General features: G+C 42.3%; 2 protein-coding genes across 5 annotated transcripts in view; one reads left to right on the top strand and one right to left on the bottom strand.

The window, feature by feature from the left end:
• Positions 1-2,178: 2,178 nt before the first annotated feature.
• Positions 2,179-45,598, top strand: LOC111845860 (corticotropin-releasing factor receptor 2). 4 transcript variants are annotated; one of them, XM_023815549.2, is made up of 14 exons: positions 2,179-2,448; positions 2,774-2,857; positions 4,180-4,261; positions 8,598-8,717; positions 27,391-27,476; positions 28,085-28,191; positions 30,396-30,513; positions 31,833-31,986; positions 33,530-33,590; positions 36,850-36,922; positions 38,696-38,781; positions 39,842-39,977; positions 40,645-40,686; positions 42,158-45,598. In XM_023815549.2, exons 2-14 carry the CDS (start codon positions 2,816-2,818, stop codon positions 42,296-42,298), a joined length of 1,248 nt encoding a protein of 415 aa, XP_023671317.1. In that variant the 5' UTR covers positions 2,179-2,448; positions 2,774-2,815; the 3' UTR covers positions 42,299-45,598. The 4 variants fall into 4 exon arrangements, with proteins under 4 accessions (XP_023671317.1, XP_023671320.1, XP_023671318.1 ...); XM_023815552.2 differs by lacking the exon at positions 8,598-8,717 and having other exon boundaries at positions 2,179-2,857; XM_023815550.2 differs by lacking the exons at positions 2,179-2,448; positions 2,774-2,857; positions 4,180-4,261 and adding an exon at positions 8,297-8,489.
• Positions 45,599-67,050: 21,452 nt separating this feature from the next.
• Positions 67,051-72,089, bottom strand: part of myl13 (myosin, light chain 13) — a 5,497-nt gene continuing 458 nt past the window's right edge. The window contains exons 2-7 of the mRNA XM_023815538.2: positions 70,253-70,280; positions 69,322-69,471; positions 68,354-68,527; positions 67,915-67,992; positions 67,314-67,346; positions 67,051-67,217 (exon numbers count right to left, since the gene is read on the bottom strand). Coding sequence (XP_023671306.1) covers positions 67,318-67,346; positions 67,915-67,992; positions 68,354-68,527; positions 69,322-69,471; positions 70,253-70,280 — 459 coding nt within the window. The 3' untranslated portion in view covers positions 67,051-67,217; positions 67,314-67,317. The remainder of the gene's footprint in view (positions 67,218-67,313; positions 67,347-67,914; positions 67,993-68,353; positions 68,528-69,321; positions 69,472-70,252; positions 70,281-72,089) is intronic.

The raw sequence follows: 72,089 nt of genomic DNA on the forward strand, positions 1-72,089 counted from the left end.
TCATGCTGTAAATGGAGGGTGACATGCGATAATCGCGGCGCGGGACGGTAATGTAAGGAATACGCCGATATAATTTGGGTATCCTCAGGATATGAATAGACACTCCCTGCTAAAGCCCTTATCGTGCACTGTATTACCAGTTGGAGCACTGGCTGGAAAAACTGTACATAGCTTAGTGGCTCAATGGCTACTGGACTCCATGCCCGTAATCGGAAAGACACCAGTTCAAACTCCAGGCTTGGCAGAGTGATGTCATTTCCTGTAGAGTGATGTCATTGCCGATAGAGTGATGTCACTGCCGGCAGAGTGATGTCACTGCTGGGCCCTTGAGCAGGGACCTTAGCCACCAACTGCACCAGACACTGGTTGACCCTGCTTTCTCAAACGCATGTTGCTTTGGACAAAAGCATCTGCTCGATGAATGTTCAGATGGATCATATTGTCGGCACGTAGAAGCGTACCAGGAGAATAACCCACAGACCTGACGCTCCGCTCCAGCAGATCTGACTGGGGGAGTCCAGCCAAACTATTTAAATCCAGACTCTGTTCTCAGCCGCACCTCCCAGGGCTGTGGTCTGTGTGAAATGTGCGGGGGCTTGTCATCGAACGACCTGGCCTTTTCTCACAAAGGACCCCCCCCCTCCCCGGCCATAAATCCGGCTTTAGTGATAGATCTAGCTGATATATCGGGGTGCAGTGAGCCCTCTGTTGGGCTCCCGCTCCTTATGTAACTGCAAATGGAAAAACCTCTCACCCACCAAAAAATAAAAAATAAAACACAGGCACTAGCTGCTGCCCTTTAGCACAGAGCTTTCCCCGAGCGTTTAACCCTTGAGTGACGTGGCAAAACGCACAGGGACTCTGAAACACGACACGCCGCGATAAACACCGATTTACCGTCACGCCTTTCTGGCAAATGGAATCAATACGGTTTGGCCATGTGGTCCGTGGCTTGGATTTGTGGAAAGAATTAAAAAAAACAAATCATCTATGGACATTCTCTGTTCCTACTCAACGTCCAATACAAACACATACGTATTTAGGGTCTTATGCCAATATGGCATTTATTACATTACATAATACAACTTAAAAAAAAAAAACAATTATATGTTCCTTGAAATGCACTCAGTGGACACATTATTATTGTGTACCTCGTTACTGAGCTGTTATTCTTGCACTTGTGCTCTTCCTGTTAGCTCTAACGAGTCTGGCTGTTCTCCTCAGACTCCTCTCATTACCAAGGTGTTTTCCCACCCAGAACTGCCACCGACTGGATGCTTTCGTCCGTCATACCGTCCCCGGTAAACTCTAGACACCCGTATTGTGTGAAAATGCCCTGATAGCTGCTGTCCCTGAGGCGCTGGAAGCGCCACATGTGGCCCCCGGCGATCACAGCGTGTTCGCCATGGCTGACATCAGGCTTTGCCGCTGCCCTGAAGATTAGCAGCGCGGTAACGGAACCTCTTTGCCCCGTTTGCATTGGCTTGCAGCCACATGATTCCCCGTTCGCATTATCGAGCAGGTGTGCCTCTCCCAAACCGCAAAGAATTCTGCTTCTCCTCACTTCCTCTCATACTTACCAGAACATTAGGAAATATTTTTATATATATATACTTTTTTCCAAATCCTTCTTATTAGCTGTGTGGAGAAAGTTTTGGGGTGATTTTAATCGAAAATGTTAATTAAAACGAGCCGAGAGGGAATTTTTTTTTTAACATAGAGCAAAAAGGAAAAAGAGAATATTACTGTTGAAAAACGTCAAACATGCCTGGATTGTGTAGAGTTGTGCTGCCAAAAGCCAGAAGAGAAGCGGATCACTACTAACTAAGTGAGACTGGACCCTGGCAGGACGGCACAACCTCCCTTATTGGCCGGTGTGAGAGGACCTGGCCCGACAGCGGCAGGTGTGAGAGGACCTGACCTGACATTGGCTGGATTTGAGAGGACCTGGTCTGACATTGGCTGGTCTGAGAGGCACCAGTCCAACATTGGCCGGCGTTAGAGGATCTGGCCCGACATTGGCTGAAGTGGATGACCTCTCCTCAGAGCCGCGTGCCTTTGCTTTCTGGCCCGGGGAACCGACACAGCTCTCAGCCCACGGATCATATTACAAGGCTGGCGAACCTCCTCGTCTCACAGAACCCGGTGCCTCTATATCATGCTCAGTCGCTCCACACACGCTAACAGAAGGCAAGGAGCACCCTGAAGCCAAGGCCTCATAGTGAGAGCTGTGAGGGCAGCATCACCAAACCCAGCTGGTCATTTGTCCTGGAACTGGATCTCTGCTGACCGTTCTTGTAGAGAAAGTAGGAGATATATCTAATTTTTTGGGAGGTTTGGCACTTCAGTTCAGGATCTGCCTGTGATGGGCCCATTGTCTCTGTGGACCTACAGAAGGGTGCATGTCTGCGAGAAAACATCTTCATTCTGGTGTCGAGGGTAACACAGGTGTGCATTTCCTGTTTTTAAACAAACATCGAAAGACAAAGTTCAGCTCTATATAAACTCTATTTCTGCATCTCCATTTGCCTGTTTAATCAGCCGGAGGACTTCATACGTAATCCATGAACATTTTAATGACTGTTTTTGTCTCTTGCTTTGCCACATAATTAAGCGAAAATGAAGAAACATCTGATCTGAGTTTGTGATATTTCCAAATCAAACAAACTCTAAGAACTTCGAGAGGAGTAACCAGTGGAATTCGTCTTTATTTCCCATCTCATTATAAATGAAAACTGGACTTTGAACTGAATTTATCTATATTTTTACAAAGGATTATGGGGAAGATGAAGATAAGAAGATTTTTGTCATCAATATGAACATAAAGCAAGTTTTGTTGTGTCTTCTTATTTCGTGTGTGAGTATACGTCATTACGCACATTCAAATCTATCTTTGTCTTTATCACAATCATCCTGAGACAATATTTTTGAGCCAAGTGTCATAGGACAACTGGATTAATGATTCACCCAGTAAAACAGTATTAAACAGGTCTGTTATTGACAGAATAAATCGTGCTGGTTAGAGACGTGAAGTTACAGCAATTTTGCAAGCAGAATCGTTAACAAGTGTTAAACGACAAAGCTTTGCAAATTTGCAGTGAATTGACTTCACTAGAAATGACAATACAAAATAATCAGTTAATCTTGTTAACTTTGCTGATAGCTGGAATGACTTTGCACATCACATGAAAGCATTTTCCTTGGAAACAATCCATTGAATGTGGAAACGAATGTTTAATTCATTCACCCGAAGGCTCCCCGGCAGCTTGGTTCAGCATCAGCTGGCTTATTTACGCGGGAAGCGCGCAGTGGTACCTGATGAGCAAACGGGTCCCTCACCCTCTTCAGCCCACTCTGGTATCACTCGTCCTAAATCCAGTTTTCATTATCACCATCCTACTTTAATGAAAAGCATATCAACTCTAAACATAGAATAACAGCTTGTTATGACATATCCATCTATCCATCTTCCAACCCTTAATTCTGGCAACATATTTATAAATCTATATATAGATATACGTATATATGATTTATACATTTTTCTTTTCTTCTTTTTTACCAAACACATTTAACTACCCTGATTATTTAAGATGCAAAAGATGCAATGCAAGATATATTCATGTTTTTGTTTTTTTTTTAAATGCACACAAGAGTAGAAATATCTGCTGTTAATGTAATCTAATGGTCACTAACAGATTTGCAGTTAGCATACTGACTTGCAAATACTTTACAATATCTGATGATGCAACCGATGCTGAGCTAAAAATACATTTTAGGGCTTCTGACTCCAGTGATCTTTGATATCCCATAGGAATGATGGGAAAAAAAAGCATGTGTCCTGGGAAAGGAACTGCAACCCGCAAACCTGACCCTTCACTCATTTGTCACGGGCCAATCACCCATCGGGAAGCTTAAACCGTGTGCTCCTATTGGCTGTGAATGGTCCTCGGGGCGATGTTCATGCTGCAAAATACAGACCCTTGGGGGGGTCCTAACCACTGCGTCCCTGACTTGTTGGGTGGCTAGGCTGCTGCCTGAAATGCACTTAAATCATCATTACTTTTTGCAATGAATTGTTTGTAGCTGTAAGTGCAAATCTATCTGTATCTTTGTGTATTTCTCGTTTGCTTTTTTTTTTTATGAATGAACATAAGGCATTTTCTCACATTACCTCTTCAGCCCAGAATCCAGTGTGAGCTATCCCTACTTGACCTTCTAGAAAAATACTGCGAGGCCCTGTCTGCCCTCTACAATATCACAGGTGAGCGTGTCATATCCTTATCTCGGTCCTTGTTTGGTTTCTCTGAGAAGGCAGCAAAAAAAATATATATACAGAATTATCCCACATGTTCTCAGCAGCCGAGGAGTATATTTCGATTCCCGTGCCTACGGAAAGTCGCTAAGCTCTGACGCTTTTCAGGCCGCGATGCAGACTACAGTACAACATGCCAAATTTTCTCATATCATATCATATTATATCAAAATGTGCCTCATTTGTAGAATACACCCCTGTGGCCCCGAGATGGTACAGTCCAGTGAAATTTTAAGCAAATCCAAAAGTACTAATATAAAGCCATAGCATTCCCACTGGAAAACAGGGTCTGGATGATGTGCACACTGACTGCACCGCAGTCACGAGACTCGCTGAGTCACTCCGCGAGCCGTCCCCCACATTCCCCCAGTACGGCACCAAGTAACGACAGAGTAATGGATATGTCGCAGGCACCTGTTCCTTCCGTATGGTCTCGGGAGGTGATGACTGATTCTCCTCGATGGCTATCATACATTGGTCCTTTGGAGGCCATCATGCTGCACCTACCTACCGTATCCCACTAAGTACCTTTCGACTGCCACTGTGACATCAACTGCGCGACAAGAAAACTCTTTGGTTCAGGACAAATGCACTTTCGGTGATGATTAATGCCTCTGGGGTAATTTGAATCTCAAAAAGTGGGGAAACAAACCATTTCAAAGTCTGCACAGCCTTTTGGTTTTTTTTTTGGTTTTTTTTTGGAGAATCAGTATCACACTGGTTAACTTTGAAAGTTAATTATTTTGTGCAAAGAGAGGCATCTGAGCATGAATTCTGAATTTCAAGCAGTAGATACAGTTTAAATGAGCATTATGATTATATAGTTATACTTTCAGCTACCAAGTGTGGCTGGCTGCCCCGCCACTAGAGGGCTCCTTTGCGGAGATGCCACGTCTTTGGTTTTTTGGGAGGCTGCAGTGCATTGGTTCTGATGGCACCAGAGAGGCTGTGGGGTCTCGTCACCCTTACAGGAATAACACCAAGTATCACAGATCACAAGCGCCCTTCCTGTCACGGTCTCGTGCTATATGCCCACACAAACACGACAGCACAAAACAGGGCGGTGGAAATGTGTCGACCTTAGCCTACATCTTATGATGCAATTTTATATATTTATAAGTAGGGGATCTACAATGACTTTATTAGGACATGCAGGTAAAAACTCATATATTAATGTATATAAGACACTGACATTTTGTCTTTGTTAACTGCGAAACACAACATGGAAACCTTGATTTATTGCTAAGGTGAACTCTGACCATTTAATCCACGCCAGTTTTATCCCATCATTTTGCTGCCAAATTACTCTGCCAATACCTCTCAATATGAGCCTTGCAAATAATAAACAGAAAACCAGCATGGTGGTAATTAAACCATCTGTTAATTGTCATCAAGTTGTTTGTCTCACATATGTAGGCTGGTCGCGTTTCTGAAAGGATGGTTTGAAGTGTATAATTATGAAAACATACAAAAGCTGGCGTTAGGTGGTTTTGTTGCTGTGTGGTGCATTTGAGGACGACGGTATCGGAATACTTATTCGTGGTATTACCTTCATTTTATATTTCTCTTCATTTTGTGAACTGTTAGTAAATTTGGAATTTTCTTCTTAGTAATACAACTGTATGTGACTTCTGTTTTCTGGTAGTCTAGATCAATCCTAGGAAAACTATAATATTTAACTTGAAATATTAGATAATAGCAAAACTACTTAGCAATCCTAGGAAAACTATAATATTTAACTTGAAATATTAGATAATAGCAAAACTACTTAGCAAACTATTTATGACTTAAGCCAATAAACACACATTTATTTGGGGGGCCAATCCCCCCCCTAAAATAGGCCTAGCAACGCCCCTGTCCGTGATTATCAACCCTCCATAAATTAGGCCTAGCTTCTTAGACTGAATGGTTGTCTTCACTTTTAAATAAAAACATTACCCAGTATAAATGATCTGCTGCACCATGATCGATGCCATTTTAATCATCATTCTCATCAGACCATCCCATAAAATACGGCCTGCAGGAGTCTCTTTAACAGCATCAGTTACCGGGAGCAAAAATACATCAGAATAAATTAACATTTACCCAGGTTATTACCCCGATTTAAAGAGGAATCAAGACACCTCATTCCTATTAGTACCTCAATGTGTGAGTGGAGTAATCACTGACCGCAATTACGTAAATCAAAACATTATTCCAAAGGTAGGACATAAGTAGTATAGACATATTATAAGAATTAGCATCTAACAGGTGTTCACTGCCTGTTGACTTGGTGAGAAGGTAAGACGCTGAATGTAAGAGAATGCTACTTAGCTAGACATGGTAACTAGAAGACAAGTTGCGCACTGACTCTGTCTGTCAGAAAAGCCATTGGCTTATATTTTACCAGAGTCAGCTAGCTTTGCAGGGCTGTACAGAAAACACATATTGGATCATGTTCCATTAGGCAGTTTTGACAGCAGAATTCCTCTTCCTTTCACTGCTTTACATGTCTGCTATCAGCTGGAGACCTTCCGGAATATACTATCCCCCTCCTGCCTTCATATTATGGGGGTTGGGGGGGAGGGGGGAGGTGTGTGGGGGCAGATATACACCGACTCAGGTCTAAAGAATCAACATCACCACAAGGGGGCGCACATCCAATGCATCGACTGCCCCTCCCACAGGAGGCCGCCATATTTGAGGCCTGTCTACTTCATGCCAGTACACCCCCCCTTTTCCCAACTCAGTGGACACCTAATTGGCTTCCCAACTGCGTAACACACAGAGGTTTGGGACAGGCCTGGTACACTTTCCTAAACAGCAATATAATCTGAGGGCTTTGTTTGACCCTTAAAAATTCAGAGCCATTATTACTGGATGGGCGTCGATTTTCCTAATCGGAATTCTGAATGCTTTCGGAACTCCACTTGGAATGTGAATAATTGCATATTTCAGATTCAAGCTGTTTTACTAGCAGTGCCTTTGGGGAAGAAGCAGCCTTAGGGCAACAATTTGTTGTGTTTTGTCAAGATTATAATCTTGTTGTCAGTTTTAGCAGAATAATGTTTGAAATGCTCCTGGTAAATCTGCCACGTGGGACCGCCCTCTTCACCTTAATTTAATGATTTACTTGTTTAACATGTGTTTTGTATGCTACTTTTCTACAGCCTATATGTTTTTTTCTTTGTCAGATGGCTCTGCGTTTAAATTAATTCCACAGCAAAACTGCTGACAGTTTGCGTCATGAAACATCGTCGTCTGTCATGTACCTGCAATTTAAACATAACACACTGCGGCAGACACTTAATTCACTGCTGCTGCTCTCAAGGATTAAAAAAAAAAAAGAAAAAGAAAAACAGACGATGACTAACCAGCGCCGTGTCTTCGGGGAAGATAAGGCTAGGATTAGCGCTGGAAGTAAATATTGTCCAAAGCCCCAATTTAAGCATGCATCAAGGTGTTAAACCTACACCTTAATATGACACTTTCATTTAACTGGTGATTAAATCGTGTTTTTTTCTGTAATTTGAAGGTGCTCGCACACAATGTATAAAACATAAAAATATATGAATCGATGGTGTGAGCAACCGAAGTGCCTATAAATAAGTCTGCACACTCGCTTCGCTTTAAACTGGTTTCTCGGATTAAAATCCCTTTTTAAGATCTGGTTCTGGTGGTGGCCGGTCGGGGAACAGATTCACTCCGACCGCTCACCCCCTTTATTTCGGGTAAAAAAAAAATGTAAATCGAAGCATTCAGATTATCTAGGAAACTTCTTGCCATCACCAAAATATGCTACTTCGTGATGATCCTATTAGTGGGTATAGTGGGAAAGTGGAATTTACGGATGGCTGGTGCATAATATATATATATATATATATATATATATATATATATATATATATATATTTCTTTTGGGGGCCGGGGGGGGGGGGGGGTGGATTTGTATTGGGCTTGAGTGCATCTGTAGACAGAGATGTGGAGAGGGAAGGGAAGGGATTATGCTCATTTGACTCAAACTCCGGCATCGTACGAGGTGTCCGCCGCGCCACCAACAACTTCACGACCGAAACGATGGATTCTGCTATTTTCCAGATCTTCATCGGGGAGTTCGGGGACCCCAACTGTAGCCTCATAGATGTTTTTCAGGACACTTTCTACGAAAATGCATCTTTTCCTTTAATGAATATAGACGGTACGGGTCTTTAAACCTATTTCACGCCTGTCTTGTTTTTCATCGCCTCTTCTGCTTAATATATCACTTTTGTACATATTTCAATTAAACGTTGCCATGTGTTTCAAGGTTTGTATTGCAATGCCACTACTGACGAGATCGGGACATGCTGGCCGCGCAGTACCAGCGGCCGGATGGTGGAAAGACCGTGCCCGGAGTACATTAACGGAGTGAAATACAACACCACACGTAAGTTCACTTCCAGATACCTCCTATATGCCGATTTCCCGTTTTGCTATTCAAAATCATTGCAATGTGTATTGTAATCGCTTCTGTGCGTCTGGAGTTATTTATTAAAAATGCAATATGAATAATGTATTAATAACTTAGCAAAATTGCGAATATGCTGTTTAAGTTCTATTTCAATGCGATGGAAAGCGCATGAGAAAGCTGAGGCGCATCTGGACCTACTTTTGTTTGACAGATCCTGTGTCCTAGTCCTGTGAACGGGGAGCTGTCCATTGTACCGCAAATTTAACGTCCTATAAAAAAAAAGACTAGTAGAAAATCACATCGGACGCATTAAATATAAATACACAGGATTTGCTGATTATTGGCGCATTTGAAATATAGGAGATATTGAGTGTAGGCTATATGAATGATACTGTAGATCTCTCGGTCATGTAAAAACAGCAATTTCTACTGTAAATCGCGATAATCTGGAGTGAAGCTTCTCCACCAGACGGATTATGAGATGAAGGAATGCGTATACCAATAAAGTTTACAAACCGGTCTTTTACTACCCATTAATGATTTGCCATAAAAATGACAAGTATGACTAAGTTATTCGGTCAGTAGGGCGCGTTCTTTTAATAGTTTAACTGGGAAGAGTATAAAATAAGCCGTTTTTGCGGACCATTTGGGATGCTCTGCAGATAGCCCATCAGGCATTTCTTACTGTCAAACTGACGACAGGAGGGCGTCTCTCAGATCAACTCATTACCGCAAGCTTTTTTTAGATATTCATAAAATGTGCCATTGTATAGGCTCTTAGGAATTTCTTTTTGAGGCAGTTGAAGTTTGCTTCTCGTTTTATTATAAATGGTCGCAAATTAGCGCTTTTTGGGCAACTTGTTTATATATCGAAACCTTAATATGTGGTTAATGTATACGAAGCATTTGCTTATTTAGAAAAATCAAAGCTTAGTAGAAATCAGATCTAGTAAATTATTTTGAAGTTTTAAAATGAATTTAGCTGACATCTTTCTCTCGTTACTTTACCTGCTGCTCCATATTATCATTTCTCATAATCCACTGTGATTAAATTTAAATACACAGCTACAACTGATGACTAATGGACAATACATACATAAACCATCCATCATATTCCTTTATGTCATAACAGACAGATTCACTGCTATAATACAGTCACATAACGGTAGTAAAGAGTAATGAGTAATGAAAAGCTTATTGGTGGAATTACTCAATCTCTGTAATTATCAATTAGATTGATAACTGATGATTATCACCACTTTTCTGCCCAGTCGCTGGGTTTTTGTTGTCATTCATTCATTCATTCATTCAATCAATCAATCAATCCATCCATCCATCCATCCATGCATCCATCAATCAGTTGAAAGATGGCATAACTGACAAACACCAAATTGAACCAACCATTCTGTTAACTCACCTTAAACTTTACATGACTATCAGTTCAAATCCAGAATGGTGAGTTTTGTGATAATTCATATAGCTAAAATTCTGGTACCCACCATGTTGAAATTGTTTAATTGGCTAAGCTTTACCCTGCCAAAAGAAAAAGTAATTCACACCATGGTTATGTAAGGTTAGGCCATCCAGAGAAGTAAGGTTAGGCCATCCAGAGAAGTTTTCTCTTTTATAATAAATACATATTAATAGAGGGAAAAAGGCATTTTACTAAAGAGGTTCATGTATTTTTAAGACAGGGTCTATATTTCTCTTGGCTCTTTTAGCATGATTTATTTAGAAAGGACTTTGATCTTGAGTAGGTCTTGTTATGGCACAAATTATTGTCTATTGATATTACGACTGAGTACCAATGTTTTGAGTGCCAGGAGCTGTTTGAACTGCTATACCTGAAACTAAGCCAATTCATTACTTTATACTGGGGGGGGGGGGGGGCACATTCTGAAGTCTCACTGATGGAAAACATTTTCAGCCTGAGGAACTGCCAAAATAAGCTTATAAATAAAGGATTTATTGTGTGCAGAATTAGCACATGTTTGTTTGCTATGCCCAGTGTTGTGGCCAAAGATACCTACTATGCAGAACATTTTAATCGTTTAGGGGGAATGCCACCCGTGGCTCGTAATGTTTCATTGGTTGTCACGCATGACAAATTTATAAATTCCTTTAATTAACATTTTTAACTGAAAATTTGGGAAAAAATCTTTTGAACTGTTTATGAATTAAAAAAAAACAATATTGGACATTATTCATTCAAAATTGTTATGCAAATTTCTGTTTCATTATGGAAAACGTATATACAAAATTGAATCTTTACTGGATTGGGTAAAATGGTTATTAATGATGCTTAAATTTTATCACTGTATTTACATTAAGATATGATGTTTACTTTCGGTGTTGTATGAACATCCATCCATCCATCCATCCATCATACATACTTCTACATACATGCATTCATGTGTAAAATTGCACATGCCCACATTCCTATGAGTGCACATGCAGGTCTGAGAAATAATTATAATTAAATATATTTTTCATATTTCATTCATATTTTTGATATTTTCTTTTTTTGCTTATGGTGCATGGGGAAAAGCTCCAAACATATTTCAGAATGGGAGCCAAGTAATCACTCAACATTCATGGAATTAAGTGTGAAATTATTCTTTTCAGATTAATCCAGTCAATGCCAGGTTCCAGGATTAATCAGAGAATTAATTAATTCATCTGCAATGTAATTAACACACTCTGTTGTCCAGATAAAAAGGACACTCGTACCAGCTTCTCTTAACAAGGTGAAGTTTCTGCATTGGCATGTTTTATTTATTTTATTTACTATTTAACTAGTAATTTTGGGAGCCGGGACACATCAATATTTACTTTGTCATGCTTAGTATTTCATCAGATTTCTGATTGCTATGAAATAAAATGCATAGTGTCAAAGCTCTTGTGAAAATATGTAATTTCTAGGGTTGTCTAGTTTCATGTTCATTAGTCTTATACTGGATTGATCTGTCAAAAAAAAAAGTTTTAAATACATCCCAAATTTCTCACCGCCTGTTCAGATAATGACGGCAATCTTGGGTGTAATGAGGAAGTGCCTTTGTGATAGATACCTTATTATTTTTCTATCCACTTACCTGCCTGTCTCCTTAGTCCTTAGTTTCATGACTAATTTCAAAGCCTCTTTTCAAGACTTTGCCTCAGGAGGAGTGATTTTGACTCTTTGTCTCTCCAGTGCTGCTGCAGTGAGATGACCTTGCAGTGTAACCTGACACTGTGCTTCTTATATGCACTGCATTTGCGCTCTACATTGCATTTCCTGGACTGGTTAGAAAAGAAATTTGTTAAATGAGAACATGGAAAAACGTAACATAGACCCCCACTGTGGAATATTTCTATAGATATATTATTTGCTTTTTTTGTAAGAATGAAACTATGGGAGGGCTGTTTTTAAAACTGTCGGGGATCTTGCAGAAATTCATCGTTGCTGTTAGCAGTGCGATCAGTAGAAATGAGGATGCAGTCCTATCGGGGTGGACAGTCATCGCCATGATGGTATTCCCATGGACGCATTGCATGTGTCCCTCATTCACAGGAAATCCATAAACTAGCTCATTCTTTCTGTCTGGTCCTAAACCCAGTTCCCAGAGGCCGTTGGAGTCTATCTGCTTTTCATTTTTTCCCCTCCCTGATAATTTTCTTTTCGAGTTCTGTGTTCCGCTTATCCTTGTCACAGCCATGTGACTCCTGAAATGAGAACCCCCCCCCCTCCCCCGCATATAAATGTGACCATCCAATGTCACCTGATTCTGCCTGCACTTCCAGGTTCGCACATGCAGGAGAAGCACCTCCCAAAGCCTTATGTTCTCCACTCCACTCTCGTTCACATGAAGCATAATTAATTATTTAGGCTGGGGACTCCGTCCAGAGTCAGTTTGTCTCTTTTTGCTGTCGTTTTTGTATCATGCGTTTAAAGACTCTGAATAGATTCAAGTGTCCAGGTTTTCTATTACGCAGGTCAGGACTGGTAATGCTGGTGAATGATGTCTTGCCCTGTATATCTTTTCTGTTATTAATTCGAACTTTCAGCACTGCTCAGGCAAAACTCCCGCATGTTTTCCGGAAAGGACACTAAAGGGGACTCGCTGGGGTGGCCTCGGTAATTTACTTAGACTGAAACGTCATTCTATTCCCTCCTTCTGCTGAAAGATGATGGCTGGTTTGTTTCCATTGCAGTACAAATTACATTTGGACCTTATTCCTCCAAATACGCATCACTGTGCTTCCCTCTCACAACATTTACCCATAATCCTCAAACAGCTCCCCCCCCTCCCCGATTGCACTCACTTTCTGCCCAACTCTTTGCTTACCGATTGCTTACTTGACTGAAAGGCAAAACAAAATATTTCCACAGTAAATACTTTTTATGACAATATTAAAATATTCCTGCACGATTCTCTGCTCTTGAGCTGTTGGAATCAGTCTTGATGATTGAACCTGATGACAAAAAAAAAAGCATTGAATTTCTGCACTCCTGGTCCCTTGCAACCCTATTCTGGACATGTGATTGGGGATGCTGGGGTGGATGGATGGACTGGGATTCTGGTTTACTGGTAGTGCTGAAGGCTGGTGATTGCAATAAGGACTGAAGACAGTGGGGAGGCCAGAATGATACAACCGCAGTACCCCCGTGACATTATATAACCGGTATGAGTGATTCCTCATACTGTATCATAAAAATTCATAGTCCCTTTTATGAAATTGTGGTGATACTTTTTAAATTTAAAAGCACTTTACATAAGATTTTACGGCAATCCTATTCTGGTTAAGTACGTTGGATGGATAGATATGTATTGCAAATATCAGTTTCAGGATGGAATTGGTGAGATGGTAAAGGTCAGCCTTTCCTGAGTTCAAATTTTTTGAAGTCCACGTACTGGAGTGCTATGAAATCCACTATAAATACAGACAAACAAGTGCCTGGCCTTTCACATCTATGGATGAAAAGGTCAGTACCTGAAGGTGTGGCTGTTCTGCATGAAAGCCCATTACAGAGAGCGCTGGCAATCAATACTTATCATGGATACCTTTAGAGTTTACCCGCGCCTAATTCACGCTGGGGGGAAATATTTTAACTTTTTACTTATTTATATATTTTTATTTTACTGCAGTGCATCTGAAATCGTAGAAAAAATCTTGTGGGTTGTGTGTGTGTGTGTGTGTGTGTGTGTGTGTTCAGTCATTTTCAGTACATAGCATGCAGTCGAAACAGCTGCATACCAGTCACTCAAAGGAGAGAAGTGGGTTTCCTTTAAAACTGGTGCCCAGACTGTACTTCTGACACAGCGAAATTTACTTAGTTTAAAAACAGGAGCGATTCTCAACACAAGCTCCTTTTTTTAAGAACAGGAGTGAGACACACAGGAGACTGAGAGCCAGGCCTTCACGTGCAATATCAGTGCCTGACCTCACACATGCTCTGCTGGATGATTGGTCAAAAATTCCCACAGACACACTCCTCAATCCAGTGGAAAGTCTTCCCAGAAGAGTAGCAGCTGTTATACAGTAGCTGCAAAGAGGGGGACCAACTCCGCATTGATGCCTATGGATTTAGAATGGGATGTCATAGGCTTCTGTAGGTGCAATGGCCAGGTGTTCCTACCCTTTTGTACATGTAGTGTAGTAACAAATATAGTAACTGCTTGGGATAAAAGGTGTCTCATGGTTCATTAATCATGAATAAACAATGAGATCAGTATTTCACATGTGTTATTCATGACTTGTTCTTTCAGTTGTTCCTTAGTAGTTCCTTCAGTAGCTCACAAAGGTTTACAGAATTAACAAATTAGGTATCTGATAATGTGATATGTTGTTTTTTAAGCTGTGGAGCTCTTTGTGGCTTTGTAACACTAACTACTGCTTTCAACAGACAATTTATTTGCACATATTAGGCCACTAATATGCTAGGAATTTCCCCTGACTTTCTGGCTAGAAAATTTGGTCCTGTTATTGTTCCATGTTTTTGATATTTGAGCTCCCAAAAGGGTAATTATGGCCTGTTTAATGTCCCTCTAGCCTTTGGACCTTCCTTTGATTTCAGTAGAAGGTCTGATTCTTCTCTCACGCACCTCGCTCCAGAGTGGTTTGCCCCCGGGACGCGGTACCCTTGCGGAGAAAGTGCTTTTTTGTGCGGGGCTTCAAAGACACAAAGCAGCGAAGTCGATAAATTCTCTTTTTCAATACGAGACTCCCCTCATTGATTTCAGCCACATTTTATGGATAAATAAAACAGCATCCGCAGAACTTTTTTTAATGAAGAGTATTCAGTTTACACAGAGAGGGAGAAAACGATAGCATGTGCAGGAGAATGAATAAAACAGCCAAAGCAGTTTTACTCTAAACTTTGACTGATACGCGAGCTGCACTTTTCCTCGTCTATCCATCAAGCGGCCGACATCGGCTCTCCGGGGTCGTAGGAGTTTGGCACACAAAGCTTGTTTTTCACTAGCAGTGAATTGCTTGCCCTGATTTGTTTACCCTTTCAAGATCATGAGTTCCGGTTTGGTAATCCTGAGAGAGATAAAGCCCGCCTCTACCCTGCCTTTGTGCCATGTTTCCGAAGCGCCAATTTCCTCCCATGCTGTCAGTGACAAACATGTACTGGCATGTGATTTGTAGCTGCTATTCAATATGTGAGTGCGGCAGGCGGGGGGGGGGTTGTATTTATTAGCAAATGTTCCAGCACTGTGATAAAAACCTGTTATTTTGGTGTTGTAGGGACAATTTTTTTCCGTCCCCACGAAGAGAAACTAATTTTTATTAAAAATCTATAACTGCGATCAAAAATGTGAAAACTCTTTTATTTTGTTTGGTTGGGTAGGGGTTACGGTTGTCAATTTCAGGATTAGGGTTTTTCCCATAAAAATGAATAGATGATCACAAAGATAAGAATACAAACATGTGTGTATGTGTGTGTGTGCGTGTGTGTGTGCGTGTGTGTGTTACGCCCCCCTGCTCTGGTGTCCCTAGTGTTGATTTCAGCTGACTGTCGCCCCATATGGGAGGAGAAAGTTGCTGAGGGTGTGTCAATCTTTTCCAATAAATAAATGAGTTCCTGAAACTGATATATGTGGGGGAATCTGCACACGTGTCAGAGAGGTACACCTTTCACACCTCTCCTTTCACAGCCCATCAGCGCTGGCTGATGACGCGACATCGATCGACACGGGAGCGGGGAGCATCCTGTTCTGTTTAAGGCAAGGTCTCAGTTTGAGGACTTGTTCCTGTTCTGCGATCAGTGGCGTCAACGTCGTCCTCTCTGAAGGTAAAAACTGCCAATACATTTCCATGCCCGTGGAAAGTAGAACACACGAAGTCATTAGCTGTTTGTTTCTTTCTCCGTTAGGTGTTTAAGAAGATCACAGTACAGGGAGAGCCAACCAGAGAGAAAATAAACCAATCAGACAGGCGATCAAAGAGCAAATAAACCAATCAGACAGCCGATCGAAGAGCAAATAAACCAAGAGCAAATACAGATTTCACTACTTATGATGACATATAACATATTTTAAGTATTTACATTTTAAGTCTTCAAATATTGAATTTTATTCAATAACTTTTTATATATATTTAAAAATATTTGATAGTTGCTCTTACTGTAAGTGAGAGCCCGCATAAATTGTTGGCTGTGGCATCCATTAATTTTTCATAAGTGTTTGTACATCACAGAGTCCGAAGTCTATCCCAGGAAGTACAGGACGCAGAGTAGGGCGACATCTTGGATGGTGGGTCATTGTAGGGCACGCAGTCACGCACCCAGTCGGAGACGGGGCAATTTCGAGGTTCCTAAATGTACCCAGTGCCAGTCCACGCAGAAACACGGAGAGAACACGCAGCTGCGGGGGCGTGAAGCTGAAGCAACATGCACTGTATCAGTGCAGTGGTGGCTTAACGGTTAGGGAAGTACACTTGTACTTGGAAGTTTGCAGGTTCGAATCCCTGACTTACAAAGCACCACTGAGGCACCCTGAGCAAGTCACTGCTCCCTGGGTGCTGAGTTAGCTGCCTCCTGCTATGTCACGATGACACATATGGGTTAAATACAGAGGACACGTTGTTGTGCACTGTGTGCTGTAGTGTGTCAACACTGATCATTAAATTCTATCTAGGTGCTTTTTGAAATAGAGTCTGGCTTAGTAATTAAAAAAATTCGCACTTTATTTTAGCCCTCAGTCTTCTTTATTGGTGAGGTTTTTTTTCTTCCAATAGCATTGAAATAGGCAGTGAATTTTAAAGGCGGGGGGTATTTGCTGGGTATACAATTAGTATGCATGGGGTCAGCTAATAACCTGAAAACAAGATGCCTGCTTGCCGTACCGCTGGGTGAATTCATTAAATGCTTCTGCTCCGCTGACCAGCGCCCATGGCCTACTGGATGGAGGGCGTGGATGGGGGGGGGGCAGTTTTTTTCGGGCATTTGTGTCTATATAAATCCGGACTCAATGGCAGTCGCCGGATCTGTGCTTCCTGAGCCAGATTTTTGGATTATTGGACAGGGAGTCATTTCTTTTGAATTCCGTGATTCCGTTCTGCGAGTCGACTGACCTCTGATGGTCTCCTTATGGTGGTAGAGGAGGTTTTGGGCCGGATGCCATTCCCGCCTTAGCTAGGGCAAGGATTCCAGCTACAGACTGGGGGACGGTTAACAGTAAGGAGGGGGGGCAGTGCAATTATTCCAGTCTGCAAAGCGCAACCGAAAGGAATACGAATAAACAACGGCAAAAATGTAATTTGGCCAATAAATGAATACGCAGAAATGACAAAAATGGTGCAGGACGAAAACTGCAGGTCGATAAGAGGCGAGAGTTCAAGACAAAACAGTGAAATTTAAGAACGAGTAAACAATGCAATAATTAATAAATATATGCAGTGGGCAAAAAGATGGAAACAGACCACAGTATAGTTCAATAAATACTGATAAAGTGCAGAAGTGGAATTTTGACAATGTGCCGTCGAGTGCAGCGGTATGCAAGCATAGCAAAGCTCTTGGTTCTCGCACACGGAGTGCGGTCCTTCACGGACACTGGGTGCCGTACGCGTCTCGGTTCTCCGTACTCGCCGAGCGTAATTACACTGGGCATATCTGTCCCTCGATGCGGCACAGCGCGGCCGCGGGTCATGCCCTCCCTTACCGCCAGGGCCTTTCCGTCATGGCCCATCACTCACGCTATTCTCGGGGCAATGGCTGTTTTCGGCCGCTCCTTTTCCCAGGATTTTCGTTAACGTTATTGAAGTGCTTTTTTTGTCGTTCCCCTGCTGTCATGAAAGCAAAGTAGGCAAATTCCAAGGTGAGAGCGTGTTCCTAAAAGTACGTAGCAGCCATGGGTCATTATTCTCCCATATAAGGATAAATTACTAACGAAGAATAATTAACTGGCGTGCAAGTTTCTTGAGTCCATTCGGAACTACACTATATTGACAAGTATTGGGACACCTGGCCGTTGCACCTACAGAAGCCTATGACATCCCATAATAAATCCATAGGCATCAATATGGAGTTGGTCCCCCTTTGCAGCTATAACAGCTGCCGCTCTTCTGGGAAGGCTATTGGAGTGCGACTGTGGGATTTTTTTCTTCCAGAAGAGCATTTGTGAGGTCAGGCACCGATGTTGGATGTGAAGGCCTGGCTCGCAATCTCTGTTCTAGTTCATCCGAAAGGTGTTCAGTGGGGTTGAGGTCAGGGCTCTGTCCAGGTCAGTCAAGTTCTTCCACACTAAACTCACCCAATAATGTCTTAATGGACCTTTGCTTTGTGCATTGGGGCTGGAACAGAAAGAGGCCTTCCCTGACCTGTTCCCAAAAAGTTGGAAGCATAGAATTGTTCAAAATGTCTTGGTATGCTGTAGCGTTAAGTGTTGCCTTCACTGGACCTAAGCGGCCAAGCCCAACCCCTAAAAAACAACCCCACACCATTATCCCTGTTCGACCAAGCTGTACAGTTGGCAGAGTGCAGTGAGGCAGGTAATGTTCTCCTGGCATCCGCCAAACCCAGACTCATCCATCAGACTCCCAGACAGAGAAGCGTGATTCGTCCCTCCACAGAACACGTTTCCACTGCTCCAGAGTCCAGTGGCGGCGAGCTTCACACCACTCCATCCAACACTTGGCATTGTGCTTGCTGGTAAGAGGTTTGCATGCAGCTGCTTAGCTATGGAAGCCCATTCCATGAAGCTCCTAGTGCACAGTTTATGTGTTGGGGTTAATATCAGAGGAATTTGTAACTCTGCAGTTACCGAGTCAACAAAGTCTTGCCGACTTCTATACAGATTATGCTTCAGCACTCAGCGACCCCGTCCTGTTACTTTACGTGGTCTGCTGCTCCATGGCTGAGTTTCTGTTTTTCCTAAATGCTTCCACTTTGCAATAAGACCACTTACCGTTGACTGTGGAATATCTAGCAGGGAAGAAATTTCACAAACTGACTTATTGCAAGTGCGTCCTATGACACCACAATAAATCAACAGATTATGCCAAGCAATGAATAATTATTCCGACCAGCTGAACTGCTACAAGGTGGCTCATTGGGCAGTGATGTCACCTTGCACCTGTAGTGTCACAGGTTCATATCTCATCATTTTGTCAAGTTTGCACTAGGTCTTTTCGTTTCCTCTCATACTCATGCAGTCGTGTTGGACTCTAAAATTGTGTGCCTCTATGTGCTCTCTGATGGATAGGCATCATACCCAGGGTGTCGGCTGCCTCGTGTCCCGTTAAGGACAGGCGTTATACTCAGGGTGTCGGCTGCCTCGTGTCCCGTTAAGGACAGGCGTTATACCCAGGATGTCCCCTGCCTCGTGTCCCGTTAAGGACAGGCGTTATACCCAGGGTGTCCCCTGCGTCGTGTCCTGTTAAGGACAGGCGTTAAACCCAGGGTGTCGGCTGCCTCGTGTCCCGTTAAGGACAGGCGTTATACCCAGGGTGTCGGCTGCCTCGTGTCCCGTTAAGGACAGGCGTTATACCCAGGGTGTCGGCTGCCTCGTGTCCCGTTAAGGACAGGCGTTATACCCAGGGTGTCGGCTGCCTCGTGTCCCGTTAAGGACAGGCGTTATACCCAGGGTGTCGGCTGCCTCGTGTCCCGTTAAGGACAGGCGTTATACCCAGGGTGTCGGCTGCCTCGTGTCCCGTTAAGGACAGGCGTTATACCCAGGGTGTCGGCTGCCTCGTGTCCCGTTAAGGACAGGCGTTATACCCAGGGTGTCGGCTGCCTCGTGTCCCGTTAAGGACAGGCGTTATACCCAGGGTGTCCCCTGCCTCGTGTCCCGTTAAGGACAGGCGTTATACCCAGGGTGTCGGCTGCCTCGTGTCCCGTTAAGGACAGGCGTTATACCCAGGGTGTCCCCTGCCTTGTGTCCTCTGCTGCCTGGAATAAGTTCAGGATAAGCAGTTGGGGGTTGGACATTAAACAACTTTTTCACAGCTTTATCTTCCATTTAAGTACCATGAAATGCAGCCATCACACATTTGTTGTCACGCACAGCCCTCGCTCTCCATATGTCTCTAGTGTCTGTGCTTACTTTCGTGAAACGCTGCTTACGGGGTTCACGACCGCGACAAATGTTCCGCCACTGCAGCCGACTTCACGGCACGAAGCCTGCCTCTTCGCCGCACGGCGGTGTCCGTGCTCCCCGTCCCGCATTCCTCCCCGAAGGCATGTGATTTACCACGCCAGGGTGGCGCCGCTTCCTCCCGGGTTACCATGCAAATGCGTCTGAAAATGCGTCTGAAAATGTGTCTGAGACGAGTGACCCAGTGGAGAGGTGAATCAGCCGCAGTGCTCGGCAGAGGATAAGGGCTTCCTTTCGCCTTTGGGCGACGGCGAGTAGGAAGCTGAGCTTTGACAACAATTGGCAGAAACATGGCAGTGTTGTGCATTTCTCCAGCAGCCCAATTTTCGTGAGCAGAGGTATTTCGGAATGGCTGAAACACAGGGGGCTCTCATCTAACGCAAGGCATAATAATGCCAAATCGGCAATGAGCTGGTACGAAACCAGCAAAACCATTTCCAGTGGAAATAGGGCCCTGTGGCAGCTGGTGGCATTGAGGAGGTTAGAACACAAAACATTTTACAACATCGCAGTAGTGAATTTTTCCAAAGAAGAGTGAAAATGTGTTTTTCAATGACAATAAAATTTCGTTAATGAGTCTTTCCCAAGTTACTTATTTCATAGTCTAATCTTAAACATAGAGGTACTACCTCCTCTCGCTCTATAGACTAGCCGTCTCTGTTGAACTCAGGTAAAAAGCCCGTTGCCTTACGCCTAAGGAAAAGGAACTACGACACATTTCTGTCTCGTCTCCCGAGACGACATGCCGGGCTTCTCGCCCCATCTGCAGACCAGCTGCCTGGCCACTTCCATTCCTAACTAAACCCAAGATGGCCGACTTGTGCTGTGTTCCCATCTGTTCAGGGGGCCTAGGCTGGGCTGTGGTAAAAAAAAAAAAAAATATATATATATATATATAAAGAGGGGTGGGGTCCTTTGCAATAGATTTCATATACTGGGGGGGCTTGGGATATATTTCGCTGATTGGGCGGGGGTCCCCATTGGCTCTCTTATGCCAATCTCGGCATGCTGATCTGCCTATGCCTAGATCCAGCCTTAAGACTGATACCCCCTCCCCCCAAACCAAACAGAGTCTCCGTTCCATTCTTCTGCCTGTGTGGTGTGGATAAGTTCCTCAGCCAGAGCAAGTCTTGTCAAATGTTTGCTTCTCTGCATGACCGGACACCTTTTTTTAACGGTACACGTGTCATTCTGGAGCAGAGACTCTTCACAAAGGCACCCTAAGCGCCAAGAATCTTTGGGTAGCCATGTGTACCGGCTCTGCGTAAGTTTTAATATTTAATGAGTGTGTTTTCAAGGCTGCGGATCCTCTGTGGTCTCCCACTGTGAGATGTGCCCTTTAAGAGGGGAACGAAGGGCTGGCAGGCCACCAAGCCAGAGCTCGCGGTCTAATCTGCAGATAGGCTACCGCTGAGCACGGGCGTCAGGTGAAGTGTAAATACAGGCACTGTCAGCGCTGACAGGGTCACGCAGGGGGGTCGGGCGGGGGGCAGGGTGCAGCATGTGACCAATGGTATGTATCTGAAGTTGGTATCAGAATGACATCCACTGATCACCGACAGCCTGTGGGTGCCTGAATAACATTGATGTCGTTAGCATTAGCATTCGTTCGTGACGATGTCGTCGAATCTATCCCTCTGTCTCAGCGGCTCAGTGGTTTCCCGAGTGGGCATTCCTGTCATCTCCTGGGCTGTGATCTGTGTTCAAGCTGCGGGTCATTTAAATTCTGCTGCGGTCGTTTTCGCGCTGCCTTGTTTGTCTCACAGAGCCAGTTAGAGCGTGCGGTGTTTTGCCAGGGAAGTGGGCGGCGCGGACGTTAGCGTAGGGCTCTCGGGATTCAGAGAAGATCTAGCTTAAGACACCTCACAAACCCCAAGGAGACACCCCCTGCCTCGTATAGAGTGACACCGTCAGAGGCTGATTCTCCTATTATTCAAACCTAAGTCCTATGAGCTTATCTGGAGAACCCTTAGTTTTGATTGTGATTGAGTTCATCATATTTTTAGCTGGACGTAATTAACTGGGCTAATATTCATTGAAGCTGAGCTTAGCATGATTCTGACGTCCTGTTACTCTGATCCTATTGCCAGGAACCCCTCCCTCCCCGGCCATGCGAGGTTGTCCCTAACGATGATAAACACATCAGCAAATTAATTCACCTGCAAGGCTCACATTAAATTTCCAGCTATAATGGCCACAGTTTAAACCCTATAATATTGTGCATGTACGTGGCAATAATTTGCATATCAGACTCCTCCCACATCGTATATCTCCTACTTGCAGTGGGAGATATACTTGCAGTGGGATAAAAGCAGATATTTCCGAGTTTGAAACACACATCAGCAAGGAAGAGTGGGAGAGATGTCCTCTGTATTTCTGGCTGTACCCTGGACTCACATAAATGAGACAAATAGCATTTATAACCGTCACGCCTTTTTGTCCTCGTTCATTTACGTTGAAGGTCCTTCATAGAAAATACTGTTTATTTACCCAAAACTGGGAGCTTGTGCCCCTGCATCAGCAGGGACAGAACAACTCAGTCTGTAAGGTCTGGAGTGTACCAATTATATTATTATCCAATCTAATGTCACATGAGTGGTATCTCCTTTAGATTTGTGTGGAAATCTACAGTTTATTTTTGACTATTTGACTGTTTTTGCCTTTTCATTACCTCCTGGCAAAGTTGCACAGCGACTGAATAATTCCTGATAAATCAACTCTTCCACCTGCGTTCCTCTCCTCCTCCTTGGTGCAGAAGGAGAGAAATGGCAGGGAGAGGAGGAACGCAGAGGTGTATCTCAGATAAAGAGGCCCGGTGGCCTATTTATTGGAACAGGAAGCAGCCGAGAAGGAATTTCCTGCTCCTTACTTTAGATAATGATGCCCGCCGTTCATTTCTCACCCCCCTAAGTTCCAGAGCATAAAGGAGAGGGAATGACTGTTTTTCAGTGGATAGCAGTCATTCGCCTTTAGTGAAGTAAATCTGAGGTCTCTGAAGGATTCTTTTAAATGTGACTCATTTACTGCTGCGGAGTTTCTAAAATGATGAGGAAATGGGCTTGATTTGCACCCTCTTTTTGTGCGTCTGTTGACGAGTGTTCTCTCTTAATCCGATGACACGGTACCCCCTTGTCGGTGAGTCGCTTACCCACTGGGGCCATTGAATAGTGACACAATGCGCATTGAGTTTGGCACAATCCAGGGCTGCAAAGCCATTGGCCCAGACAGACTATTTGCTCCCCCCCCCCCCCCCTTGTGTATCCCACTAACTGCCCTGGCAAACATGTACAGTATTGGCATCCTACATCACAACAATTTATATTACATTACTCATGTCAGGTACCGTCCTTCATTTTCATAAATTAACATTAAAACGTGTTTGATTACAGCATAAAAGTTTTCTTAATTTATGTGACACAAATGTGCTCTTAAAAACCACAGTGCTATTTTTTTCTATGCTCCTCACAGACATACTCTAATTCCTTCTTTTATTTTTAGTCATTTGCGTGTCTGAAGATAAATCACTGCAGTGTATTTGTTTTCCACTTGTGAGCTGTAAACTCTACTGCTCATTCGCAGTTAATTAAACATGCATGACGACAGCTTGCCTGAAGGCACGGCAAAAACGAATCACTCCTGACAAACCGCTGGCTTTGCAGCCAAATACTGAATTGAAATTGAATTGAAATTCCTTTCAGTTGGGCACAATGATACCAAAAGATAAAACATAATGAAATTCAAATTCAGAATGATCCATTTGCATTATTTAAATTATTTTAAAAGACTAATATTAGCATTTTTCACACTTCTGCTTAAAATAGGCCCAAGTTCGAGCAGCTCTGCTATCAAAAACTATAACTGCAATGTGAATTTCCAAGATAAGCTGCATATCTGTGAAATCTTTTTGTGAGCATTAAATTCCAAATGACGTGCCTTTTCTTTGCGAAAATTAAAAAAATATCATGCGTACTGATTAATTACACTTCACTGACAGTTTACAATGGAAATCACTCAAAAGACTACATGGATTTAAATGATAAAAATGGCAAATATGTGTTTTGCATACATTTATATGTCTGTTTTAATGCAGCCCTGAGTTCCTCTCTAGCCCTGCTACTGAAGTAGAGCATCACATTCACACGTTTGTTCTCCGCGACGTTTCCTGAAAGGCGGTGATCGCTCCACCAGCCGTGTAACAGTGTCTCCTGAAAGGCACTAATTTTAGACACTTATATAAAAAAATAGGACCTATGTCCCATTTAAATAACCACACAAGCAGCCAGAATACACTAAGCAGATACTCCATTAACTAAATTAAATAAAGAACCTTTGTGAAGAAAGACAGTGTGGATATTGTCTGGATGGCAGCTTTTTATAAATATTCCGTTAGTACTGTCAGCTTAATGTAACACAAGTTCTCTTTTCATATAATCGATAAATTGCCCTTAACCATTTTTTGCCCACCCCCCACCTTTATTACATGCATATTAATTCCTGTGGCAAGCAGTCCAACTGTAAATATAAGGCTGGAACATCGTCCGTCCGCTTAAGCGTTTTCCATCACGCGCCACAAAATGCGCCGGTGCAGCCGTGAACGAGCAGTGACTGTGACAGATGGAGGGGAAGCTCTTTAATTTTACATGGAGCAATAAAAGCTCCACCTTATGAGATCTAACAAGTGTCTCCTTTATGGCTTTTGTGCGTTTGATGCTTGAAAAGCATGCATGACGAATGAGCCTGTCTGATCTTTGCACTAAGTGGGGGTTATGACTGTTTATAGCAGAATAAAGCCTCGTGGTACAATAACATCTCTCTCCAGATGAGTATTATCATTACCATACTTATCATCTTGTTCACTGGAAGACGAACAAATTCCCTGTCATTTTAAGCACTTTCTTCAGTTGCAACCAATAGAATTGCAATTAAGACGTAGCTGCTTTATTTAATCTTTTTGCTACACCACTGCCAACCAATTTATTGTTCATCTGAATCAGTGTTTTATCACTTTTCCCTAAACGGTACTTGAAAACAAAGTTAAAAAAACAAGTAATTTACAAGAAGGATGTGGTCAAAAACGATGTACTTTGAGTGTGAAATGCAATTACAGTCTAATGCAAAAGCAAAGGCAGGACCTTTCGCCTGCTCATACCCGTCACTGACTTTCCTCGAACCCGTGTTCGCTGCCAAAGGGCTGCCTGTCCTGTATATATACAGTACACCGTAGCGATGCTCTCGTGCGGGAAGTGACACTGCTGACGCCCTTCTCGTTTATTTTGTTGCCGTGTTTTTGCGAGAGAGAGCTTGAGGTGCCAAGGAGACAGATCTATTGCCTGTTCAAATATGTTGGTAAAACTACCATATCGCTCGGTAAGCTTCAGTAATAAAAGTTTAATGGCTCATGGTTTAATGCTAATTAAATGCATTAAACATAATGGCAGGAGAGGTGAAGGGGGTCACTTTATATGGGTCAAAAGAAACAACAAACGTAATTAAATATCGCTTTGCTGAGCGATCTAACATTTAGATTGCATAAACAGAAAGCCGATCTACTAGCTGTTCATTCATCATTCCGCATCCAGCCCCATCTATGAAATTGTAGGATGCCTGCAGTTCAAGGTGCTTTATTACTGTGCAATCATGTGCTAATTAGTGTCAAATCCCAGATGCCCCCAAAGCACTGGGTTAGGAAACGCCCCCTTTGCTTTCGAAATCACATGTTCGGCGTGACGTCACGAGGTCGCGCTTATTGAAGTGCCCTGTCTAGGATTGCGTACTAACAGAGTCATAAACAGTAGAATGAAAACAGATCAGGGTGATTTTTTGTCTAGATCTGTAGTCCTCTTAGAAGACAGATCGCAGCTTTTTTCAGGGCCTTGATAATTAGAGATTTAAATTTTCTATAATGCAGTGCAGGACATGCAGATAGATAAAAGGGGATTTGAGGGGGCAATTTTTTTAAAATGACATAATGTTTTTATAAGTGTTCTTGGAAAATTGGGGATAAAGCCAGCAAAAAATGAGGGGGAAAGTAGGTAAACGTCCATTTCAAATACGATTACAGAAAGAGCTTTTAAAGGTAAGCAAATAATTCCGGGAATCTGCATAAATGCCTCCCATTAATTTTCTTCTATAAATTTCCGTAGGAGGGTGAAGCGAACCTGAGGTTTGGTTACAGTTTCTAAAAAAGCAATCAACATTCTCTAAGAGTCTGTCTGGGAACATGACATGACCTAATGAAGCAGCGATGTTTTTAACAATTAACATTTTTAAAAACCAATGTGAGTAATAGATCATCTTTAGGTGCTGAATGAATGGATACATTCCTTTCTTTTGTTGGTGACAAGTTCTGCATTGTGTCTGGAAAATCTAATTTAACTGTAGTCTGCTGAAAACACAATGTATCTGAAAATTGTTTGAATAAATCACTTCAAATCTAAGCTGAAACAAAAAGTCTGGTGTATTTTTTTCTACATTAACTAGAAACACAGTTAATATATAATTTATATATTATATATGTATATATAAACAAACAATGGTATTTGTGGTCAACGTTCCAATGTAATTAAATGGAAATAATATTGAGCGGAAAATCACTTATTTTGTGTGCCTGTACTTTAATTTTGTGATCGAAGGTGTCACATGTCTGTTGTTGATTCTTGCATCCCCCCGACCCCCCCCACCGATTCTGATGTACCATTCCTCAGGTGCCTTTATGACATCCTAGGCAGTCCATTGCATATTATCTGAGAGATGCTAGAAATTAAAACTGAAAATAGAAAATAAAATCTGACGTAAGCCACTACAATGTAAAAAGACAGTGTAATAAATTAAGCAATATTATTTGCCAATATAGGGCTCTGTGTTCAAATCTCTCTCCTTTCAAGGTCGATTTAAATGCCGTGCAGTTTGAGGCAAATGGACTGCTTTATTTGTGAAAGGTCGCTGAAAAAGCCATTCAGGAATGCTCTGCTTGTCTATTGATAACCAAAGAAAATGTGCCAGGACGAGATAACAATGCCGGGTGGCTTTCTGCAGTCTCTATGAATTCATGATCATTTTCCATCTTCCAGGAAATGCCTACCGGGAATGCATGGAGAACGGCACTTGGGCTTTTAAAAGTAACTACTCCGGCTGTGAACCCATACTGGAGGAAAAGGTTTCTTTCCGCCATATTCTGTCATGCCCAGTAGTTGATTTTGGGCCAAAGTTCACAAAAATGCATCACTCAACACACAGAGCTTTGATTTTTCTATTTCCCCTCATTCATTGCATTAAACATTCTGCTTATTTATGATATAAAAATGACCTTTTTATTCAGAGATCTGCATTTGTTAATAATAGCAAATTGTTACAGATAAACAAAGTCATACTGAGTATACTGTTGGTTGTTTGTGCCAAGTACCCAAGGTTTAGAAAATGGCACAGAACTCAATTTCCCACACATTTAAGTAAAAGAATAGAGCAGACATCAGGGAAAACTCTCTGATACGATTTTTTGTTGGAGAGTAGTCAGGAGATCTTTTCTTGTGACAAAGAACATCGATGCAAAGCAGTCTGTTAGTCTTAGACTCCCTGATCAGTCAAAGCCAGAGGCAACATAAAATGTAAATCTTAGCAAATAATGGGCCCCTGTTCTTTTGTTTGTAACATATTTGTAAGGATATAGGATGTTTGTGATTGATGTGTTGCATATTATGTCACCCAGGATATGTACATTAAGCTTAAACTGTTTCTCCTTTTCATTTGTCGCCAAATGACCGTCAGAGGAAGTACCCCATGCACTACAAGATTGCTCTCATCATCAACTACTTAGGTCACTGCATATCCGTTGGAGCTCTTGTCGTGGCCTTCATACTTTTCCTGTGCTTGCGGTGAGTACAACCTTATGTTAGTTCAATGTTTCCCAACCGGTCCTCGGAGACCCCTAGTCCGGTCCGTGTTTTTGCTCCCTCCCAGCTCTGTGCCAGACAGTCCGCATTTTCGCTCCCTCTCAGCTCCCTAGAGGGAGCAGAAACGTGGACCGTCTGAGGACCAGATTAAGGAACATGCGTCAGGTGGTACCCTTACAAAAATGGCACTTTTAACCACTGATACGGGTCTGTTGTACGTAATTAACTGCAAATCACATGGGCATTTTTAACTATACATTTTTATGTCTTGAATTCTCATACCTAGATTTTACTGCCTTGAGTTTTGCTTGTGTGTCTTGTGTTTCATTTGTTGTACCAGGGGCGTCAGAAGCATTTTGAATGTGGGGGGGACACACTGGCATAAAACTAATATTTATGTTAAATGTGGGGGGTCCAAACGAATAATTATGAAATGTGAGGGGCGACGCCCATGTGTTGTGCATATTTAAATGATATTTCTTATTGTTTTTGGACTATGACCAAGAGGAACTAAATTTCATCTTTCATCTTTCTGTATGATTTACGCATCACTGAACTGAGCTGACAATAATGATACTTTGACTTGACATTTTAAAAAGGCAACGGCAGCAAATGTATTTGCCAGTTTATTTGTTCATTGACTAATGTTAACACTCTCACGGAGAGCGTCCTTTAAAGTGCCAGGCCAGACCTGCGGCTCTTCAGAGAGAAACCTTTATCTGACACTGCATAAATGTTCTGGCAACTTAGATCAAAACCTGGAAGTGTTTACGTTACCACCACCCAGAACTGACAATAAAGTCACTCGTGAATCAGTGGTATTGGTTCCAGTAATCAAGTTTTCAAATTAAAAATACATTGCTTCATTCTGAAGAGCATGTAGGATCAGAGTAAGGTAGCTATATTTAGGCAGCATTTTCATATCCATGGAAGATGGCTCATTGGAGTTTTACTTGCACAAGAGTGATCCGAGGGCAGAATGAAAAATTATTGGTTCAGAGAAATAATTAATCATATTGTAGAGGAGGTGGGTTCAAGCAACTAGAGGAGGTGGGATCAACCAACCATATGTCTTGGTCCAGCCTCCACTAGCTGCTTAGCCCCACCTCCTCTACAATTTGATTGGTTATCTCTCTGAACCAATCATTTTTCATTCTGTCCTCCTAACATCTTTGTGTAAGTAAAACTGGGAGCTGGGAGCTGGGAGATGATGGAAGAACAAATACGGCAACTGTAGCTTTCTGATTTTCAGACTTGCATTCATCATCCAAATTTCCGGCATGCAGAATTCCGGTGTTTACGATGTGCAGATAAGATTTGACAGCACTGTCGACTCCAGTAGGGAGGCTCCACCTATACAAAGGCCATACTGAGTTGTGCATTTTGTCCTTGAGTGCAGTATTAATGTTCATCTTGCGCAAGCCTGCATTTACAAATATGGCTACGCTTTGTGAACAGAAAAATTAAGAAAAATAATCACGGCTCTCTGTAACACTAAGCTTTAAAAAGTAAGTAACACAGCTTAAATTTTGTTGGACTAGTGGGCCTGAAAGTTTTCCATCAGATCTGTTTTGGGTGCTTAGATATGTGTTAAACATGCAATTAAGATGCACCAGTGCAGAAGCAGTTTTTAGTGTAGCTAACTGAAAAATTGCATGGTTGCAAGAAAAAATAAAGATAGCTTAATCCAAATGTAATTTGCATATTAACATTACAGACTTACATAGTTATAAAAAAGACTTCTTCTTAAATAATTAACTTGATAAATTTAGAAATGTACTTAGTATATTTATTAAGTTTAAAATGGTCATACTCATAAGCTTTGTAAAGCTAACGGTCCAGTGTTCAGAGTGATAGATCGAGAAAGACTTGCACATGAATAAGAGAAATGTTTTTAGTTAACTTATGGTTCTTAAAAAAGGTTCCTCTGCAAAGACTACTGTTTGGGAACGTGCATCAGAGAACCACTTTGAGTGTGCACAAGAGCGAAAAGGCTCGAGGCAAAATGTGTCTTTCTGGGTAGAACTATTAATGTCAGGCTGAATAGTTCCCCAAGTGAGAGGAATTCTCCAAAAGATGCTTAACATCGAAGAAAAGCAACAACGGAGAGCAGCTGAAAGTTCTGGAGCGGTGAAAAATAACAGATCCATGTGTTGATTTACATTTTTTTTTTCCTCCCCATAAAGGAGCATTAGATGCCTACGCAACATTATCCACTGGAACCTGATCACCACCTTCATTTTGAGGAACGTAATGTGGTTTCTTCTGCAGCTGATCGACCACAATATTCACGAGAGCAATGAGGTACCTCGTCCATTTGCCCCCGGTACACTTTGCATTGAGTTGATATTCCGCCATCTAACACTCACGCCATCCCCCCTTCATCGCGCTGACCGTTGTTGATGGCTTTGGACAGCATATAATTTACAGCTGACAGAGTACCGCCCCAGCCCCCCCCACACTCTACTCACCATACAGCTTGTTGGCATCGCATGAGTCAGGACCTCAAAGAATCTTTGCAGCTGAAGTTATGCTGTTATGAAAATGCTTCTGAGTAAATGTGCATTTGCATTCCATTAAAATTCTCTCAGCATTAGATAATCTGTCATTTAATACAAACATTTACGTCTTGTGTCCAACAACAACAGCGACTTCTTTGAAAGGATCCAGAGTATAGAATCAGTGTCTTGATTTTAGACAGTCTTGAAGAGCTGTTCTGTTCAAGGTGTAAATAGCCCTGAGTCAAAAATGTGGATATCTGCTAGCAATAATGATCTGACTCTAACGAGCAAACAACTGCATTTTCAAGTAATCTGTCCTGAAGTAAGGTCACGTTCGTCCATCTTACGCTCAGTTTTAAGAAACTAATTTTAATGAGCGGTGCCGCTATACACCAATCTGCAAAGCATTTAGCATGTCCAGACATGCAGTGCTACATTATATCAAACTGGGCCATGTTTCCCAAAGGAATTTGTAGTGCCACACAGGATAGTAAATTCTAATAAAGTCAATTTAATTCACAATCATGGCACTGATACTTCTGGGAAACGGACATTTAATTTGTTTTCTTTTTGCATTCATGAACATTGAGATGATTTTTTGCATAATATGAAAATCCATAATCAGTGAAAATTATGCAGTGCAAATGTCTTAGGCAGCCAAAGAAGATGTTTAAGGCTATTCATCTGGGTGGTATGTGTATTTTATCTTAGAAAAAAGAAACACAATTTAACATTAAAACATATGCAAATTAAGAGCAACACAATAAAAACTAACAAGAATTTCTGCTCTCCAAAACGTTGCTGATAACTCCTTGGATGGCTAGATGAACATCGCCTCAGTGCCCAGTTGAATTTCTCCTCAGGGGCTTGTCACCCATTCTGTGTGTTCTTCACGTTTCACAACCAATAAACAGTCAGTGAAGGATTGATTAGTCGCACGAGGTGTGCCAATGGTCAGCTCAAAAAACACATGGGTGTATTGGATGGTGGCTGCAAACGCTGGGGTGACTTTAGGAGAGGTTTTGAAATTACTATGCTAACGCGCTTTGACAGACATCATAATTTTCTTTGACTGCCTAAGATTTTTGCTCCCTACTGCATTTCCCCTCTTTTACTTTACAGCCTTGGTGCCGCCTTATCACGACAATATATAATTATTTCGTGGTGACCAACTTTTTCTGGATGTTCGTGGAAGGATGCTACCTTCACACAGCCATAGTGATGACGTATTCGACCGACAAGCTTAGGAAATGGGTTTTCCTTTTCATTGGCTGGTGTAAGTATTTGTCGCATTTACTTTTTACAGTTTTCCGTCACAATGTGTAATTAGCTCTACGGCTCACGTCCGGAGATCTCCCGACTGCTGTAATACAAGCTAGACGGCTTTTTATTCACTGTACCTGTAAATGCTTGCGTTTAGAAGAAAGGTTTTGATGAGACTGAAAAGCAGCACATGCAAATTTCCCTTACCTATGATTAGTGCTGTTGCCAAATGATCACGAATTTAGAGATAGTGAACATGGACTAAAGTCTTTAAAGACCCCTGATTGAGCTGCTTTTCAGTCTGCATGTGACTGTGTGAATTAGACATGCTTATGCTGAACTAAAGTGTGAGGCTCACTCTTGGCTCGTATCGGCGCCTGACTCACATGTGGAAGTGATTTATGTGTATATGTGTATATATAGTGCTGGCTGTCAAGCAAACAGAAGATGCCAATGCAGAGTAAAATAATAATTCATTTCGTAATATGCAGCTGTCATAGACATGAAAATTGGGTTTGCTGCTTTCTAGGGTACATGTCCGTGACCCACTCTCAGCATGTGAAAATTAATAAAAGTAAACGCTGAGAAAATTCACCATGCTGGGAGTGACAGACAGTGTTTTGCTGGCTGGGAGAGCTTCCGGAATATTCCTCTGCATTGCTGTGACAGGAAGAATTGCTTTTAGTCACCGGTATTTATAACAGAGCTGCCATCGCGTTGTCTCTGTGTGGGAACATGTCACAAACGTCGGCGTGGCGACTCGCGAGCCAACGGTCTGTACTGCAGGCGTCCACCTTCAGAGACCCTCGTGCTTAACCCGGCTTTCCACCACAGATCTCTGGGCACCAAACACGGAGCAGACACTTCACGGTCTAACCTACAAGTCATAGCTGACAGTGCTAATTAACACTAACAGTCTGTACAAGAATCTGGAAGGCTTTCTGAGTATAAACAGTCGATCCAAAGAAGCTCATTTATCAACATGTAAGACAAAACCACACAACAGTATCTATACTTATAATGACTTATAAATGATGTATTTATTGCGGTGCATGTTGCTTCATACTGTGAATTGCATTACTATGATTTATGAACTGAATCATGTTATAACAAGGATAATACACAGGAATACAGGCAACTGAGATCAGTCCTCATAGTTCCTCCTAGACTCATAGCCTCTTTCTCAAACAGCCAAGCTAACATCATCCCTTCGCTAACTTCATAGCTCTGTCTCATTACTGACTGTTCCATTGGCTTCTCTTATTGCTGCTGGCTGCTCTGTTCTTTACATTGAAAGTAGACTTAGTTCCTGCTCGATTCCCTTGGGCGATATTTATTTGCAGACATTTTCTGATGTCGGATTTTAAGTCTCGTTACTCTGGTACTCGTTAGCAGAACTATCTTGCATTCGTGACTGGCCACTCATTGGACGCTTAGGCTAAGGGTTCTCGTCCAACTTCACTCAAGAGGGATGCTTTTTTTTTTGGAGAATTTCCTACCGTTAGCCGAGGAACAGATAGATATAATTAAACATTTACTGTCGTGTTGTCTCACAGGTATTCCGTGTCCAATCATTGTGGCCTGGGCTATTGGAAAACTCTACAATGAGGATGAACAGTAAGTGAATGCCTCTGTACTGCAGACTATACATGAAGATATTTGTTGTGTCTCAATTCACTGGATACATTTAGACAGATAACTTTAAAGGGGGCTCAGGGTTTAGGTCAAATTGATAAATATTTAAATTTATTTAAAGTCTGCTTATGTGAAGACATACATCCTACTGTAGAGTAGCAAATCATTTTATTAATGCGATCAGGCAAATAATCCCAAAAATGCAAGGTGACAAACCAAAAACCTAATTTAGTATCTGTGTATTTTTGTGCCAATTTAGCCGGGATCTCCGCTGCAAACTTCCAGTGTTCCTGGGTTTTGCATAATCGGCTCCGTATATGACAGAGCATCAGTCAGCATCTCTGGGCTAATATGCACATTTCATGTGTGACCACCTGATGTGAGAAAGGAGGTGTTTCTCCACAGTGACGTTTTATACCTTAAAAATACTGCTGTATTTTTAGCTTTTGACTGCAGGGAATCTAAAGCCTGCACACCACAATCAGGCCTGAAATATGTTAGGCAGCAAATTCATTCTTAACAGATATATGCTTCTATATTAGCAGTCTGCTATATATAAAGCTCTAAGTTTTGCCATGTACCATGTATGGGTTAATGTCTCTGCCCCCTGACCTCTACCCCCAGCGGAATTCCTTCTTTGACCATTTTTAGAGAGATCGCTTCATCACAATACTATCTGTCGTCCCAGATGTGCAACATCAGCCTCATAAAACAACAGAACAAAAAGATCAAACCATTAAAAGTGATAAATTAAAAAAAAACAACCCAGATCACGTTGTAGTTATATTACATGAAAACATAACAAATGGATGTTACACGTTTTGAATTTTCCACAACAAATGTGGTATAAGTAATAGCATGCAGGATTAATTTTATTTTTGTAAGTAAATAAATCTCTTAAGGTGGCAAGGCGTCTCAAACTTCCAGATCTCAGGGTTTGAATCCCTTTCCTGTGCATCAGTTTGCACATTCTCCCACAGTCCAAAGACATGCATTTAGGCTAACTGCATGTCTAAATTGCCCATAGAGTATGACCATACATGTGCCCTGTGCTGGACTGGCATCCCATCCAGGGTGTCCCCAGCTTTGTGCACTGCGACGGACTGGCATCCCATCTAGGGTATCCCCAGCCTTATGCACTGCGCTGGCCTGGCAGCCTTGTGCACTGCAGTGGACTGGCATCCCATCTAGGGTGTACCCAGCCTTGTGCACTGCAGTGGACTGGCATCCCATCTAGGGTGTACCCAGCCTTGTGCACTGCGATGGACTGGCATCCCGTTCAGGGTATTCCCAGCCTTGTACCCTACCCTGCCTGGGATAGGTTCCAGGTGACCAGAACAAACATGAGATTAAAAACTTAACTAAAAGTTAAAAAGTTCATTTAAAAGTTAACAAAGAAATAGTGCAGTTGTATTCACTTTGTTTTCCTTGAATTCCTGTTCGCATTTCTTCCTTTGAATACACATTTGACACGTGATTTGTTCATTTGGAAGGCAATTTTATATGCGGTGTCCTTACTAACACCCAGTCCCAGATATTTCCAGTGAAGCAGATCACATTCATTTTATCTCCACCTTGTTGTGCCATCCAGCGTTTGCTGCAGAATTGTTCCTTCGAAAAATGCACTAATTTTTCTTGATATATTATCATAACTGATGTGTTTGCTCTGAATGAGAAAGGCACATTGAGAGCTAATTCCTGCATAATTCTAAGGAATTGATTTAGTGTCCTTTCTCAGTGGATGCTTAATGTTCTCATATTGTTCAAGCAGTCTTCAGTGATACATTGATAGATTGAAAATACGGCCTTGCACAGAACTAAGTGTGTTGCTACCATGTCATCGGTCAGACACACTTGTCATTCTAGATTTTTTTTTGTCTCAGTTTTTTTGAATATCTTGCTGCCAAATTCTGGTTTCTTTGGGGCTGCAAAGTAGAGACACGATACAGAAGGTTTCAGTGCATTTTCATTCTAGACACAACGTTACACTCTGCTCTTTGATCTCTCCTTAATTCTTGCACCTCCAAATTTAGGCTTCCTGATGCCTCGTGCTTAAATTCCCTCATCGACCTTGTGGTGTCTGTCTAACCTTGGTTCCAATTGTTTCATCCTATTTCATCCAGCTGCCTCAGAAAGAAATCAATACAGGACATAAACACAGGACACAAATACAGGACACCACAATACAGAACACAGATGCAGATCACAAGTACAGGACATGAATTCAGGACACACATACAGAACCCAAATTCAGGACACATATACAAAACACAAATACAGGACGCAATACAGAACACAAATACAGAACACAATACAGAACAACACATTTCAGAACACAAATGCAGAACAGAAATACAGGACACCACAACACAGAACACAGATACAGGGCACAAATACAGAACACAATACAGAACAACACATTTCAGAACACAAATGCAGAACAGAAATACAGGACACCACAACACAGAACACAGATACAGGGCACAAATACAGAACACCACCATAAAGAACAACACAATTCAGAACACAAATGCAGAACTGAAATACAGGACACCACAGTACAGAACACAGATACAGGGCACAAATACAGAACAACACATTACAGAACACAAATGCAGAACAGAAATACAGGACACCACAACACAGAACACAGATACAGAATGCATATCCTTCATTCCCTCCATTGACCCGAAATACGATGCATATTATTACATTTATAAGATGTCCTTTCATTTAGGGGTGTATATTTGTACACACACATATACATATATATATATATATATATAGTTTTTTTTTTCTTTTCAATTTTGTTCTTTTTCAAATTTTGTTTTTATGGAGTCCCAAACACTTGCACGCTCACTCATGGGATTTAGAGAGCTAACAGCTGCTCCTTAGCTGTACTTAATGCGTAGGGACAGTAGCCGTGAAGGGAGTGACAGTTATAGCTATAAATATTGCATTACAAACCATATAAGGTCCATTGTGTTTAAAACATCTGTCCCCCTGCAATAACAACCAGTACCTCTGTGGTACCAGTGTAATATGAGGTCTGTGGCACTGGAGGCCAAATGCAGGACTGGGGAATCTGGACCAATTTTTATGCTCCACGGCATCTCTCTCTCTCTCTCTCTCTCTCTCTCTCTCTCTCTCGCTCTACTACTTCTCTCTCTCTTGCTCTCTCACTCTCTAAATGTAGCTGGGTTATTATGCAAAGTGACACTGGCGTCTATTTTATTTACAGATGTTGGTTCGGGAAAGAACCCGGAAAGTATATTGACTACATTTATCAAGGACCAGTAATACTTGTGCTTCTGGTAAGTAAATAAAAAAATACATACAATAAAAAAAGGTAGAATGTATACGGTGTAGTAAACATGTAATACCTGAAAATGTAATGGTATAGAACCCAGTACTGAATAATCATCATCTTGTAATGTACTATTTTATAATATTGTTGTGGTTAAAAAAGCCATTATGGTTACTTCCACTAAAAGCTTAAACGATACAGACCTTAAAAGACTTTCTGTCCCTTAACAAATGGCATGATTCAATAGAATGAACCCGTTTCGGCTTTTAGAATTAGATGCTGGATGTAGTGGCCTAGTGTTTGGCAAATGGTTTGAAGATCCAGCTGTCTCATGTTGACAGCTAAATGCCCTTTTAATGCCTTAAAATCAGGAAATCAGTTTGAAGATGCGCTACTGCGTGTTAGCGCATGCATAATCGCATCCCCGTGAGCCTGCGATTAGGCGCGCATTTCCCACACCGGTGCCACATTAAGCTGCGGATTCTCCTGAGGATTCCGGATCTCCCGTGTGATTCCGGAGACGCAGCTGCCTTTCCGTCGTGCATTGTCACGTTTCCCTGGCAAGTTTCATGATAGGATCAAGCGATGGCAGGACTTACAGTGCCGTAGACTGAGAGGAGCGCAGGCAACGGCGCTCAACACCACATGGCGTGTTTCTGCGACGTGAAGAAATATTTGAGAAAAGTTGTGTGTTTTTGGGGGCTTTTAAATATATGTGGAACCATCAACAGAACGAAGACTAGAAAGGCTGAATACTCTGGTTTAAATCCCATGATGCTCTCCTGGGTTAATGTCCTTTCCAATCCTGTCTCACAGAAGGGGCGTGTATGCATTAAAAACTCCCCAGTGGTCTAATGTATTAATAATATACAACACCTGAGTGATCTGATGTATTAGTCATATAATGCAGCTTCATTAAGTTACTGTTTTCCAAAATGAGCCGGGGAATGTTACTCTACAAGGACAGCTGCATGTGCAAATACGGCTGAGTTTAGCAAGGATGGTTAATTTTATAGCGTCCCGTCACACATGGGGTGCTAAAAAATAAAACAAAAACAAACAGAAGCGTTTAATAACTCATAGCTAAAAGAAACATTGGGCTTATTTAGGAAGCAATGGGATGGGAGTCAAGCCAAGCAAACAGCATTGTTTGTCTGTGAAAGATCTGAGGGCTTTGCACATTTACAGATCTTCAGGCCAAAGCCTTGGAAACAAACAGCGCTACATCACAGTGCTACAAATGTTCCACCCTGTTTGGTGCAGCAGTAAATTTCTGGTTGATTTCTCGTCTAAAATACACACAAACCCAAAAGTTTCAGGCCACCCATCATTAAAATGTCTTCCTTTTGTACTGAAGAGCACTCCGCTCTGATCTCAGGGGTTTTTTTCATTCTGTCTCTTTGTGTCATCACCCAGAAACAATGACACCAAGCCTAGACACACTCTGTGTGTGTGTGTGTGTGTGTGTGTGTGGCCATCCTCTGCCTAACCACCCATTTCCCAACACTCCTGCATATAAAGTGTCCAACAAAAAACTTGCCCTGAGTGCACGCCACAGAGAATGAGTTAAACCATGCCGATGGTCTCTAGTTAATCCTTCTCCGAATACTGAGTGAATGTCTGCACGGAGCTTTCTGGGGAAATGACAGGCTTATCACGGTAGTTTGAAAACACTGGAAAAAGCCCTGACTCTAACCCAAATGCAGAGTGCACAACTTAATTCTGGCATCCAAATAAATTATACATCCTGCTAAAACGAGTATGTGTTTTCCTCCCCTAGATAAATTTTGTTTTCCTGTTCAACATTGTGAGGATTCTTATGACAAAACTGAGAGCCTCCACCACCTCTGAAACAATACAGTACAGGTAAGGGGGGGGGGAGACATCCAGCATTGTGAGCTCAGACTTCATTCAACACCAAGTCTGCTAATTCAAAGCACAGGTCCCTGCTTAATCAGCCAGTCACACGATGCAGCTAGGTGACATTTAAAACTTCACATGTATTGTAATAGTGTGTTTAGTAATTCATCATAAGCTGACTTCACGTATATTGCGCTTCTAAGTATGAACGAAGGTTAAAAAAATCCATCATCATCCTTATTGGCACGTCGTACCTTAGACTGATTCTCCATAATCACCGAATCTCTGCTCTTATACACTCTTTCCACGTGACTCACATTATCGCATGGCAGTGCCGGTCTTAGAATGAGCTGGAGATTATAGACTTCCTGCCATGAAACGGCAGGTAAAGCACCTCGGGATCGAAGAACGCAGCGCCCACGTCTTTTTTGGAATATAATAGAAAGTCGCTTATGGCAATTCTGCATGATTAGGGGTTGTGGTGATATAATTTAAGGAGTTGCAAGTTATTGGTGGGTGTGTTACAGTTAAGGAAACTGTAACTTTTTTAATAGCGGGGCTATTGTGATTTATGATGAAGAGTTCTATTGCAATTCATGCCGGTTTGAGTGACAGTAATTGGGGACCAATGAGGATGAGGGTGTGGGAGATATTTTCGACTTTACAATGAGATGAATGCTGTTTCCCTCCGCTTAAGTGGAGTATTGAATAGTACAGGGCTGTAGCATCTAGCTACCTGCTGCTTGTAAAGACCTCTGAATTGCGCGATGTTGGGAAGAGCGTAAGTATAATGTTGATGTGTTGATTTGGGGGACGTCGCAGTTTCTCTCGAATGACTAATAAGACTTGCTATCTAAAGAATTTCAACACCATTACCCAACAAGTAACATCAGCACTAGTTCCACCTGCTTAACGTCATTTCAGCCTGTTTTATAATCCGGGAGAAATATCTCGCTGTGATTTTAAGGCCGTTGACATAAGCCATCTCACACTGTCACGATAATAACTCGATCCAGGTGACTTCGGTGACAAAGACTGTGTTCACGTGCGCTTTGTTATGTTGCAGGAAAGCAGTGAAAGCCACACTAGTGCTGCTGCCTTTACTGGGAATCACCTACATGCTGTTCTTTGTGAACCCTGGGGAGGACGACATCTCTCAGATTGTGTTTATTTACTTCAATTCTTTTCTGCAGTCATTTCAGGTAAGAGAACTGGCGCATAGACGCTTGTGAGTGTCTGATCATATTAACTTGTTTGCAAAGCGCACCGTCGCTTCCCCTAGACATTAAATTATATTTGGTACCTACCCAGCATCTAAAACTGGAATATGTACCCTGACACAGATACTAACACAGACCTTTGTGTTAGCTGTCACGCTTCGGAGGTTGCAAAAAAGTGAGCCAGCGTGATCCAAAAAAGTCACACAGGAGTAAACGTGAAAATATGCATCATGCCCTGTGTATGTTTTACATCATAGCATGCAACTTTTTAAAGCCACGTACAGATTTCGTTTCTGGATGTGGAGCGTAAGCAGCCGTAAGATGATGTTGCATGCGTCTCCCCACAGAAGCAGAAAATTAGACACTCAGAAGATATCATTTGCTATGCCTCGCTGCACCTGTGATAACGTAGAATTAGCTACCATCATTCATGTAAAGCAATTTCAATGAAAAATTTGTTATACCTCATTCCGAACAGTGTGTGTGGAACGCTAGTCTTTAATTGAATTAAATCGTTAAACGTTTGATTTTTTTTTAATTGATTACTTCCTTGAAGTCTCTTCTCTGTTGTTCTATGAAGCAGGAAAAAACAGGTCAGCAATGTTCATGACTGACAAGGTCTGTCTGTGTTGTTTTTCTCCTTTCCTAGGGGTTCTTTGTGTCAGTATTTTACTGTTTCCTAAATGGTGAGGTAAGCACACGAAATTTCATGTCACATTTACACATCGAGATCAGATTAGCTATCGGCTCTGATTGGGCCTACTTATGTGCTGTGAATAGTCATGACAGCTAGACAAGGCTGCGTTAACCTGGCATAACTAATGTCTTAATCCAACACATCCACAGCAAAGCTGCCAGCTCTCACGCATCTGGCGTGACACTCACGCTCTCAGATTCTCATGCTCACACGAGAAATCTGTATTTTTCCATTATAAACCTACAATTAGCTGCATCAAAAGCGTTGGGGTAGTTTGCAAACCCTACAGATTATTTACAAGGTCATTAGACTTTTATACGCATTTAAATAAGTGTGCATGTGTGTGCAGACTTCAATTGTAGATCTCACTCCAGCCAGCTAACCTTGCCACAGTGTCTACAAAAACCAGACAAAGAAATCTTTGATCTAAGGCAATAATATCCTTTAGCAGATTGTTTTACATTGTTTCTAGCTATTGAGTATAATGTAATGACTATGAAGCATTTGAAATCAAACCAAAGAGGCAGATAAAGGTGCCTTGCATGTTTGTGTTTACTAGTATTTACCCCCAAGTAATCAATACAGCACTGAACAGTCATGAGCTGACCTCATCGCTGTTGTAAATTCCCGACGAAGGCTCACCCTGATACTCTGAATTCCCAGCAATATGAACTCTCCGTGCTGTGGATAATGTTAAAGCAAATGTTAGGACTTAATAACATTATAATACAGGAAGTTCAGACCCATTAATCTGGAGAAATATATACTGTAGATGGTTCTGAAAGCGTTCAAAAAGGAAAAAAGAGGCACAAAGCACACTGGCGGAGGAAGTAATTAAGTTTAATTAACTGAAGCTAGAATTAATTTTTTAATTTCACCATATTTTAAGGGATAGATAGAACTTATCCAACTTTCTGTGTTCTGTAAGAACTCATCCAATGTAGAGTCAAGTTTGTTTTTATGGATTACATTTCTTCTGTGTAATGTAATAACTGAACATCGCGGTCGTAACAGGGTAATTAATCATTTCATATGAATCATGTGTCACATAATAGAGTTTTTCTTACTCTTGCTAATATGGTGATTATTGGGGGGGGGGGTTGAGGTCTGTTTCATCAGTCATCTGTCAGGTGCTACTGTTTTTGTGGGGACCTATAGGTCACATGGCAGCAGAGCCGTTCCCCATCTTCGTGGTTATTGCCATCACGGAAACAGGTCACGCAATAAAATGTTATGGGGTATGATTTGCAGTGATTAAAAGACAATGGGCTGTTTGTGAACATGACCACAAGAGTTCATGTGTATGTATTTATTTATGTAAAAGCATATTTGGAAGAAAAAAAAAAGTCTTTGTTCAGTTTCTGGGTTAGTGAATGTTTATCGGTTAGTTTTTGGGCTTTTGAAGTTATGGACTAGCTACTGTTATTCGTAAAAGTGAGCTGCTGCTTCCGGCTTCGCGTTTCAGGTGCGCTCGGCCGCGAGGAAGCGGTGGCGCCGCTGGCAGGACAACAACGCGCTGCGGGTTCGAGTCGCCCGGGCGATGTCCATCCCCACGTCGCCCACCCGCATCAGCTTCCACAGCATAAAGCAGACCACCGCCGTCTGAGCCGCTGCGCCGGGACGGAGCCAGGCGCCGACCCAAACTCTCCTGCTCCTCGCAGCAGCGTCTCCGTGGCAACACCGTTGCCTCATGTCCGTGAGCAGCTGGGCTTCCTGATGGACCCACCATGGTCTGTGGCCAGGCCTGGTAAATGGGAGGAGTTTCTTTTTGCACAACAATGACTTGGTGCTGTATTGTGCATCTAAGAAAGCTGGACCAAAATTTTCCGTTACTGGAGGACAATTTCTCCCAGAAAGACCTGCGAGAAAGAATCCCTCAGAAGCACCTCTGGTTGTGTACACAGTGGTCTGGCTTACTATTAATAGTCTGTGCAAGCATTCATTATTATTATTATTATTATTATTATTATTATTATTCCATCTTTTCTGGTCAGGGTCAATGTATTATAGAAGGACGGATGTAGGTTTCATGTATTTTATTTACTGAAGAACCTTTCAAGGTTTAAAACATGGTTAAATTGCATCGGAGTAAAACGAGGGCAGTCATTCATCCTTTTCCTCAGTCATTTCCTCATATTAACCAATCAAAATAAAGAATAATCGAATAACCCAAAGCGATCTTTCCCTGGAACAAAAAAAAGACTCGCAAGTTTATAAAAAGAGGTCAGTGGGGACAAGCAAAGACAATCGACACAGGCCTCTCTGGCTTGCCGTTCCTGCACATTTCGGAGGCTGTTAAAAAATGGAACACGAGACCCACACGCGACAAATTCAAAAATACAGCTACATGCCAAGAACCAATGAAAGTGACAACATGTACAGCAGCTCCAATTTCTAATACTTGCGTACATCATGTGTAATAACTTACGGCGGGAAAATGGCCAAAATTTTGCCCATTGAAAATTTAGCTGTAACATCATTTTTCATCATAGCTTTAACATATCTAATATTTCTGTTTACTTATAATCAATTGGAAATAATGTGTGTGTGTGTGTGTGTGTGTGTGGTCCAGGTATAGCTTACCTTGTGGGGACCAAATGTCCCCACAACGTGATGAATACCCATTTTTTTTTTCCTGAATCTTATAAAAATCCGTGACTGCAATGAAAAAACTAAAAATGCAAAAAGTTTTGTATTTTGTTTGGCCACTTATGCTTATGGTTCGGGCTGGGTAGGGGGTTAATGTTGTCATAGTTAGCGTTAGCTTTTTTCCCATAGAAACGAATGAGCGGTCCCCAAAAAGATAGGATTACACGACTGTGTGTGTGTGTGTGTGTAAATCCTGGCACGTTGAAGCCCCGTCTAAATCAGCATGTGGCCCTATCTGCCCCCCCCCCCAGCTTAATCTGTGCCAGCCTATCGATGTCATGACCCAAAGCGCTGAGTTGTCTGCCTGTGATCTGATCTGAATCCTGGGAGCGCCTCTCCCATATGGGTCAACTGATGGATCGCGGTGCCGTTAACGGTCAGTGCTCGGCGCCCGTGGATTGGCCAGCGTTTTAATTTGACAGCACCCTGCCCCCCCCCCTGCAAAACTGCAAAGCGTTTCCTGCTCTCAGATTGCAATGCCACACATGTCTCATAAACAACAGGAACTCAGGCCAAAGAAAAATCTCCCCTCAATGGTGAAGCGACAGAGGAATCAGATCTGTGGGTCATTATTTCCATTACTGACGCGTTTTAAATATGTTTCACGACATTGAAGGGTTCATTTGTAAGCATTCAGTTCCACTATGCAATGAGAATCTTACTTTATGTGTCCTATCTCTGAACACGAATTAAAACAAAGCACAGATTAGAAGCACAAATATATTCATCGCAAATCTATAACTCACAGAAAAGGCACTTTCCCTTAAAATCACAGGTAGGAAGGATTGTTGTCACATCTCAGGCCTCATTCGGTGTTAACTGCTATGCGTTTAAGGCTGTTCTTTGCCTTCTGACCTGGGAGAGGAGATTGAGTGGGTGGGGGCGCTTATTATCTTTGCCAGGGTTTTGCAGAGAAGGTGTCGGGTGACGGGGAGGTCGTGCGCGGGCCCTTCCGGCGCGAGTTGCCGCTTTGCAGTCTGCCTCCGCCCGGTTAAGCGGTCGGTCTGTAATTATAGCCACGCAAGGCGGTTGTGAGACCCTCAGCTGCTGCAGCCTCATGTTCCATCCTTGGCTCGGCTACGACCCCAGACCCTACTGGGAAATGCAGGCTGAAGGGGGGGGGGGGATTTATCATTTAAAAAAAGGTGTAATTTTAGGCTTCGATCAGATCCCTGATATACTTGTAAATAAGCTATTATTACATAATAACGATTACATAACAAAAATTCTCAGCGTGATTCTGCGAGTACTCACACTGATATAGTTAAGAAGGTTTAAAGCCCAGTAATTCATTGCCCATTGTACATACTAAAATTCCCAGTGCGAGTTTGAAGAATGATATGAATATCTTACTATTATAATACTACTTGAATACAAAGGAGACTATAGGAATATTTCTTGTTTTAGTCAAATCTGCCTCTGGGCAGACTTGGAAGTTCTGAAGAACTATTATACAAAAACAGTATTACATCAAAATTGTCAAAGATACTTTGATGAAGCGTAGAAACTATTTCACATTTACTTTTTCCAGCCATTCTTCACTGCAAATTACTGCCAAATTTAGATTCTACAGCAACCAAAGTAACTTCTTCGTCATTCGGAACAATTTCGATTTTACCTTTAGATGAATTCTGCCATTGTAACTTGAAAAGAGTTTCAACCAAATGTATTTAAAACACCTTTCCGTAGAATGGCAGCTCATTATTCAAATTTTTAAAAAATCATAAAACGAAACATGTAAAAATACTTTTCCCCCTGTTTTAAAAATGTATGTGTTTAAATTATTTCTCATGTTTTGCAAAGATGATTTTAATTTCAGTTGTATTGGATGAAGCAAGTCTTCCCTATCCACCCATCGACTGATCGCCCACTAATTGGATCATGTTGACCTTGATGAGTCTTTTGATCTCGTCTTCAAGCCTTCAGCTCTCCGTCTTCAGTCTTAGTAGCAAACCCTATATTAAGGTGAGAGTTTAGCATTCATAATTGTCACAAATTAATTCCTGTGTTACTCCAGACATGCTACAATTTATTTTCTTTAAAATAAGTGGAATTCTTATTACGAAGCCAACCTGTCTGTATTTTACTTTTAATGAAAGTTCTCCAAAACCGAACAAATGTAAACTCTCAAATTGTAAATTAAGTTTATATGTTGTTTTCTTGTGTATAATGTACATACATTTATTGGTATTTCTGTTATTTAAAATAACCAGTGCTGCCTTACCTGGAAATGTAATAAAGTGAAACAGGAAGTGTATGAATATAGTGTGCTGTCTTTGGGGAGAGATTCATATTATTATTTATGTGTTCTCATGAAGGTCATGAAGTAAACATTTTAGTACAATGAATGACAATGGTTTTGAGATCCTCACTCCTTTTATGTGTACCATTAAACTAAGAGTAGCAAATAGAAAGACAAAATGACACAACATGTTCAACACAATCGCGACAGATGTTTTACACTATTGTGTGTTGGTTAGTTCCACTGTTATTTCGTTCTGTTCTGTGGATCGGACATTTTGGGAAAGGCGATATATCTATAAAAAGAAACTGAATTGAATTCATTTCAATTTTAACATCTGTCATGGCACCTTTAAGTACAGTACTTACTGATTATGAGCCGTCACCAAACAGCGTGAAAGTCGATATCAGGGAACCTGGCCCCGTGGAAATGGATTCTCCCTGGTTATAATTTATAACATTCTGCACAGATGTAGCCATGGCCTGAACGGACTGTGAAGGCACAGCCAGCTCCAGGATTCGCAGTCAGAGGAGGTTACGTAAAACACGCGTAGCCCTGGTTTCCCACAATTCCTGCACTTGAGGGAACTGGGGCATAAAATTACACAAATGTAAAGACTCGCCTGCACATCTGCTGTCAATTATACAGCAACACGAGCCAATAATGATGAGAGCCTGTCACTGTGAGAGCACGAGGGATAGCTAACACTGCAACCGGCACAGGAAATACAAATCAGATGTTTGTTGTTTTTGTGGGTCTAATGCACTGTGCTGTCTGCTCTCTCCTCTTCAACTCATACTGCTGTCTCCAAAAAAATTAGACAAATGTCTTGACTATTCAGTCAAGTGCATCTTGCTTTAATTTTTAAAATTTTGAGGATAGACACTAAAATAACTCTCTACCATTGCAGGCATGTGCAGTGTGAGATCGCGTCCTGACTTTTGGTTTAAGAATCGAGGGTTGGTTGATGTTAAAATATCAATGTCTTAGGTCCGTGGCAGCTGATCAGGAGAATCGGGCTCAAGGATGGATGAGTATGGATGTGTCATTTGAAAGAGCAACACAAAAGATCTGGTCGCCCAAATGCACCGTATGATTTGTGTGATTGTGAGTGATTGTGTGTGACTGTGTGTGTGCACAGGGGCAGATTAATGCTTTCCCCCCACCTCGGGAAAAATTGACCGGTTACTTGTATCGCCAATACCCGAGTGTCCATCCGGATGTCAGCATTGGGCTCTCAGATAAATTAATCCACCCCTGTGTGTACATAAATATATATATGCTTTTTCCTACTTAAAGCATAATACACACAATCGCCAGATCTGCAGGTTATACACTGTAGAATCTATTATTTCTCTGAATAAACTCAAACTCCACCACTGTTCCTACCTCCAAAGGTTTTCAGTTGCCTTCTGACGTCAACCACCTACAGACAGACTCATATTGTTTCTTGTAATATATAGACAAAAGTCATGTCTGTAGGATTCACCTCTTCAGCCAGCCCGTCCTCATTGTGCTGGGTAATGGCTGTAAATAAAAATTACGATGAATAAACATGATGTGATTCTGTAACTCGTTAATTTTACTCCTATGGGTTCCATTGTGTTCCACTCTCTGGGGGGGCAGTTCTGCACCAAACAAAACAGGCACGCCAAGGACACCCCAAAATGTGTTCCAGAATAGACAAGCAGCTATCCGGTAGCCGTGAAGGACGTTTCATGGGAAGATAAGATGTGCTGTACATCCCTGCCTTGATATGTAAATCCACTGATTGTGAAGTAACAAATGCAACAAGTTCCCCTGCTGGATGCTGTGGTTATTTCAGAACTTGACCTCTTTCAGACTCCCTCCCAGTATTTGCTAGCTTATGTAACGGTGTTTTCAGAAAACCTATACAGACAGCAAGGCTAATTGCTACAAGAATGTTTTTTATTCTACCTACCAAGCTAAATGTGCTCTCAACTTGCCTTTGTAGAAAGTCAAGTAATGCACCATGTTAAAAATTTGGTCTCATCCTTTAAAGAGAGTAATTTAATATAATTATGTCGTTAGAGAAGGTTCTGTTTTCCCACTGTGAAATAGGAAGCGTCCAGTAAAAATTAAATATTTTTATCCTGCAGTAGTAAGTGTGTTTTACACTACCATCGTTTTCTTGGGTCAGTTCACCTCTCTGGGTATGTAACTGCAGGTATTTGTGAAACCTGAATACATAACATTTAAATAGAAAGATGGGTGTATCTGCAAGGGAATCAGATAACACCGTTCAGAAATACTCAGAGGTGATTTTAAAATGACAGGGATTGAAACCCAAAAAGACCAAACTGCAAAGTAAAGTTTTAAAATGAATCAGCAATGCAGCCAGTTATCAAACCAGGACGGCTTATTCCTTGCTTTTCTTTCCATCTTTGTCTACTGATCTACTGTACTCATTGGGTGGTACAGCAGAAATGTTATATGCTTGTTGGCGCTGTATGGACGACATCACATGACTCGATCGGACCACATCACATGACTCGATCGGACGACATCACATGACTTGATGAAAGTGCAGAATGTAAATATTCGGAATGCCAATCGTTAGGGCTGACAATTCTGATGAAATGCCACGTAACCTAACAGATCGCTATGGTAGGTTTTTTTCTTTATCACTTCAAGCAAGGTTATGGTCACGAACATATTACAACAAACTGAGATGACCAAAAATGCCAGAGAGGGTCTGATTGGTCCAATTCAGTGCCACGAGCTGAATAGATATAGGACAATTAATTATGACAAATGTGTCGAGTGGAATTTCTTTAAATAAACTAAAGGAGAAAAGAAGGCATGTTGTCTGTGCAAAACAGCCGCAAGCAAATACTGAATGCTAACACATATGGGGTGTCTCTGTTTTAATTATTCATCACTTGCATAGTGATGCTAATGCCTTTTGGGGCACCATCAAATGTCAATCATGGCGTGTAAGTTAATTAGAATGCATTAATATTGTTTTTATTTATACTCTTCGAATAAAAACACAACACTACTACATTGTCCTGGTGTTTGTTCACTGTGTGGTTCCATGTTGTACCATTCATGGATTCCTAATGTATACGGTGCTGCCAGAACCACTCTTTGAAATACATTAAAAGCTTTGCCAGACTTCAAATATGTAATAATATCACAGAAATAACAAGGAAACAGGAGGCTAGGTAGAATTGTGCAGCATTATTGAGAAACGGTTCTGTCAGAATTTTCAGGAAACACTTTACTGAAAACAGTCAGAATTCATTATAGATACCTTCATAATGGGTTATAATTCATTCATAAAGTTTTACACGGCTATAACTATTTATAGATGCATAACACATTATAACCATGTTTATTATGCATTATGAAAAGTTCTCATCTACAATGCACTATTAATACCTTTATAATACATTATAATGGTCAATATAAGACATTGCATTATAAAGTTATTTATAATTCATTATAGATGATAGCTTCACAGAGCATTCATAATGCATAATTAGCATGGCTATAATGTGTTATGTTTTTTTAAAAGTATAGCCACGTGTTTGAATGTATTATCATGCATTTTGAAGGTATTTATTATGCATTATACATGGATACATTAAATAAAGTGTTCCTGCATTGTCTAGTACATTTTACAAGCTACTGTTGTCAATAGCTGTTGGAGCCCCTCTTAGAGGACAGGTAGTGAGGTGACTAGGATGTGCACTCGTCCAGAGGGGCAGACCCCCCGGCCCCCTGGCTGATTCAGGGCCCCTAATGACACTGAGACACTGCTCTGACAGGTTACCGGCCCAGTCAGGGAATGAGAGGCTGCGTGATGGATAGAGCATAACATTTAGCAAAAGCTCTGGTGTCCTGTTTGTCCTCCGGGGAGCTGTGAACACCACAATCACTCAGTCACCAGGCAAAGTTAATTAACCATATTTTAATTTGTGTGTGTGTGTGTGTGTGTGTGGATTATGTTTATATTACATTGTGGGGACCAAATGTCCCCCCACAATGTAATAACAACCTGCTATTTTGATGATGTGGGGACTATTTTTCAGGTCCCCATGAAAAACTGTAAATGCAGTCAGAAAAGTAAAAATGCCAAAAGTCTTGTATTTTGTTTGGTTATTTTTGGTTAAGGTTAGGGTAGGGTTTTTTTCCCATAGAAATGAATGGAAGGTCTGCATTTAGACAGGTATGCCAACATTGTGTGTGTGCGTGTGTGTGTGTGTGTGTGTGTGTGTGTTTTTCGATGATGTTGACTGATATGTCTCAGGTGAATTGTTCTTTCCCTAGGATTTTATTTTTTTAAAGAACCCGATTTCATCGCGGTTATGTTTGACAAAAGTGAAGCCGTATATCGACTTACTGAGAGAAACATCAAAGACCACCAATGACATGCGATCTATTCACAGACACAAACACATGTCACGCCATAACACACGGTCATTATGGAGGTACAGATCACTGACAATGCAAACAACTCCCACGCGTGGTTTTAAGCTCTTCAGCGAGCGGTCCAGCTGAAGAGATCTGAAAAACAGCGAAGGTCGGCAGATGAAACAGGAAAGTGTCTGATACTGATGAATTTAACGTGAACAAAGATGGTGAATTGTCCGCTGCTTGCAGTCGATGCATGTAGTAAAAGCATAATGAGCTCCCGGTTCTAGAATGTTCCGCTTCATCTTCATGGCCCAGCCTGCGGTCCCACTCTCATTCCTCAAAGCACCTGCTCACTGTACATCATTACCGAGACGTTCGATTTTTAGTGAAAGTCATTGCGCCGTTTAATTGGATTTATGGATATGCTTAATGATTTTATTGTCAAAAGTACCATGCATAACTATATTATCCGTCTATCTTCCATCATGTACAAGGTTATGGTGGGTGTGTGTGTGTGGGGTGTATGCTGCCTAACTGCATATCTGTGCCTCGGCGGGCAGAACCTCTCTCTGTGTGTGATCAGAAGGTCACTTGTTTGATTGCCAAGGCCGGCAGGCTGATGGAACTGTGGTGACCCTAAGCAAAGCCCCTAAGCCCCAGAGGTGCTAACCCTGCACTGTGACACTGCCCCCCACCCCAAGCCCCCCACCCCAAGCTTTCCCTCACCTGTTCATTGTGTCTCGTGGAGAACAAGATGGGGTAGGACGAAATGACAATTTCTCCATGGGGATTAGTGAAGTATCAGTGGAAACCCACGTGACACTGGGAGAACTGGACAACACACCCACAGCAGAGCCTGGATTTCAAACTCTCACCCCGGAGAATATCAGCATGCCACCACGCCATCCCATAACCACTAGCCAGAAAATGCCCAAGTTACTGGTGACTTAGTAATAAGAACATAGGGTTGCGATTTTCCCAGCTCTGAATCGGTTCCCTTCATTCTGAGACGAATCACACCATCAGATACTGCCCCAGCTGACTGGGAGGTGGGGCATCAGTGAGAAGGACCGTGCCTGTTGCTATTACTCAGTGACCTGTTCCTCTGCTTTCATTCTGACATGTCGCATTTTATACGCCCGTGTTTAAGTGGGTCTCTAGGGTTACGAGGGGGAAACGCCTTGTAACTCCTCTCATTAGCTGCGAAAACATTCACATTTTGCTCAAGCAGACTCCAACAGCATAAGCGTTTTATTAACGTCCAGAGGTGTTTAATCAGTGTCGGCGCTATTACCATACCCAAATAAACGCAAACACAGAACAGTTCATGACATTTCTCCTGTGTACATTTCTTTTTTTAGGCCCCCCCACTCTGCAGCCATGCAGCCGAACCTGATAACAGAAAGCTATCCATCATTGGGAACTGCTTAAAACATAGCGACTGGGAAGGAATTGCTGCGAAAATTAGACTTCAATTCCCAGAAATCTCAGCTCTGGCTTCTCAAAATAGCCCCCCAAATGTACATTTTCTATAATATACGCTCAGTGACCAGATAATTAACGAACCATGCATCTGCAAATTAATATGTGCAGCCAGAGCTGGCACCAGTGCAAAATGAAGGGGGGGGGGGGGGGGGCAATAGAAATGCAGAGAGGGGGTGGTGACTTAACGCAAAAAAATTACGCATTCTGCGCACAGCTTAACGATTGTTTAACAAGTGTATCATTATACCACAGACACACTAACAGATGACCAACCCCCAGGAAACCCGAACCATCGCACACCATCGCATGATAGCGACTCTCTGAACTTGATTCCAACAGAGCCGACAACGTTCACCAGCAAAGCAGCAAGATACCGTGAAATACCGTGGGACAATCGACAGCTCAGAGTCCACCATACACAACGCAACCCAAGAAGCAATTTTTTCACGTTAGTTAGCTTACACTCATCCAGACAATCAATCAAGTGGATTTGTGAGGATTTGGAAATGTAGGCTCGAGCGTGACTTTGGGTTCAGCAAACAATGTTAGGCTGATGATAGATAGATAGATAGATAGATAGATAGATAGATAGATAGATAGATAGATAGATAGATAGATACATGTAGATAGATAGATAGATAGATAGATAGATAGATAGATAGATAGATAGATAGATAGATAAAATTAGGCAGGATAGTCCATCTGAGGGGGCAATGCCCATTCATGCCCCCCTGTACTGCTGGGCATGTGTTCAGCATGCAGGCAGGATTACAGTGTTCAGTTATTGTTTATATGTGCTTTACAATGGCCAAGATGCCTGATTTACGTAATTCTGAGTGCGGTCTGATTGGTGGTAGCATATGCAGCGGTTCCAGAATCTCGGGAAGAGACACCCTCCCGGGATTTTCACGCACTGCAGTGTCTACAGTTTGCAGAGAATGGTGTGATGAACAAAAAAAAAAATAACATCCAGTTAGCAGTGATTCTGTGGCCAAAAACAGCTTGCTAATGAGAGGAAGAAGAGGAATGGCCAGTCTCGTTAGAGCTAACAGGAAGGCTGCAAGAGCGAAAATAGCAGGTCAGTACAACAGCGGAGTCCTGAATGACTTCTCTGGACGCACATCCCATCAAACCCTTGAAGCGATTCTCAAGGCGAAAGTGTGTCTATATAAAAAATGCAGCTTGGAAAGTTAGCAACTGACAAGTAGGTCCTGGTGGTTTGTGACCTGTGCTTAGTGCAGTGGCTTCCCAGATAAACATACACGGATGCGAGGATGGCTAATGTTCCAACTGGTATTAGCCTAGTGTTGCTTTTGATGGCAACGATTGCAATTAACACCATTTTCGGGATTCCGGATTGTTCAACTTCAACGCCAAGCATACAAAAATGTTTAGTTTTGAAAATGGGTGCTTTGACAAAATAGAAAATACCAGTATGGTAATTAGTGTGTTTTTTTTGCAAAATACACTCTAAATGAACAGTGGGAATCATTTAATACTTAATGTGGGAATTTATCGTACAAACATTCGTACAATTACGATGACAAGCGCTAACAAGCTAATGTGCTAGTAGTACTAGTATGAGTAATAAAGGTAGGAGTTACTGGGACATACTCACATGCCCCACAAGCCGAATGATCTCAAAGGAGGTCATGTTGCTAAATTTGCTCGCTCGGCCTGGTATGGTAACAGCACATTTCATAAAGCATGCCGTGAGGTTGATGAGAAAGTTCTCTGTGCACAGTGCGCTGCACAATTTCCACCCATCTGTAAGATTCTTCTAGAATGATCCGGGAGTGTTCCGGTCATGCTGAAAAGCATCCACATTTAAAGTGCTTCAGGGAGCATCGAGGGCACGCAGGTGATCATGGGATTGGGAGACAGTTTAGCCTGTAAACAGCGAGGCAGAGCGAAGCATGATTACAATTTAACCCGCACTGCACAGAGCTGTTAACGCGCTGGTTAAAGACGTAATTGGCAATTCAATGAGCCGTGATCACACGAGACTCATTAAAGAACCTTCTCTAAACAACATTTTTCCCCACCCCTGCTCTAACGCACCTCATAAATGATTGCGGATTTCACCTTGAGGCTCAAATGTATGGTGAGATTTAAAATAAACATGAGACTCTGTGATTGAGATTCGTATATCGTCTGGGTGACATTTCCCATAATGCCCCAGTGGCTGCTAAGTTACTAACCACGATGGGTTCCTCCAGTATTGCATGGCTTGAGCATGACAATCAGGGAGATTTCTCAAACACGCATACTGTAGCTTCCTGGTCAGAGTGCCAATGGGGGACTAAATCATCTTAGGACCTGTGGCCCAAAACACACCAGTGGTGGATTATTGAAGTGCTAGATGTTGGGTGAATAGGTGTTTCCAGAAAAATGGTTATGATTATCTGTGACAGTGTGAAACATATTTTGAGCAAGGCCCTTAACCCCAATTGCTGCTCCCTGATCCACACTTCTGTGTCACAATGGACAGAAGATGCTGGTAAATAAATAAGTAATATAATGCAAAGTATTTCTAGCTGGTGTACATTTCCATCATCTGTACTTGTATTTTGAACTATATATTTCATATTTTGAATGTGCTTGTATTTGATTCGTTACTGCCATCTAGTGTACACAGCTAGAAATAGATGCAATTCTTCAGGTGTACAGAGGTTTTAACTATCAAAAACGTGCAAAGTGTGTCAATTTCTATGTGTCTTTATTTTCACAAGGGGCAGTAAATTATTTATTCAGTATGTTTATTGACTTGAAATTCTCGATGAGGTGTTAAGGATACAAACCGTATTCATTTCCAAATTTTTCTTATGTAGAATAAACAGCTACACAGGATGTTATATATACATATACACTACATATGTATGCATGTATATGTGTATGTGTGTGATGTATGTGTTATATAATATATGTGTGCGTGTGTATATATGTAATGACAGACACTTATAATTTACATGTATATAAGCAGTAGGTTCAGATTCTAGCTCAGCTCAGGATAGCTGTTCCTCTGTGGGTAACTGTTGGCTCTAAATTAACCATCACGTATGACTGTGTGTGAATACATGTGGCGTGCAATGTTTGCCCCAGCGACATACCCTGTGCTGCCTGGGGCAAGGCCCCCCCGATCAGGATACACAGTTAGAAGGTGGGTGTACGGACAGATAGATGCATGCATGTATAGAGAAATAATAATAATAATTGTAATAAAATACCATAAAGGATTTTCACTTGAACAAACACTTTCTACAGTTTTAAACAGACTCTTTGTGTCTGTGAATCATAGTGATTTTCACGTGGTGCAGAGACTGCCATCCACAATGCATCCATCAGTTCATTATTCCAAACTGCTCGTCCCGGGAAGGGTGGCTACATTCCTGCAGCCAATCCCAGGAAGCTGAGGGCATGATGTAATCAAAGACCATCACAGTACTTATTACGAGTGTTTAATCTACTTCCTGGGGCTCCTGCACCACTTTGGCCGTGCCTCTAGGGGGCAGTATGACTCTGCACACAGGCTTTAGTGCTGCTGTCTCGCAAAGGGCATATGTGCAGCCCCTTCTTTCATATTTACTTTAATATTCACAAGCTCTGTACAGGGACCAGATACAGCCAGGAGAGCGACTCTGTCTTTGTCTTGCTTTTAATTGCCTAATCTCAGCCCTGCAATCAAAGCACTCGCCACCCCCCCTCCCCCCCGCCCCCACCGATACCCATTTCTACCATGCTGTGATACCCGCCACCCCCACCAAAAATACCCATTTGTTTGTAATTCGAGTCCCACCCAGATTCCTCCTCCAGTTCACACACTGCCATGTCATTAGTAGGATTTCACACAGGAGATACCAAACAGGCTATAATCAGAGAATCTCACCAGCACACCAAGCCAGCTGACAGGGCCGTTCGGGAGCCGCAGTACTATGCTCTCTCCTCTAGGGGCGCCGGTAACTCTGCCAAAGCCGCAGAGACAAGCACACCTATGTCTGCATATATAATATGAAATCTTATGGTAAATTAGTAGTTAGCGCAATATTTATGTGCACAGATGTAACTTGTCCTGGTCAGTTCTTTGTGACATACAAAATAGATGGCGTTTGTTGATGTTGTTGTTGTTTCCCCAATATAATTGTAAAATATCAAACGCTTGCAGCTGTAACCGGTCAGATATTAGGCCTTTTTGAGATAATTGGTATTAGGTAATTGGTAATGCTATAATTCTAGCACTTGGCGCATGAAGCTGCCACTTCTAACTACCGGTGATCATATGCCTCTGCTAATGTGATGGTTAAAGTGAATTTTTCAGCAGATAGTGACACGTTTACATTTACATATGTGGCAGATGCTTTGGTAACCAAAGTGACATACAGCGAGGCAACAGCACATCAGTTCCTTAGCAGCTGACGTTCTTCCCCGGATCTGGGCCCCCGTCCTTTTGATTTGCTGTGGCTGTAGAAGTGGCTGGGCTGCATCACGGGCTTTTCCCGCCTGCTGGGTCGCTGCGGTTCCCTTCCCGTCCTGCTAGGTAGACCTGGGCCTTGGCACTGTGTCTGCGGTTCCCTTCCCGTCCTGCTAGGTAGACCTGGGCCTTGGCACTGTGTCTGCGGTTCCCTTCCCGTCCTGCTAGGTAGACCTGGGCCTTGGCACTGTGTCTGTATTTCAGAAATCCACCACCTTTTCCATTTGTCTAATATTGCATTGTGATCTATTTCTATTTTCTGTCGAGTGCAATTTAGTTAACGTCTATTCTATTTTTGGTTTAATTTTGGAACTGTGTGTGCTAGTGACTAAACTTAAGTCTCTATTATTACCTCTGTTGTGATCTTAGGCTGCATGGCGACAGGGACCAGTGTTTTGTTTCTGGCATTTCATCCAAAAAGTCACAAGTGTAGTGACTGTTCGTGGCCAACAGGGGGCCTCCAGACCTCAGGGCCCCATGCAAATGCGTGGTTCGTGTAGTAGTAAATATCTCCGCTGGGTGTTGGGGTAGAAAATCCTATGTGTGGAGCATCCCTTGCTGAATGTGGCAGATGTGAAGTGTAGGAGATGTCTGAAGCACAGAAAACAGCCTAGTGAGAGTAAGGGCTTGCAGTGGGAGTCTTAGAGGCCCCTGAATTGTGATGTCTCTGCTGCAGTGGCTTGTTAACGCTCAGGTAGTCTCTCCATGGTCTGACTGCTAGTCATTAGAGGTGCGATTTCTCATTGTCTGCTTCTACACCAGGGGTGTCAAACTCCAGTCCTGGGGGGCCGGAGCCCTGTGTAGCTTAGTTCTTTCCCTGTTCCACCACAGATGATTCAGCGCAAGAGCTGTGTGGTAATTAGCAGTAGGAGTTGAATCAGGTTAAATGTGTTAAATGAAGGTAAACCAAAAACTGTGCAGGGCTCCGGCCCCCCAGGACTGCAGTTTGACACCCCTGTTCTACATTGTGTCATCTCTACAAACTTCCTTTTCGCTAAATTTAAATGTGTTCCTGCATTTATAATATGAAATCTTAAGGTAAAGTTAATAGTCATCTCAACATTCATGTGCACAGATGTGACTTGTAATGATCAGTGCTGAAGCCTTTTCACTATGTATAAAAATCCACCGGTATTCATAAATTAACTTCCTTGAGTGAATCTGTCAGGACCTGCCCTGTCATGTTCCTATTTGGCCAGCAGAGGTCGCTGTGGATCGCTAATCCCTCTCCATTCCGATTGTGAAAGAATCCATGGGGTTAGCATTTCATGCAATTAAACTCATGTGAACCATATACTATGTACAAAAATCCATCCAAATTTATATACTAGCACATTCCTTAATGAATTTTAAGAAGCCTAATTTAATGCAAAAACACTTCTCTAAAAATTATTAGGGGGGAAAAGTGTCCATTAGGCATACATACAGTGTACTTAGTGGGTGAGAGACTGGGACTCGCAGTCAAAGGGAACCACAGGATTTGAGTGTCCCAGCCACAGTGAGGAGGACAGAGCCACGATCAGAACCGGCACTTTCCCAGAAATGAGTAAATAATTACAGCCATCCATAATTTTTTTGCTCGTTAAGTCTCCGCTTTGCATTGTTTCTTTTATGAGCCAATATCGACGTAATAAGACCTCAAGATCTGTGCATGCAAAAGGCATCTACTTGCCAGGGCAGCCTGCTTTCCCCCCTTTCCCTGTTATTTGGGGTTCAGAAAGGTGACCACATCTCTGCCTGCTTCCCTGAGAACAGCAGTCTCTGTAGCCTTTTAAAGGGTAACATAAGGCCAAGCTGTGGCTACTTACCATGCCTGTGACGCTAACAGACTCTTTGAGTTTGGCTCCAACCCCGCTAACAATTTTTCATACTAGGAACGTTTACCGAATATTATTATTACGGTATGGAAACATTCAAAGTGTCCAGTTTTCTTGATATTCCCAGAACATTATCTCACTGCTACTACTACTACTACTACTACTAGTACTACTACTACATTCAGTCCAACGCAAAAACCGCAGAACCATAGAACAGCTACATCAACAACAAAAACAAAGGCAACATGTAGCTGACTCTGGTTCCAAAGACTGCTCCCAATTCTCACGTCTTAGTGCGGCAAAAAAAAGTCTTTGCCTTGTGCTGATGCGTTGGGTAGGTCTGAATATGGGAACGCTTCTCGAATCCCTGTCGTTTCTCTCTCACATCGTCATGTTCTCAACCAATGGCAGTAAAAAAGATGACTTAAGTCTGATGAGTTATCCTGTTGCTGCAATCTAAGGACTAAATTACTAAAAGCAAATAAATAAGGCATGAAGAAGATGGGCTTCCAAACACTTGAAGTAATAAAGCTTCCTTTGCGTGTACATATCCATCAATCTTCCATAATTGCTTGTCCAGTATAGGCACATTGTCAACCCAAAAGCCTATTCCAGGGTATAAGGCTGGGGACACCCAAGGCAGGAGGCCAGACAAACACAGTCATCTCTGTTCAACCAATCGGGCAGCATAGCTGACTGCCTACGGCGCCATGTTCAGATGGGCACCGACTTGGCAGCTCACTCTATCTAGGACAGTACACACGACGCTCTTCATACTCTTTACACCAGGGGGCGCCAGTTGTGATTCATGCCTAGGGCTCCACCTGGGCTTCGACCGACATTGATCACAGGGCACGTATTCGCAAGTAGCCCTGTGCACTATGGGCAATGTAGTGGGCCGAGGGCAATCCACAGAAACGCGGGGAGCACATGCACAGCTAGAGGCAAGACATTCATATATTCTTTGTTAGGAATTTTTTTCTCACGGAGAAGCCGTCTCCACTTTGGTCCTTTAAACAATGGCCTGAGGCTGAGGCCACAGCGGTTTGGCTTGGCGCTGGCAGAATGAAAATGATAGATTTTTAAATTAAAATTACCCGTGACGAGCGAACACAATGCAGCCTGTGTCAGCATGTCCTGCTCGTCTCACGAATCATCTGTTTATAGAGTGTGACTGTGAAACAACATTGCCTGTTTTTCATTCGTTCTGCCCAAATCGCATTTCTGGGTGCAGTGTAACGCTGGCAATGTTACTCGCCACGTCCGAGAAGCGGCACCGAAAAGCATCCGCCTGCTCCCAGCATGCCTTGCATTAGTACAAATAGATCGTGCTCGTCTGTAACAGTAAGCATTTATTGATAGACCGTCAAACGAGGTTAGAGGATCCCTTAAATTGCAAGACCAAACCCAAAGAGGAACTGTTGGAAGGGTTACTTAGTGTTGTACATAATGTGTATCCTGTATCATCTAAAAGATTAGGGTCCTACTTAACAGCTTTGATTACTACATTCTACACAGCTATGTGGTACATTGTAAGTACCAGGACTTACACATAGGAGTCTTAGGCCACTTAGAACAGTGTTTTTCAACCCGGTCCCTAAGGGATCCCCAAACGGTCCACGTTTTTGTTTGGGAGGTGGGGGGGGGGGAGCAAAAATGTAGACTGTCTGGCAGGGATCTGGGAGGGAGCAAAAACATGGCCTGTCTGGGGGTCCCCCGAAGAGCAGATTGAGAAACACTGGCTTGGAAGACAAAATTGGGTGGCAAACATCTGGACCCATGGGGTGATTCTGAACACTCTGAGGCAGGGGAACTTCAGACTGTTCGTGAGGAATCAGAAGCATTTGCCCATGTTTGCGGTCAGGGATAGCAAACTTCACCGAGCACCGAGCTAAGTCATCCAACAGTAAAAACGCCGTCAGTTTATTTTAGAAGCGAAGACCTGGCAAGAAAGTTTCTGACACAGGAGCTGCAGGTGACACTGCCCAATACACACAACAAAGAGTAGATGGAGTCGATCATCTGTTTCTGGCAAGGAAACCTCAAGTTCTCCTCCTGCAGGAGAGATTATCCCATGCAAAGCTAGTTATACAAGTTACAGTGCACAAAATTCTGCACCAATTCTGGATTAGGATCTGTTGACCTGGCCTGTTGAACTATTATATTTTTTGTTACACTGAGTCCAAAAGCAATTCCCAAAGATGGTATTATTGCTAAAGACACTATTATAACAGGTTATGTCATTGGACTCAGCTAGCCTCTGCCAGGAAAAAAGACTGAGGCTTATTTGTTCATGTAGATTGAGCATGTCCTTGGCAGTAAATTCCCTACTGGATCTTTCTAAACAATGGTTCAGACCTCGGGGTCTGTAAGAATTTGGCTGTCGTTTTGTGACTGTATGAAACACATTTCACCACTAGGGGGAGCTGTTGAAAAGGCAAGCATTTGTGCAGTGAGAAGTATTTCTGTGTTGGTACTCACAGATTAAACAGCAGTGGATCTCTGTTAGGTTACAATTTTACAATGCAGCGCTTTAATGACTCTTTGAAAAGCAGTACTTTATCGTACATATTTTTCTGGGGCTGGCAGGTGGTGCAGTGGTTGGCCCTGTTGCCTCACACCTCTGGGACCAGCATTCAAGTCCTGTGTGTGGAGTTTGCATGTGGACTGGAGTTGCCAAGTTGCCCATTGGTGTAAACGGTGTGTGAGACATGAAGTGGGTTAGCACCACATCCTTGGTCATTCCCTGCCTTGTGTCTGAAACTTTTGGGACAGGCTATAGACCCCCTGCAACCCGAAATAGGACAAGCAGTTACAAAAAAATGGATGGACGGATCTTTACTTGTAAAAATCTTTGTTTATTCCATTATTAATTCCAGGTGCCATTACGTCAATGTCACCTTCTGGTGACCCTGTGGCCTTTTCTCCGGAATGTTCTGTCTGGGTCTACAGGTTTCTCTATGGCATGTTCATGGTTATAATACCTTTTGTGACTCCTTGTTGCTTGATCACGTGTATTTACTTTCCGTTTGCACTGAATCCCATGAAAACACACGGCTCCACAGCAGTGGTGATTGCATTAATATTGATGTGCGGCAACAACAATGAGAAATCAACTGAATGCCACCTTCTTTGGGCATTAATTTATTTGTTTATATGCTCAGAGGGTATCTTGTGTTCTTGGTTTTTCACTTGTTGGCAAAACTAATGTAGCTAATCTATGCCATGTGTCAGGCTCTGTACTCAGGGACGGATTAACGCACAGGCTAGATATGGCTAAAGCCTAGGGGCCCCACGTGTGCCAGCCTGCAAGGGGGCCCCCATTGGCGCAGAGGGGGGTGGGGTTGGGGGGCCCACAGACTACTGTAGCCTAGGGGCCTCTGTACACCTTAATCCGCCTCTGTCTGTACTGTCCGACCCGCCTCCTGCAACCTTTCCCCAGTTGGCCCATTGCTGGCCATTTCGCCGTTCCCCCTTGCCATCTTACTTCCCAGTCTTCCCTATTGTGTTCTCCCTGTTCCCTGGACAGTTGTGTAGCTCTGTGGACTGTGTGTGTGGCTGTAAACTCTCCAGTCATGTATTCAAGGCCAGCCTCCTCTGTTTATTTGTAACTATTGGATTTCGTTCCCCAGTGTTTATATTCTATTTTAGTTTTCTTGTTCCTAGTTTTTGGTTTGTGTTCTGTGTTCTGGTTATGTATTACTTGTCTTTGTTGTGTTTTTAGTGTTTGATTCTGTTTCTCAGTTTCCCCGTTGGTCTCTTGGTTCCATGATTAAGCTTATTAGACCCATCGGTTCCCTGTTTCCTTGTGCCTCCTGATTGTTCGACCTGATTGCTTGTTGTCCTGCGCCCTCTCTAACTGGTAAATTGTAAATTTCAAATAAAGATTGTAAATTGGTAAATAGCCGTTTCGTTCCTGCTTCTTTGTTACCCTGTTTGGTTTGTGTATTTATGTTCCTGCCTTAGTTAATTTTCTTAGTTGGTTGTTGTGTGCGAATGTGTTAAAACGTGTGAATGTCTAGTTGTTGTTCTGTTTAGATTTGTCTCCCATCGTTTCCCCAGTTGTTCCCTTTTGATATTTCTGCAGTCAGCGCTTACTTCTCCCATTTTCTTTCGACTCCACGTGTTCCTGTTGTTTTGTGCTTTCGCCAGTGTTCAGTGTTCTCGGAGCCCCAAGTAGATGGTCACCCTCATTTCTGCCTGCACCATACCCTGCCCTAACAGCCATGAATCATTTTAAAGTATCGTACGTAGGATGTTGCTATTCAGTGAGATGCTAGTTAATTGCAAGCTTTACTGTTTTTTTTTTAACCCACACAGGTAGATCAGGAATGACAGATCATGAGAATAATTCAACAATTCCAGATCGCTCAAACCTACTTTGAGCGCAATGCAGGATAGAGGTCATCACATGCCTGAAGACTCCTTTGAGTGCTGCCCAGGAGAATTCTACTACATAACTATACAAAAAAGGATTTTTTTTTTGCTGGTCTTTCAGCCTGCCAGCTGAGAGATTGCAGGTGTTCTGATGACTGTCAAGAGCCAATCTGGCAGATGAAGCGCTGTTCACAAGTAGGGCTGTCGCACTCTGTCATTGCCTGGTAGAGCTTTTTCCCAATAGCTCACTATGCAAGGGAGGGCTCGACGGAGCCAGCGGTACGTGACCTGGACCCGAAAGCTCAAGCGATTAAGGTCTGCAAGCTAATCAGCGGCGCTATATGAAAGCCTTAGTGTTTGTTTATGACACCTCGTGCGGTAGCTATAGGGTTACTCTCCATGCACGCGACTTATGGGGGCTGTTCAGCCTTAAATATGCCCGCAGGCGCGCGGCTCTCGCATGACTTTCATTAGCGAGGGGATATTTACAAGTTAACCTAAAACTCGACTGTGCGGAAAATAAACAGAGCGCATTTTGAATTGCTATAAAAATGCAAAGGAATCGTGGCGGGTGAGGGCTTTGGCAGTGCAGTGAAATGGAGACTTTGGCCGGCTGCTGTATTTTTCGCCGCAATTTCAAAAAGAATAATGACGCAAAATTGGAAAAACCAATTCGAAATCCAAAGACGTTTTTAATTGAAATAAAACGTGTTTTACAAGTCTTTTCATGGCACGTGAAGCTACAAACTTGATTACATATTTCTAATTACCCAATATAATTATTAGATAATCTTTGCCATACTTTTCCTTATTTTGTAAAACCACAATATACCCTTTGCTTTTGTTAGAAAAATTGCCTTAAAATGTAATTTTCTTCATGTTAGCCCACTGCAAAAGTAGGTGGACATCCTTCCTGTAAATCGTTTCTAGTGAAAGTTAACAGTTTCCGGATGAGGAAAGTGTTCCAGCTGTTGAAATTCTTTTAAAAGCCTTTCTGACATCTGAAAATACCAACTGAAACTGCAGAAACTCCAATGACACATCGGTGACCCCTGAATAGCAATCCAATGTTGGCAACTGCCAGTCCTTACAAAGTATTTGGAACTCCAGCACGTGCACTGCAGCCTCTACCAAGGGCAGTGGATGATTTAGCTGTTCTCATTAATTTTTTTTCTTCTAAAATCAGTGGCTAGATTTTCAAATCAGTCTGATTCAATGGAACTTGGGTGCAATTTCTAGCTCTGGATGTGCAGAAACTCTGTTCTGTGTATCCTACTGTCTTCTTGTATCTGCGGCTACATGGCAGAACATATAAAGGTTTTTAATTACACGCTGGTGCAGATAATAACAGATGTCTGGTCACCTTTTTAACGCATACAACCAGAACGGAAGAACCCAGGAAACTCAGAAGGAAATTCCCAAGCGTGATGCCGATCACGCTTGCCGCTAAGAGCCTCAGAGCAGGGTTGTAGCCTATAGCACTATGCAATTTTGTTGTTCTATGTGCATGTGATCATAGGAGGTAACAAAAACATCTTCATGTTGTTTCATTCATGTATCTGCTGTGCTACTGTAATAGACCAGCAATCTCCACAAAGTATACTTTCTGTTTGCTTGAGTACATACCTGGCAGCAGTGCTGTGGAGGGCGCATTTGGGACACCAGGGGGCGCTAATGAGAAAAGTTTGACCAACGATCACTCAAACAATTCTAACCGCCATGGGTTAACGTAAGCACAGAACCATACCTACTCCTCTATAGATACACATATATGTGTATATTTACTTTACAATATGAATGCAGTGTTGATAGCTCTAGAATGTTCCAAAAGGAGTTATTGTCATGATTTTAGCCCAACATCTCAGAAATCTTACTGTTCACAAAGCAGAAAATAAATGCACATCAGATGTATGCATTTCTGTAAGAAATTGAATTTCCATATCTGCACTATATGAAACAGACATAAATATAGAAAATCTGATCATGTTTACATTTGTTGTCATATCTCTTTAGTGTTTAAAGGCATTAAAAGGTCAGACCCTCAAGCTGATTAATGTGCACCATTTGGGAAATACCCTCTGATGACAGGATGCTGTTCTTCTTGTAAGAAGGACTAAAATAAATTCAATTGAAATTCAACTTAATGCTGACTAGTGACATAGCTTTACCTAATATTTTACTATTAAAAATCATAATGTTTTCATGGCATGTTGAACAGACAATCCACGGTGTGGCTCTCAGACAGGCAGGATTTTATTTTAACAAACCGAACATGGGAGAAAACCTGAAAACAATTAAAGGCACCACAAGGGGTCAAAACAAGCAGGGAAGCACTAAGGGCTTTTATACAAGGAGGTTACAGTAGGGTAACATAGTTGTAAGGCAAACAAACTGACTATTAAGGGGAGCAAGCAGGAAACAAAGGCAATAAAACAGAAGGGAACCAGGAGCAGAAACACACAGCGGAACACAAGGGAACCAGGAGCAGAAACACACAGAGGAACAGTATCTAACTTGTCTAAACTAAACACACTCCACGACCGACTGTAGACTGAAGCATGAAGACTGAAGCTATATGTCTGCTGTCCTGGTATATTAAGCAAAATACTTTTTCAATTTCTTAGCATGCATGCCATCTTGATCTCTCTGCTGTATCTGTTCTGACCACAATTAATTTTCTTTTTACTTTGCTTATCGTTGTTTTCTGATTTCGCAAGTTTTTTTCCAAGACGGCAGTTGCATTGTGTTTCGAGGCAAGCTACAGTATTTGCATAACCAGTTGACAAGGAAAATCCCACTCCATAGTACTGAAGTACCCCAGCTGGTTTGGCACTTTTAGTACTGGAACGTTTGGTACTGGTACTCAACCGGAAATCAATGGAAAAGGGAAAGTATCAAAAGTATGGTACTTTGTGTGGTGGAGAAGCGCCTTTATATAGGCAGATAACTAATACTAACATTGATAATGCATTTTGACCCACATAACTTTTGTGTCTGATATACATACACATCATTATCTGCACAAGTGTCAAGTTAGATGTTAAGTGCATTCTTTTTTATATGACTATAGAACTGTGCATGACATACCTTTGTTAAAATTTGTAGTTGTGTCCCGTGCATGAACTGTACTTTTCCAAACCATTTTCCAGTGGTTATTCTGAGTAAATGTTTCGTTTCAGGCTTATTCCGAGTTAATGTTTTTCTTTGTGTCCAGGGTTTCTGCGGTTACTACATGCATGCATAATGCTCCACAGCTTCATGATTGCAATTACTCAGCTATTTCCCCTTCGATGCGTGGCTCAGAGTAGACCCTGCCATCATCAATAGCGCCTCTGCTAATTAACCGGAGCAGCAGTTTGGAGGAACAGCCATTGACCTTTCTGTGAGTATTGTACGTTTTGTTCAATGCCTAAGCGAGATTGCTCCAAGAGTTACTGATGCTTACCCTGAGGCAGTTTGCCTTCTGGCACTTTGTGGAAATGTTGCAAGAGTAGATGAAGCCCGTAGCATACAGTACCTACGAGTCCCTCCAATCTCCATACCTTAGAGATAATATCTGCACTTCATGGTTATATCTAGTTTTCAAAAAGTCCGATATACAGTATCTGCGATATTTGAGCACTGACACCGTGATTCACCAAAAGTATTTTTTTGTTTTACTCTAAACCTTATTGCTTGAATAACCCACAACAGCAGCGACTGGGCTGCTCAAAGCATATGGAGATGTGTAATTGATTGCTGTTGTAATTCCTCTCTATTGTTTGATTGAATATGCTCAAGGCAACGGAATGTCATTTCCGACTCGTTTCATGCTGTTTTACAGTTTTCTGGTATGCAGTGCTAATTAATTCTCAAACATCTGTCTAATGAATATCGCATTAGCAAAGTATGATGTTTTGGCTTGAGAGATGTGTGTATAATTATGACGGGATATTTGAACAACTTATACTCTGCATTAATAGTCTAATTGCTTGTATCAAGTGACTATTTTGGCCCAATTATGATTGAGTTGTCGTCCCTGCTGTAAAAGCTTGGGCAAGTTTCATTAGCTTAAGATTGATAACAACCCATTTAGTGTTCCAAGTTGTTGGTGATTAATAAAACCCAGAAAAATTTCCACCGTTTTTTCTTATTCACCCCAAGCCAAGATATAAATCAAACCATAGATTTGGAGAACAGTTACCCCCTGATTTTTAACAACTACTGCATGTGACACGGACAGCCAATCAATATGAGAAATTCTCTGCCATTTTTCTGTAAAATATGTAACTCTAAAAATAGCTGACTTAGCTGCTGTTTGGTCGCGGTGACTTTGAGTGTGTAAGACCAAAAACATAGACCATTTCCAGTAAAACCGGTCTAAGTCGACACTCGCGGGACCAGCTTAAAAGTGACGACTTAGAGAATTGACGAGATACACCTAAGTCAACACTTTGGCGACATATGTCTATCTCGCCGTTTTGTCGACTAGTAAATATAACTCGCCGTTTTGCCGACTTATAAAATCGACACTTCGGCGACTTATGTCTATCTCGCCGTTTTGCCAACTAGTAAATATAACACCATACCTCTACTACACCGCACTATACACGCGAGACTTAAGCCCAGGGAGCGACTAGTGCGATAGGTGGGGATTCCCCGTTTCTACATTGCCGTGGTGACAAGCAGGCGGCGGGAATGCAGCGATTGGGGTGTCGACTTACAGGTAGGAAAATCCATTCATTTGTGTCGTTCAGGACCGAGATTGAGGTGACGACTAAGGGAATTTGACGACTTACAAGCGGCGATTTACACAAGGAATTTTAAAGGAAACATCATTAGGAAAAATCGGGACTTTTGCTTGAGGGTCGACTTGTGCACATTGACGAGTTACAAGCCGGCGACTTAGACCAGTTTTACTGTATTTAGAAAATGAACATGTGACGAAAACTCAGACATGAATCACTCTTTCCGTTTTATTAAAACATTGGATGGACATTTAACAGTGGTGCTGTACAGCAAAGCAGATGGGATAACATGACGATCACCAATAAAAAAAACAACAAGGTGGAGTCTTTGTAGTGTAGTCAAGGGTGCGGATGAAGGAACACGTCCCTGATGGAATCTGTGGAGGGAGATGGGGGAGTTCACGGCCCGCACACTGGGAATGAACGCTAGTTTTATCAAAAGAACGGATCCTCTGGGTAGGTTGTAGACTGACCTGCTTAGCCTGCCATGATGTATTTTACAAACGCTGTGGAGAGAAAGGAAGTGGACAGAGTTAGTTGAAGACAGGAACTGATTACCTAACCGAAGTGCTGCTTTGGCAGGATGAGTATCGACTAGGGCATAGGTTTGGTTCAACATTGGTAGGGCCCAAATCAGGTCCGAATCCGCTTGTCCCCCTAAACACACAATACAATAACAATTTTGATAGGGACATGTCCGCACCATCCGTACCCAAATCTACGGCCTTGTGTACAAGGTACATAATTGGTTTTCACCCACTCTGTTGCTCTTTTTTAGACGTAAAACAGTTCTCTATTTTTATGACTATTGTCTGATCTATACACCTCCTTGTTAAATGTTTTTCCCCATTTCATGCACCATTTTGTATAAATGATGTAAAAAAATGATTGCCAAGTGCCTTGGGGTGACTGTGCTCTGAAAGGAGCAGTCTAAAAATGAACTGAATTCAATTCTGCCACCCTTCATATCTCTTAATTTCAGTTAGGTGGAGTTCAGATGAGATTTTGGGTCCATGTTACAAAGATGAGGTGAATGTCCCAGACACGCTGCAGACTGGATAGACGGCAGCCCACCTTCGTAGTTTATGCAGCCGTTGGCATCCTCTTGTCCAGCCATGAGCTGCTCGACTTCATCCTCCTTCATCTTTTCACCTTATTTCAAAAGAAACAGAGGCGTCAGTCCTGATCAGGTCTCCATGACGAGAGCCCAAGCACGGGTTATGACTGAGGATAAACTGAAAACTGACTTTAGTTGCACTTCATTTCTTAAATAGTGAAGGTCATTCGACACTCATTACTGTCCATAAGAAATTTTACCAAAGATCCTTTTAAAAAGCACGAGGCAGCAACCTTAGTCAACCTGTGGTAAAGCTAAGAGTAAATGTTAGAGGAAAATGACTAAAATTTAGCATCGTGTGAATTCACTCACGATTAATGCTAATGCTAATGCTAATACTATTGCTGCATGGCTGATTCGGAGAGCCCCCCTCCCCCCCCTTCCTTGTCCGCTTACCCAGAGTGGCCAGGACGTGCCTGAGCTCAGCCCCCATCACAGTGCCATTCCCCTCCTTGTCGAACACCCTCAGGCCCTCCACGAAGTCCTCAAACGTGCCCCGGTCCTTGGCTTTGCAGATGTGCTGATGCATCGGCAAGAAGGTGTCGAAGTCCAGCATCTTCGACTGCATTTCTGCCGGGGGGGGGGGTTCAAATCAGCGGCGGCAGGTGCCATGCGAACGCCCCGAGTTCCGCAGTAGTGGAAGGTCACACGGCATTTCGTTTCCTTATCACTAAACTTCATCTGTCAGCTGCTATATACTTAGACCAGTATCAGAAATGATTGCCCTTGATGAGGTTCTGTTTTTCGCCCCGGGTTTATCACTTGCGGCCCATTAGCTAGTGAACAGACTCCACATTAAAAGCTACCTGTCGCTTCTGGGCAAATCATTATGGCTGCTGTTCATCAGCGACCCAACCCCTGTCCTTGAAGGCTCATGTTTCTGTTCTGCCAACCTCCTGATGGATCATAATCGCCACTGAACCGTGCTGATTCGTGACAGTGTTTCCTGGTAAAAGTGTGAATTGGGAGGAGATGAGGCTGTCTAGAGTAATGAACTCAGAGAGCAGAGCTGACTCTGTTTCGACAGCCGACTCTTCATAGCCCCAGAGCCCTGTGACAGCAGACAGATCAGCCGTCTTGGCAAAAGTTCCCCCCTGGGATGAGTGGAATTTAAACGAGTCATTATTGGTATTAGAGACAAACATTGTTTTGAAATGAAATCCATCTTACCAAAAGTGGTAAAGAGAACATATAACCTTGAGGATTTAATGTTTTTTGGGTTGGGTTTAGTACTGAAACCCATAGCTGTTTAGCATCTGCTATACCCCTTATCATAAGATATCTTGTCTGGAACTGTTCAGTATCTGTTTGTGAAGATCTCCCTGCATGGATGCATGGTAGGACGGATCCTTGGTGGTCCTCACCTTCAGCCTTCGGCTTGCCCAGGACATGCATCACTTCAGTGTTGGTCGGGTTCTGACCCAGAGCCCTGATGAGATCTCCACACTGAGCGTAGGTGATCTTCATCTCGTTTGTGGGGGTCCTGTCGAACAGCTGGAAAGCATCCTTGAAGTCTGGCGGGGGAAGGAAGGTGTGCCACTCACAGATGCTAGTTTGGAGTCACGTGACCATCTATGGAAGTGTTTCCCAACCCAGTCCTCGGGGGAACTCCGGACAGTCCACGTTTTTGCTTCCTCCAAGCTCCCAGCCAATCAAGAACACAGAATACTGTACCTGGTACAGGTGCACTGGGAGCTGAGAGGAAGCAAAAACATGGACTGCCGGGGTTCCCCCGAGGACTGAGTTGGGAAACACAGATCTGTGACACGCTTGATTAGGAGCACTGGAAGTCTGACTGTTGCTGGAATAATTAATGTATGTGTCTGAGGGGAGATTGTCTCACTCCTTCTGTTGCAAAACCCCTAATGGTTTTCTCCTATGGCAATCCCACATTTTTTTCTCAGTCCAAATTACAGGGGAGGAAACCTCCACACAGTCAAGGACGGCATGGAAAGATTACCGGTGCCAAAAACAGTGAGTCCTTTAAAGCTCTGCTGCGTATCCCTAATTAAAGACATTTGCCTATAATTAAACCCCAAGGTTACCATGTGTCAGGTCATTTTCCAACTGGATGGACAGGAATCCCAGTGGAGTGAAGGTTTTAGCCGTAAATGGCCTGTACACACTTCAGTGCGTATGCATGGTAGCGTGTTAGGGCCCAGTGGAAAGAGCGTCACCAGTATGGTGAATCCTACTGCAGCACATTTGTGTCACAGATTAGTAGATTCTAAATCGTTAATTTCAGAAGCAGAAAGTGGGATGCATTTTTTATTTTTTTTTGCATTTCACACGTACCTTCAATTTGCTCAGCGGTAAATTCAAGCTGAATTCGGGGGAGAAAAACAGAAAAAAATGGTGTCACATATTTTGAATGAAGCAAATTCGTAAGAAACATCCCTTCCACAGGAAAATAATTTTATCCTTTCAGGTTTTTTGTCATTTTAGGAATAAAAATGTTCCCTGTAACATAAGTTCCCTTTATAGTTTCTACCCTGTTTCAAAGTCAAGGAAAGTCTTAACCAAAGTCCTGTAGACTGCTCCTCAGATTGCTATATATGCATGAAACATCAAACTTAAATTAATGATGGCTCTGTTAGGACCTTAATCTCTCTAACTCCAATAGTGGGACGAGTGCAATGTCTCACAAATTCATGGTTAGATAGTAGATAAAAGAAGTTTCTGGGTGGTAGTTCTCCGTGTAACACTGTTTGATAACCTTAATTATACACTTGAATTATGTACTTATGTAAATTTGCAGTCTGAACTGGGCAACTGTAAATATTGCGATCTATTGTAATGCAAATTAAAACTGCAAGCTGTGGGCAACCAGTAGAGCAGCTTCTGCTGGGCCCATGATTTTGACCTTGGGGGGTCCTGCCTCCCCACGGACTCCTCCACCCATTTCGAGCGCATACACAAACATCGGCCACGTTCCTGAAGCTCGGGTAGCGTGCTGCTAATTCGGCAGCCCCCCCCCTCCCCCCCCCCCGACCAGCTGTTGGTAGTTCTTTGTTGGCGGGTGTCACAGGAGATTCAAGCGACTGACCTCCAGTCAGGGGATGCCTACTGACGACCTTGGGGCTGTGGCGCCCCCTAGTGGTGAGATGCGGTCAGGAATCGCTGGGCCGCTCTAATGACTGAGCATTTTTTGGTAACTGTTGCTTCAGCGCAGCTCAATCAGGATGTTCTTGTCGTGTGAATGGGACCCACACGAAAGGTGCATGTTAATCCTTTGATGATTTTTTTTTTGCCTTTCTCCAAATTCATGGTAATCAAACACTCCATCATGGGAATCAATTCATGGGAATCAAAATCTCCAGTAAATCTACCAAAAAAGGCAGACCTTTTTAACACCAGGTGCACAGCAGGACGATGTCAACTTTCAGATACTTTTAAAGTACTGGTTTTGTAAAAATAAAAGTAAAAACATGCAGTGCAAACATTTTTTTTGCCCCTGTAATTAATGTGTGTGTAATTTATTCTGCAGCTGAACTATAGGCTCAGAGACCATCTGCTTCTTGGTCACATGTGCGAAAAATGGAGGTAAACTGGACAAATCAATGTCTCTCGTATTGGTGACATCTGAGTGCAAGGAATTCTAAATTGTCAAGCAAAAATAATAATAATAATTATAGTAAAATCAATGGCTCTTGAATGTCTGGCCCCATCAGATGTGGGATCTTCTGAAACACCAGCCAGTTGGACTTTCTTCAGCTTTACCATAAAAGCAAGCAAACCCTCACTGAATAAATAACCGCTCCCTCAAAGTAAACTGACACCCAAAGTAGGCCCACGAGTTTGACCAAACTGCTTATTTTATCAGGCTTGTTTTGATGAGTTCCTCATGGTATTGTCTCAGTCAGTTCCTTTTGGTCAACAGTCATCTCTACGTTGGTTTTGAACTCGTCCATGTTGTCCTTCACGTTTCAAGACTGAAAACTCCCTTTTCTTTAATTAATTTCACTAAGTGGCTTTTATCATCTGCTAAAAACTGGTGTCCTACAATCGTCCTGATACAGCATCAATCAAAAAACTCAGCATGTTCAAGGATGGATAACAGGATAACATAAAGCTGGATGCAATTATTCACACAAAATTTTTTTGCTTTTGCTTGCAGGAAATATTAGCCTGC

The sequence above is a fragment of the Paramormyrops kingsleyae genome, chromosome 4 (genome assembly GCF_048594095.1).
Source record: "Paramormyrops kingsleyae isolate MSU_618 chromosome 4, PKINGS_0.4, whole genome shotgun sequence".
Taxonomy (NCBI): domain Eukaryota; kingdom Metazoa; phylum Chordata; class Actinopteri; order Osteoglossiformes; family Mormyridae; genus Paramormyrops; species Paramormyrops kingsleyae.

Coding starts and splice junctions, on each gene's coding strand:
- LOC111845860 (XM_023815549.2), top strand. CDS start 2,816: ATGAACATAAAGCAAGTTTTGTTGTGTCTTCTTATTTCGTGT. Junction 8,718..27,390: donor AGTGAAATACAACACCACAC/GTAAGTTCACTT, acceptor TCCATCTTCCAG/GAAATGCCTACCGGGAATGC. Junction 39,978..40,644: donor CTTTTCTGCAGTCATTTCAG/GTAAGAGAACTG, acceptor CTCCTTTCCTAG/GGGTTCTTTGTGTCAGTATT.